General features: G+C 41.3%; 2 protein-coding genes and 1 non-coding gene across 4 annotated transcripts; 1 reads left to right on the top strand and 2 right to left on the bottom strand.

Moving 5' to 3' along the window:
* Window positions 1-7,082: 7,082 nt before the first annotated feature.
* On the bottom strand, window positions 7,083-33,393 carry MYNN (myoneurin). Of its 2 annotated transcripts, XM_027876165.1 has the most exons (8): window positions 33,341-33,393; window positions 32,017-32,317; window positions 25,578-26,377; window positions 24,804-24,963; window positions 23,165-23,343; window positions 22,360-22,443; window positions 21,612-21,698; window positions 7,083-7,490 (listed from the first exon to the last, which is right to left on the bottom strand). In XM_027876165.1, the coding sequence occupies exons 2-8, from the start codon at window positions 32,280-32,282 to the stop codon at window positions 7,228-7,230; spliced, it is 1,839 nt and encodes a 612-aa protein (XP_027731966.1). In that variant the 5' UTR covers window positions 32,283-32,317; window positions 33,341-33,393; the 3' UTR covers window positions 7,083-7,227. The 2 variants fall into 2 exon arrangements, with proteins under 2 accessions (XP_027731966.1, XP_027731967.1); XM_027876166.1 differs by lacking the exon at window positions 22,360-22,443.
* Window positions 33,394-38,184: 4,791 nt separating this feature from the next.
* On the bottom strand, window positions 38,185-38,257 carry TRNAV-AAC. The gene has a single exon. It is a non-coding gene; the product is annotated as a tRNA-Val (tRNA).
* A 7,110-nt stretch (window positions 38,258-45,367) lies between these two features.
* On the top strand, window positions 45,368-51,163 carry ACTRT3 (actin related protein T3). Its single transcript, XM_027875753.1, has 2 exons — window positions 45,368-45,570; window positions 50,245-51,163. Exons 1-2 carry the CDS (start codon window positions 45,368-45,370, stop codon window positions 51,161-51,163), a joined length of 1,122 nt encoding a protein of 373 aa, XP_027731554.1.
* Window positions 51,164-64,382: the final 13,219 nt, after the last annotated feature.

Below are 64,382 nucleotides of genomic sequence, written 5' to 3' on the forward strand. Positions count from 1 at the left end.
CCCAGGAACTAAGTTTTATACTTTTAAGAACTGTTGCTAATTAAAATTGTGCTTAATTCACCTAAAGTTTGGCTGTTAATGATTTTTGGTTGTATTTGCTGATGGACCATCCCTCCCTAGCATTTTACAGGGGCTGGTCAGCAAGCTTGGACTTCCCTTCCCCTACTGGCAGAACCTTAATAGAAGTGTTCCTCATGTTTAGGTCTTCCAGGAAGAAGTCTCAATGTGATGAAAAGAAATGAATCCCAAATATCCGTTACATCCCATCATTTTGTAGGCTTTTGGAACCTCTGAATGATTTTTTTTCTTTTTTGTTAGGAAATGGGGTTAAGGGGCAGCTAGGTGGCACAGTGGATAGAGCACCCCATGGCCTCGCAAAAAAAAAAAAAAAAATGGGATTAAGTGACTTGCCCAGGGTCACACAGCTAATGTCAGGTGTCTGAGGCTGAATTTGAACTCAGGTCCTCCTGATTCCAGGGCGGGTGCTCTACCCACTGTGCCACTTAGCTGCCATCCTCTAACAATTTCTTGGTAATTTCCTGCCCTGCACTTTTCCAGCCTCTGTACCATTTCAATCCACTGTCTGACAAAATTTTTTCATTGAGCCAAATTTAATGTTCTTTGATGGTAAGAAAGCTTTTTCAGGCCTAATCAGTGGTTGGTTTATCCCATTTTTCTTTCTATAATCCTTTTTTTCAAGGCCAGCATGGTGATTTTTAATGGTTTTTTTTTCCTGTCTCTTATCTGAGTCAGAAATAAAGTAGCAATATACCAGTTTCAACTCTTAAGAAACAGAAATCATTTCCAATTTCACAGCTATGCCATGGCAACTTTTTATCTTTAATGCTTCTCAAGAGAAAATTTATGTTTTCAACATATTCTGGTGCTCTCTTGCAGATTTCATCCTTAGTCTAGAAGCTAAAAGTTCAGTTTGACTGTTGGATTATAGACAATGTCATTTTGATCTGCTTGAGTTTTTAAAGGAGGATAGAAAATTATTTTACATGGAGTAACCACCCCAACCTTGCTGGTTTCCCACTTTGAAACTTCAAGATTATAATCAATAATTTATTGTCTGCATCCAAACTCTGAGTATCTGGTGAGTCCATACAGGTAGTTCTTCACTGTATAAAAGGGGTCTTAAAACGAGTAGATTTGGATAACGTACAGTGTATTTTCACATGGGAGAAAATCCTTGATATATTTGTTAAGCAAAAACTGCAACGGGTTGAATAGTATTTTTGTTGTCTTCAAATTATAGGACTTGTGAGTAAGACAAAAACGAGATCCAGGCATCAAGCCCCATTACTAACCTAATATTAGTGATATAACATAAGTGAAAGGCCCAAGACTTACCCTTATCCTGAGCACTTATTTTATAATTAAGATCAAGTTCCTGTGCTTTCTTAATTAGACGAGCATGGTTTCATCTCTGGACTTACAACTTAGCCCAACACATAAATAAGAAAAACCATTCAGAAGATCGAAACACTAACGAAAGCTATTCAGATGATTAATAACACATGAGAATGCACAAACACCTGAGAAAAAAAAACTAAAAATACTATTTTCCAAATGACACCTGGCACACCACTGACTAAACAGTTTGCTAAATATTGAGGTTCACTGTATTACTGACAATGTACAAGTGAGTAAAAACTCATTGGGTAATTAAGCACTTAACATGTGCCAGGCACCATGCTAACTGTTGAGGATATAGCTGCTGCCCTCAAAGAGCTTACATTCTAATAGGGAAAGGCAGCACAAGAGAGCCTGCCTTGCCACACAGCACAGAGAATGGGACTTCAAAGAGCATGTTCTAAGAACAAGTCAAATGCTGACTTCTCACAATTGCCTCCCCATCTCTCCTCCTCAACCAAACCATTTTATCACCACCTCATATTCCATAACTTATGTAAAAAAAAAATCGCATCATGTAATAATAGTGGATGGTAAGAAATTCATTTGCATTACTTAATTCAACATACAAAAAATACAAATAAAACAACAAGAAATTTTCATGTGCCAAAATGTGTCAACACTAAAATGAATTTTAGTATGAAGTTAAACAATACATAGGTAGCTTACCAATAAGAATTAAACAATCAATAAACATTAGTAACATAAACTGTATTATTCCTTTGCAGAAAAAGTCAGCTATCATTTTTCACAAATGTTATTTGCCTATTTATGGCTTGGTACATAGAACTGAACTTAAAGAGTTCAATCCCTCCTTTAACACTTACTAACGATGGGGAAATCACTTAACTCCTTAGCCTCAGTTTCCTCATATGCAAAAAATAGGGATAATATCTGCAGTACCAATTTCAAGGATTATTGTGATCCAAACAATATATACAAATTGCTTTATAAACTTTAAAGTTTGATATAAATATCAATTATATATAATACATGCAAATATCTGCATTACTATGTACTAATCATAACGAGAATTCATATTATCATAAAGCATAAGGTTTAAGGTTTGCCAAGTACCTTGACACACAAAAGATCATAGATTTTGTGCCAGAAGGGAACTAATAGGTCATCTAGTCCAACCCCTTGATTTACAGACAAGGAAACTGAGGTCTAGAGCAGTTAAGTGAATTTTCCAAGACCACCCAGATCTTAAGTGGCTCTCAACCCAAAATTCTTTCCATTACACTGTATGGACTTCTAGATTTTCCTCATAACAGCCCTTGCAATGTATCTAGTACCCTCGCCACCCACAGATGAGGAAACTGAACTCAGAGACTCTAATTCGGTGATTTGTTCTTAGTACCAAAGCTATTAAGTGATTGAGGTGGGATCCACAGTTTATATAAAGTGGGTAATATTTCGTTTGTGTTTTTGAAATAAAGTATTTATGATCTCCATCAATCCCCTGACTTATTTCTTATTACTCTAATTCTACAACAGGTTTTCCCTCCTTCGTTTTAGATCAACGGGGACTGAACTACATAATTTCCATTAATTTATACAACAAAATATAGTTATAGCAAAGAATTAGACAATGGATTGTGTCTACACAACATTTTCCACGCTGAATTTTGTTTCTAAATAACACTTAGAAAGGAGACTGATTATGGCTTTAGTTTCAACTTTTCAATCTTAAGAAGCTGTTTTGTTTTAGCACAAGAAGTCACAGCCTCTATATGGGAGGTAAGGAAGGAAGTAGACTCAGTTCCCCACAGGATGGATTAACTTAACCAAATCAATCATCTCGGCCTCTCATCTGTCTGGGGTCGCTCTTCCCCCCATTCTTTCCACGTACTCACTGCTCTTAAGACAAGGTTGATTTGGCCAGTTTGGTCTTTTCTCAAAGCCCTGCATGTGCACTGCTCACTGGCCCAGCCCAATCGCAGGGACTTTTCCCTTGAAACTCAGTGAATATTCATCTTTCAGGTTTTATTTATTTTTAAAGCAATCTGTATTTGAAGTTCTAAAGAGAGGTGGGATTACTTACTCCCTCAGTGATCTGATTGGTTCAGGGATTAGAGAGAGTCACCCATCTGTCCACTTCTTTCCTTAAGCTGATCACTTCATTTTAAGCTGTGTGGATAAATAAAAAACTGCTATGTGGCAGTATGGAAGACCATGTGAAAGTCACTCTTATGACTTTCTTACGTTCCAACTCCGACAATCCATTGGAAACCAAATGTTGCACCCTACATTGAGTTCAAGGCTGTTAGGTAGGAATTAACAAATACATCATTCCAGAAGCTCAGCGAGTATTATATTCAAATGAATGACTATAGGCAATGCTATATGAATTCTACATTTATCATATTCAAAAGCAGATAATTATTAGAAAAACTGGTGACATGGTGTCCATTTTAGCAAATTTGTTTTTTAAATTAACAAAAATTTTCACTATTGCCCTGTTTTTAGAAGAGTAGTTTGTCCATACCATAATTTTTCTGGTATGTTCTAAACTCTTTCAATTAACAACTCTCCAAAATAAAAAAAGGAGGTATGAAGAATTACTCAAGCAGGAAAAAGAACCTCTTACACTGACTAAACTTCAGTAATATTTGAAAATTATTTTTAAAAGGCTTTAACTTAAATCATGTAAAAATAGTGTTTTTCTGCTACAAGGTATTTCCAGCCAGTATCCAGACACTTATAAAAAATCTCATAGAAGTAGGTGGAAAGTTTACATGAAAACATCTCTTACTGCTTAAAAGCCAAGAAATGTGTAGAACAATGATTAAAAAGTTAGTACACATGACATTAATTTAGTGTAATACAGTTAAAATATATCAAGTGTAGTCATTTCCATGAATTCTGTAAACAGAGTATAGAGAAAGAAATTTGTAGGTTACACTATTTAATTATTGCTGCAATAGAACTATATCAGACTCTGGAAAGGTTAAAATAATTTTCTAAAATCAGTATTAAAAATAATCTGTAAATAAAGAACATAAAACAAATGCTATTTACAAACATCTAAAATGACATATATAAATCTAAGCTTTTTTAGTTGGAAATCTAAGAATACAGTAGAAATAATCTAATATTACGAGTACAAAACAAATTCACATAGAAAGTACATTCCACCTCTCCGTGTGCTCTTCAGAATTAACTTGCTCAATAATTCAATGTAAATAATGAATTCATTTAAAAAGAACAAGTAATCTCTTCCCACAATAGCACATCATAGATGTATTTAGTTTAACAAAGATGAACTTATCATAACCTTTAATTATATGATCTGACACATAGGTTAAAATGTTGTTTTCTTTTTAGATAGGCAAGGTCTACCATGAAACGGCATACTAGATTAGTACACAGACTGAAAACAATGATGTAGATTTGGTTAGAAAAAAATAATAAATGACCTAAGTAGGTCAACAAGCTATAAAAAGTGGGCCATATGTCACAAATTCAGAGCTACATCTTTTACAATGGATTTTCCAATTGCTAGTTGCCAAAAGAAACCATAAAACGATATAAAAGAGGAAATTTAAAATCATCTCAATGTGGGTGCCACCCAGAGTTTCTTTTTAAGGCTGGTGTCTTACATGAGCACTAAACAACATCAGCTACAAGAAAAACATATGCGTATCATAAAAGAATCCAGCTATTGAAAAAACATTCCCAGGAAGATGCAGGATTTTATAAAATTCTCTTTATATTGCTGTATTGGAAAAGCAGGTAAGAACGGGCTCAGGCAGTAATTTTAAAATTCAGAATGACTAATAAAAATAAAATATTAAACGATGAAGCAAATGACGTGATCACAAACATAACTGAACTGAAAAAATGATCAGCGATCAGGGGTTGGGGGGAAGAGCACAGAACAAAACTATCTACCACCTTACGCCATGACCCTCAACGAGGGATGATTATTACTCTAAGAAGCCAGCCTAGAATGTGATGCTTGATTTAATGATGATCCACTAGAAATCTCAGGCTGTCTTTGGTGTTATTTTACAAGAACGGGATCTGATTGTTATATTTTCTTTATATTCCATTGAAATCCTGATGAGATTAAATCTGAATGGGCGAGTCACCTGACATTTTGTTCAGAAATATACTGATGAAATGTAGAGCAATCGATACATCTGATCAACAAAAATGTATGTTTCAGGTTTGCTAATTAATTTCTTTTGTACTCAAATGTTGCCTTTGTGTTCCATAAGGATACTTGTGCCAAAAAAAAAAAAAAATTAGCAAGGTAATATTTTGACCTCAATACTCAGTCCACCAGGTCACTGAACTGAAGAATATGGCGAGGTCAGTGATGATGTTCGTGCATCAGTTGCCAAGATTTACTCTATTCTACTCCACTATACTATATAGTAAATACAAGGCTTTACTGTGACCTGGGCACCAAGTAGGTAAGGATATAATTATAAACTCAAGATAAATAGAAAATGCATGAGAGTTATTATAGAAGCATATAAGGAAAGACTGTGACTTACTTAGAGAAATGAGGAGTCAAAGTGTATTTAATCAACAAATCCTGTTAACCATATGGTACCAGAGAGTAGTTTAAAAAAACAAGAAATCACAAAAAGCCATTTTGATGACAGAGAATCAGGATAAGAACGATTTAGTGGAAAATATGAAAATAATCTGCTTTTGCCTATCCAGGCTGATGAGGACTTTGAAAAAGCTACCAAAGCAACCTATTGCCATGGTTTAGAGGAGTAAGAAATAATTCTGAAAAGGAAAAGCTGCTTTATTGGTGAAGATTTACATTCATTTGTAGTTCTAAAAAACTGGGCTTTTAAAGTCTATTTTTCGTCCGAATACTGAAATCTGACATCTTACTATTACAGATGTAATCTCTGATACCAGATTTCAGCAGTTATTTGTAGTCTGCTTTAAACTTGTAATTTTGGGTTTTGATTTTTTTTTCACTTTTTTCACTCATAAGATTTAATTTTAATTTTTAAAGGTGTGCATATTAATAGTGTATAAAATAGACAAAATTAAGCTTTCTTTCACCCCGCATATTTTCTTGCTAAAAATGCATTTGATAATTTTTCCTTAGCTTATTATGTCAAAGCGGGTCAAATTGTGAAACTGCTTTTTGATATAATAAAGGTATTAAATATCTATTGATAGGTTACTTTCAAATGGAATACTGAAAAAGAAGTGTTCTGGTGGACGGGGAAAAAAAAAACCTAAGAGTTTTATAGCACCTGATAGATTTTTTTTCCTTCTGTTTTTTTATTAAAGGGCTGCTTGTCCCAAACTAGCACGAATATCAGTAGAGAAGAAAAATAAATTATAATTTGGTTTCTAGATTTTTCTGACCAGAAATATGAACTCTTAATTCTAGATGAAATCTAGAGCTGATCATTTTATTTTTTTAAATAATAGAAAAAAAACAAAAACCTGGAGGGTATTGTTTTATTTCATGAAGTGATAAATTCTATCAGAATAATTAAGGGGTATTTCTAAAAAACAAAAATGTAGTCTTCAAGACTACTAATGAAAATGGTTTTTTTTTTTCCTTTTTTTTTTTTTTTTGCTATGTAACTCATTCTCCAAAAATGGTGTGCATATACTTCTGACTTTTCAAGCAAAACAAAAACAGAAACAAAAAAACAAGCATGGCACAGTGAAGATGCAGGATCAGTTGCTTTTACTTAGCTGAATGAAAAATAATGATTACAACCCAAATGACAGTGAATGAGAATGTTCACCTTGCCAATGAGGTCTATGTTCACTACCAGAGCTATTTATTTAGTAAATTCCATATTGCTCATAAAGTCAATATAATTGCTGCAGAAAAATAAATTGTGGTTCTGAATACCCATTTACAGTTGATCTCAACAATGTGTCCGATGATGGAGACTGATTATCCGTTACAGGTAACAGCATCTGATGGTCCTCAGTTCCAAGGGGAAGAGTCAATGGCAAAGTCATATCAGAAGGTTTCACATCTACAGGTTCTGACAAAGGACTCCTCTGCATGGGATCTTGTTCATTAAAAGTGTTACCCCCCGTGGTGGAATCTAGAGCCTTCTCAGATCCTGAAAGGAAAAAACAAAATACACCTTAACTTCTCAAAGACCCCAAACTGTTCTGCTCACTGCTCCCAGAAGCTAACATACCTCTTCTCTTGTGCGCTTCTGCTTGGGCTCCTCCCTTCTCATCTAAATGCTCCCCATTCCTGGAGTCAGCAAGAGCTTAATTCAAATCCAGCCCTGCACACTTATTATCCTCAGTTTCCTTATCCGTAAAATGGGGATAATCATAGCACCTATGCCCCATAAGATGAGTTAACGTGTAAAGCACTGAACAAAACTTAAAGCCATCTAGGAATGTTAGCTTATTATCAGTGTTGTTATTATACCCTAACCCTGTGGCATCCCTTTTAGTAAGACCAAGCATGTGTACTCAGTATTTCTTTAGCACTTTGCCATGTTGGGCAGGGACGGTTCCCTTTCTTTCGTGGCACAGCGCAACACCTCTACAATAACCTGCAAGCTGAAGGCCTAAGGAGCCAAACTCCCCAGGTTAACAAAGGCTCTAAGCAGCCGGGCCGGAGCCAGGAAGACTCGTCTCCCTGAGTTCAAATCCTGCCTCAGATACTTTCTAGCGGTGGGATCCTGGGCAAGTCGCTTAACCCTGTTTGCCTCAGTTTCCTCACCTGCAAAATGAGTGGGAGAAGGAAATGGCAAACCACTCCAGTATCTCTGCCAAGAAAGCTCAAACAGGGTCACAAAAAGTCAGACATGACTGAAAAGAACCGAACAAAGCACTTTCCAAGTTACCCTTTTCTTCTTGGTGATTCAGTGGTTGCTGCTAACTTCATGGTACTTGGTAACTAACCAAACTTAGGCTCACTGAGAGCAGAGACTGCCTTATTTATTTTCACTTCCCCAGGCAGTGTGGTACAGCAAATAAAGCACTGGTCTTGGGAAGACTTGAGTTCAAATCCTCACCCTGTGCGACCACGAGGACCAATCACAATCTCCTTGGGCCTTTGTTTCCAAATCTGTATAAGGGGGACAATAACAGCCTTGACCTCACAGGGTTGTTGTAAGAGTCAAATGAGATACTACATGCAAAGCACTCTGCCATAAAGAAATGAATAATAATCACGGTTTATTATCTTTGTTATTATTATTAGTTTCTTTATGAGACTCTTACTTGTCTACATAGGAATTTTTATGTCCAAGCTCATTTGTTTCCAGTCCTTGGCTGGTGGATAGAAAGTATGTTCTAATACCCTCCCCTCTAAACAAGTTAATGAATACATGAAATCCTGACTACCTTTTCTCTGAATCCCAATCACTAACACTCTGGGGTTCCTCTACTCGCCTAGCCATCATACTTTATGCAAATGCCTCACGTGCTAATCTCTCAGTCAAGCTTTGCCTTGGTATTTTTAATACCTGACAGTTATTTCCAGTTGGCTGCCCTGACAGCAAGACAAACTCAACCAGTCTAAAACCCACTGAAGCATCTCTCTCTCTCTCCAACCAAGTTCCCTACTGCTCTTTCCATTTACTGCTATGTGGTCACAGACAAGTGATTTCTCTGAGTCTCCGTTTTCCTATCTAAACCCAGTATTCCAGATTATTGTTAGGAAAGTATCTTATAAACTTATATACGTGTGTGTATGTGAATAGTTATTAACATTTTCCCAGATGCTTTCAAATCATTATAGACTTAGATCTCTTCTCCATGCTCAGCCCTATCACCTAGTCTTCAAAGAGTTGAAAAGAATTATCAGAGGCCTGCATATTAAATGTTATACCATAAAAAAATTAGAAAACAATCAGATAAGGTGCCTTCACAGCTCTGAATTCTTTTTTTTTTTTTAGTTGGAATAATTATAACATTGTGGCTTGTCTATCAACTTCCTATTAACCATTTCTGGTCCATCCTTTCTGGTCCAAAGACTATTCTCTTTGGAAGGGAAAACAGAAACAAAATGCAAATTGTGAAGTTCTGGCTTGTCCCAGTCATCTCTCATCATCCTGTTCGCTCCCAAGCAATGGTCCAACTCCATCTTTACTCCCTCCTTTTCCCCTAACACAGTTATTTTTACTGCCCTTAATTTTCTTTTGCCAAGCTTGGCTCCCTCTGAGTTTTAGGATTCCCAACACGATTCTTACAAAACCACCTGCCTAGGGGGCGAATTCTTAACCAAAGGATACAGGCAATTATGGAATTTCAGTTATAGGAAACTGAAAAGTTTTTGCATCAGCAAAATGCAACGAGGACAACAAAGGATGCAGATGACGGAAGGATGTTTGTGTCAAGTCTCTCTGATAGTTGTCTATACAGAGATAAAAGGACCAAAAGCCATTTCAACAGCTCATATCAAAGGGTATGTATAAACACTTCTGAAAATAAGTGCACCCTATTAGCAGCCGTGTGAAAGATACAAGTCATTAATAATGAGAGATACGCAAATTAAAATAACTCTAGAGTTTTACACTACACTAAGCAAACTGGCAAAGAGAACAAACTATGAGAATAGTCAATGCTGGGGGTGTTGTGAACAAGCAGCCCACTGATGTATTGTTGGTGTTCCTGAGAGTTGCTCTAACAATTCAGAATTATGCAAAAAAATTGATTCAGCTGTCCATACCCTCTGACCCAGAGATTCCACTGAGAAGCACACGGCCCAAAAAAAGTCAATGACAAAAAAGAAAGACCTGTTATACCCCAAAATATTTTTTAACAGCACTCTGTAGTAGCAAGACCTGGAAACAAATCACTGATTGGGGAATAGCTAAACAAGTAATAGTAAAATCAATGTAATGGAATATTACAGTTGTATAAGAAGTTATGACTATGACAAGAAGAATGTAAAAGACCTATATGAACTCTCACAGAGTGAAGCCGAACAAGGAAAACTTCAGAATGACCATAGTATAAAATGGAAAGAATGACAAAAATGAAGTAACTCAAACAGAACACTATGAAATTATAATGCCCACCCTTGGTCCCAAAGAACACAGATGCAAAGGCACCGTCTTTCACTTCTTTGTAGAGCTGGATGGAGGGGGAAGAAAGTTATAGAACAATGCATGACTGGGCAGATGGAGGCGTGGTTATTTGTGCCAAAGGTCGCAGCATCCAAATTAATGAGATCACACAAATCCATTTGAAAAGAAAAATATTTGACTCATCAACCACATTTGCCAACAGGTGATAAATTTTTTAGGAACAACACATGAAGACCAACTTCCTGTAGTCATGAGCATGTCCAGTCTAATCTGCCTCACTCAAACTTCTACTCATCATCCTCTGGTCAAGAAGAGCAGGTCTGATGCCTCCTTCCGATGCAATTCCTTCAGATGCCTGAAGAGAATCATCAGGACTTAGGCTAAACATTCCCAGTTGCTTCATCTAATTCTCATATGGTATAATCTCTCCATGTCCTTCCACATCCTGGCAACACTTATCAGTGCTCAAATCAATAGGAGTAATCCTCCAGTAACACAGATCACACCATGTCTATGCCTAACAATTCTCCGCAACCTTTATCAATGTCTTCAAAAAAGGGCACAACAAGGAAGTCTTTGACACGGACATCCTGAGGATACCACTGGAGAATGAGAAGGCAAGATTAATTAGTCCTTGCTTTTACCACATGACTAGGCTTTTTTCCTTTGGGGGGGGGAGCCCCAGGCAATCAGGGTTAAGTGACTTGACTAGAGTCACACAACTAGTAAGTTTCAAGTGTCTGAGGCCACATTTTAACTCAGGTCCTCCTGACTCCATCCACTGTGCCATCTAGCTGCCTTTTTGGGGGGTGGGGGAGTAGAGGGGGAAGGTGGTGGCGAAGCAATTGGGGTCAAGTGATTTGCCCAGGGTCACACAGCTCAGGTCTTTATTTTTCAATCACATATTTCTTTGATGGCATCCTTCATTCAGCTTCTACCATCACTCCTTGATTACAATATTGTAAGAATCCCTGCAGATTTTTTCCATCTTTTATCTCTTTGTTGTCCTATTTCATCCTCAAATGTCCTTAGGATGCCTTTTATTAATTGGGCTCTCATCTAGTTTTCCTTAAAATAGTTTTTCCTTCAACCTCTCACTGTTTTATGAGACACTGATAACATAATCTTCCACTTTTTTTTTTTTTTAAAGATTTTACAAACAAGCTGACCAACTAAATTGGTGGTGTCCTTGGAGGTCATCTCTTTTTCCATCTGGCAAATAAGACAACTTTTTGCTGAGGTGTTTTAGGTTCTTTTGGTCTCTTTTTTACAACAACTGTTTTATATCACTTAACTTTCTATAAGAAATTGTGTTCAGGGGCAGCTAGATGGCACAGTAGATAGAGCACTGGCCCTGACGTCGGGAGGACCCAAGTTCAAATCTGGCCTCAGACTAAACACTTGACAGTTACTAGCTGTGTGACCCTGGGCAAGTCACTTAATCCCAACTGCCAAAAAAAAAATTGTGCTTAGTATAGCCATTCTTTATATTTTCTTTGTCTTTAGCTTTGTATTTTTATCTTTGCTCTAAGTCAGTGGTCTGACTGAACAAAAAGATAAATCAGGAATGACTTCCACTTCAGTATCGTGACATTTCTTGTCAGTTAAAATATAATCAATTTCATTTTGGGGGGCTATTACTTGGTAATTACGGCCATCACTATCACTGTGCCAGATGGATGCTTTCTAACTTCTGTACTTGTCTGCAGATCTTTCTCCCAAACACAAGACACTACATAGTTTTAACTTTTCAACTCTGTTAACAAGCTGAGTTCTACATTCCAGGTCCCAAAAATAGATACTGAGATGAGTCAAGAAAAGTCTCCTACTTAATCTTTCTTCAAGAGGTCATTGCATCTGCACCCAAAACATAGCCCTCTCCTCATATTCTGGATCCATCTAGCCTAATCTAATGCAACCATTCATTTTCTTCACTAAAAGCACAGGTGGTAGCTTTTTCTATTCTTCCTTTCACATTCAACTTTCAGTAGCATAAGATAATATAAAGGAATGGTGGCCATTCAAGCTTTCTAAGACAGTCATCTGAGAAATGTTTATCAATAGTCTTTTCTATCCTCTAAGAAAATCACTAGAGAAAGAGGTCACTTTACTTGAAAGTCTCAGGTCACATGTCCTCAACAATTATGCAGAAAGGGATATTAAAAGATTTACCTGCATTACCCTTTTACAAATCAATAATTATGCCACCTGCATGTACAAATGTATGTGAGTGTGTGTTTATATACGTGTGTAATTTAACTTTGGTTCAGATGTATTTATTCTTTGCTCCACCTTTGCCGGTAAATGTAAGATCAAATCATGTCCCTTAGTAAAAGCTCTAAAAAATCCCTATGCTTGCACAGTTTGTTTTGCTAAAGAAATTTTCTTTTGTTTTCTGTTAAACTAGTCTAGATCCAAAATGTGAGGAAAAATAGAAATGATCTTTCTTCTTGCTCAGAAATAATTTTTACTGAGTAGCTCCTAAAAGAAGATAAATTCGGCAGAGTCAAGATGGCAGAGAGAAACCAGGAAGTTGCCTGAGCTCTCTCCAGTTCCCCTCGGAAACAATGTTAAATCAAGCCTGAAAACAGATTCTGGAGCGACAGCACTCACAAAAAGATGAGTGGATCAATTTTCCAGCTTAGGATAACTTAGAAAAGACTTCAGGAAAGATTTGTCTCACTTGAGCAAAAAGGGAGTGCAGCCCAGTGCAGATGGTGTATGGGCAAGCCAGCGGGAGGCTGTTAGCCACTATACAGATCAGCAACTGAGGCCCCGGAAGTCCTGGCTCAGCAGGCCAGCTGTGAGGCCTCCAGCCTCAGCACAAAAGGCAAACTGCAAGCCATGGAACCCAACACAACAGGTATGAATAGGCTGGGCCACCCCCAGCTGGACAAGCTGCAAGCACCTGACACCCTGGCGTGGAAAGCCAGTAACCAGGGCCCTGACCCCCAGCATAAGAAGTTCGGGATAGTGGCCCCCATGCCCCAGAAGCAGAGCTCAACTTTGAAAGTCATGAAATAAGCTGAAAAATGAGTCAGAAACAGAAGAGAACCCTGACCACAGAAAGCTAATATGATGACAGGGAAGATCAAAACACAAACTCAGAAGAGGACAGCAATGTCATACTCGTACATGTGAAGCCTCAAAGGGGAATATGAATTGGTCTCAAGTTGAAAAAGTCCTCTTAGAAGAGCTTAAAAAGGATCTTAAAAATCAAGTAACAAAGGTAGAAGAAAAATTGGGAAAAGAAATGAGAATTATGAACGAAAATTATGAAAAAAGATTTAACAGCTTGGAAAAGAAAGCACAAAAATTGACTGAAGAAAACAACTCCTTAAAAAATTGAATTGGTCAAATGGAAAAGGAGGTACGAAAGCTAACTGAAGAAAATAATTCCTTAAAAAAACTGGGCATGTGGAAGCTAATGACTCTATGAGACATCAAGAATCAGTAAAAATCAAAAGAATAAAAAAATAGAAAAGGTAAAATACCTCCTTAGAAAAACAACTGACCTGGAAAACAGATCAAGTAGAGATAATTAAGAATTACTGGACTACCTGAAAGCCATGATCAAAAAAAGAACCTGGGGAGCATCTTTCAAGAAATTATCAAGGAAAACTACCCTGATACTCTAGAACCAGAGGGTAAAATAAATCCACTGATCACCTACTGAAAGAGATCCCAAAATGAAAACTCCAAGGAATAGTGTAACCAAATTCCAGAATTATCTGGTCAAGGAGAAAATACTGCATTCAGCCAGAAAGAAACAATTCAAATATCAAGAAGCCACAATCAAGATTACACAGGATTTAGCAGCTTCTACATTAAACGATTGGAGAGCTTGGAATATGATGGCATAGGAAGCTTGGATTACAACCAAGAATCAACTATCCAGAAAAATTGGGCATAATCTTTCAGGGAAAAAGATGGACATTCAACGAAATAGGAGACTTTCAAATTTTCTTGATGAAAAGACCGGAGATGAAAAGAAAATTCAATCTTCATTTACAAGTCTCAAGAGAAGCATAAAAAGGTAAAAAGGAAAGCAAAAAAAATGTTCGTCAATAAGATATAAACTGTTTTCCCTACACAGGAAGATGATACTTGTAGCTCTTGAGAACTGTATCTCTATTAAGGCAGTTAAAAGAAGAATATACATAGACAGAGGGTATGGGTATAAGTTGACTTTGATGTGATCATATAAAAAAAAATTAAGGGGTAGAAAAAAAAAGGATTGTACTAGGAGAAGAAGAAACGGAGAAGCAGAATAGGTAAATTACATCATAGGAAGAGGTGCAAAAGACCTATTACAGTAGAGGAAAAGAAGGGAAGGGGTAAGTATTCTTTGAATCTTACTGTCATCGGATTTGGCCCAGAAGGAAAACACACTCAGTTGAGTACAGAAATTTATCTTACCCTATAGGGAAGTAGGAGGGGAAAAGGAAAAAGGGGGCTGACAGAAGGGAGGGCAGATTGAGAGAAGTGGTGGTCAGAAGCAAAACTCTGGCGAGGAGGGACAGGGTGAAAGAAGAAAAGTATAAAACGGCAAAAACAGGATAGAGAGAAATCATAACTGTGACTGTGAATGAAATGAACTTTCCCATGAGACAGAAGCAGATAGCACAGTGAATTAAAAACCAGAATCCTACAATATGTTGTTTACAAGAAACACATGTGAAGCACACACACACACAAGAAAGGTAAAAGGCTGGAGCAGAATATATTATGCTTCTGCTGAAGTTAAATAAAAAAAAAAAAACAGGTAGCCATCCTGATCTCAGACAAAGCAAAAACAAAAATCGACCTAATTAAAAGAGATAAGGAAAGAAACTACATCTTGCTAAAAAGTAGCATAGACAATGAAGTAATATCAATACTAAACATACATGCACCAAGTGGTATAGCATCCACATTCTGAAAAGAGAAGTTAAGTGAGTTACAGGAAGAAATAGACAGAAAAACTATACTAGTGGGGAACCTCACCCTCCAATTCTCAGAACTAGATAAATCTAACCACAAAATAAACAAGAAAGAAGATATGGAGGTGAATAGAGTCTTTGAAAAGTTAGATATGATAGACCTATGGAGAAAAGTGAATGGGGATAGAAAGGAATATACCTTTTTCTCAATGGTACATGGCATCTACACAAAAACTAAGCATGTATTAGGGTATAAAAACCCTCACAATCAAAGGCAGAAAGGCAGAAATATTAAATGCACCCTTTTCAGATCATGATGAAATAAAAATTATGTGTAACAAAAGGGCCAAGGAAAGCCTGAGTGGCTCAAACAACAAATCACAGAAAGAATAATTTCATCAAAGAGAATGATAATAATGAGACAATATATCAAAATTTATGGGATGTAGCCAAAACAGTTGTTAGGGGAAATTTTATATCTCTAAATGCTTATAAAACAGAGAAAGAGATCAATGAATTGAGCGTGCAACTAAAAAAGCTAGAAAAAGAACAAATTAAAAATCCCAAATTAGACATTCTGAAAATCACAGGAGAGATTAATAAAATTGAAAGTAAGAAAACCATTGAACTAATAAATAAAATTAAGAGCTGGTTTTATGGGGAAAAAAAACGACAACCAATAAAATTGATAAACCTCTGGTTAATTTGATTAAAAGAAAGAAAACCAAATTACCAGTATCAAAAATGAAAAGGATAAATTCACCACCAATAAAGAGAAAAATAAAGCAATACTTAGAAGCTATTTTACCCAACTGTCTGCCAATAAATCTGACAATCTAAGTGAAATGTATGAATATTTACAAAAATATAAATTGCCCAGATTAATGGAAAAGGAAATAAAATACTTAAATAATCCCATTTTAGAAAAAGAAATTGAACAAGTCATCAATGAACTCCCTAAGAAAAAATCTCCAGGGTCAGACAGATTTACAAGTGAACTCTACGAAACATTTAAAGAACAATTAATTCCAATACTATATAAATTATTTGGAAAAACAGATGAAGGAGTCCTACCAAATTCCTCTTATGACACAAATATGGTGCTGAAACCATAAAGAGCCAAAACAGAGCAAGAAAATTACAGACCAATTTCCCTCATGAATATTCATGCAAAAATTTTATATAAAATATTATCAAACAGATTACAACAATTTATCACCAGGATAATACACTATGACCAGGTGGGATTTATACCAGGAACGCAGGGCTGGTTCAGTATTAGGAAAACTATCAGCGTAATTGACCTTATCAATAACAAACTAACAGAAATCATATGATTATCTCAATAGATGCAGAAAAAGTTTTAGAGAAAATACAGCACCCATTCCTATTAAAAAAAAAAAAAAAAACACTGAGAACATAGGAATAAATGGAGTTTTCCTTAAAATGATAAGCAGTATCTATCTAAAACCATCAGCAAGCATTATATGTAATGGGGATAAGCTAGAAGCATTCCCAATAAGATCAGGGGTGAAACAAGGATGCCCATTATCACTATTATTCAATACTGTACTAGAAATGTTAGATACAACAATAAGAGAAAAAAAAGGAATTGAAGGAATTAGAAAAGGCAACGAGGAAACAAAACTATCAAAAACTATCATTCTTTGCAGATGACATAATGGTATATTTAGAGAATCCTAGAAAATCAATGAAAAAACTATTTGAAACAATTAACAACTTTAGCAAAGTTGCAGGATATAAAATAAACCCACATAAATCATCAGCATTTCTGTATATTATACTACCAACAAAGCGCAGCAGCAGCAAGAAATAGAGAAATTCCATTTAAAATAACTGTAGACAATATAAAATATTGGGAAGTCTACCTGCCAAGACAAATCCAGGAACTATATGAACACAATTACAAAACACTTTTCACACAAATAAAGTCAGCTCTAAACAACTGGAAAAATATCAGTTGCTCATAGGTAGGCTGAGCTAACATGATAAAAATGATAATTCTACCTAAATTAATTTGCTTATTCAGTGGCATATTAATAAAACTACCAAAAAATTATTTTATAGAGATAAAAAAAATAAAATTCATCTGGAAGAACAAAAAGGTTGACCAATGTGGAAATATGTTTAATATCATTGTATATGTATAGATTATATCAGACTACATGCCATCTTAGGGAGGAGGAAGGGAGGGAGGGGGGAAATTTAGAACTCAATATCTTATAAAAATGAATGTTGAAAACTAAAAATTAATTTAAAAAAAGGTCAAGAACATCAAGGGAATTAGTGAAAAGAAATGCTAGAGAAGGTGGCTTAGCCATACCAGATCTTAAATTGTATTATAAAGCAGCAATCATCAAAACTACTTGGTACTGGCTAAGAAATAGAGTGGTGAATCAGTGGAATAGGTTAGGTACACAAGACACAGTAGTCAATGACTATAGTAATCTACTGTTTATTAAACCCAAAGACTCCAGCTTCCTGGATAAGATCTCACAATTTGACAAAAACTGCTGGTAAAACTGGAAAATAGTATGGCAGAAACTAGGCATAGACCAACACCTCACACCCTATACCAAGCTAAGGTCAAAATGGGTATATAATTTAGACAAAAGGGATGATACCACAAGCAAATTAGGAGGGCAAGGAATAGTTTACCTGTCAGATCTACGTAGAACAGAAGAATTTATAACCAAACAAGAGATAGAAAACATAATGAAATGCAACATGGATAATTTTGATTACGTGAAATTAAAAAGATTTTGCACAAAAAAACCCAATGCAACCAAGATTAGAAAGAAAGCAGAAAGTTGGGAAACAATTTTTACAGCCAGTGTTTCTGATAAAGACCTAATTTCTAAAATATATAGAGAACTGAGTCAAGTTTATAAGAATACAAGTCATTCCCTAATTGATAAATGGTGAAAAGATATAAACAGTTTTCAGAGGAAGAAATCAATGCTATCTATAATCATATGGAAAAAATGCTCTAAATCATCACTGATTAAAGAAATACAAATTAAAACAACTCTGAGGCTCCACCTCATACCTATCAGATTAGCTAACATGACAAAAAAGGAAAATGATAAATGTTGGAGAAGATGTGAGAAAATTGTTGTTGGTGGAGTTGTCAATTGATCCAAGCACAGGCAATCCAAGAGAATCCTGCTTGGATCTGGGTTGCAGTTCTGGTAGGCGGTCCTGGGGCAAAGAGGAGCGTTGGTGTGGTAGAGCTTGTGGTGACAGTGGAGAGGGAATCCCCTTCACAGTTCCAAGGCAGAAAAGAGTCCTTGTGGCCAATCATAGACCAGAACCGAGGTCAGGAAAGGGGTAAACACCTTGCCCTTGATTGTACCACCTTGGAAGAACTGAAAACGTACAAGTCCCTAGAAGTATCTCTGAAAACAGCTGCACAAAACCCCCGAAGCTTGGGACAGTACATTCTCCATACTAGAAGCAGACCCCTACCTTAACAAAGAGTTTAAAAGTCAAATAATTGGCTGGGATCATGAGCAAACATTGCAAAAAAAAGTCAGACCACAGAATCTTTCTTTGGTGACAAGAAGATGAAAACATACAACCAGAAGAAGACAACAAAGGGCAACCAAACTGTGCATACCTTTTGACCCAGCAAAACCACTACAAGGTCATCAGAGATCATGAAAAAGGGAAAAGGACCTACATGTACAAAAACATTTATAGCAGCTTTTCTTGGGGTAGCAAAGAATTGCTAATTGAGAGAACGCCCATCAATTGGAGAATGGATGAACAAGTTGTGGTATATGTAATGGAACACTACTGTCCCATAAGAAATGATGAGCAGGTGGACTTCAGAAAAACCTGGAAAGACTTACATGAACTGATGCTGAGTGAAGCAAGCAGAACCAGGAGAACAGTGTACGCAGCAACAGCCACACTATGCAATGACCAACTCTGACACACTTGGCTCTTCTCAGCAAGGCAAGGGTCTAAGACAACTCCAAAAGTCTCGTGGTGGAAAATGATATCCGCATTCAGAGAAAGAATTATGGAGTCTGAATGCAGATGGAAGCAAACAATTTGCTGTCTTTTTTTTTTGTTGTTTGTTCTTTCTCATGGATCCTCCCATTGGTTCTAATTCTTCTTTACAATGTGACTAATGTGAAAATATGTTTAATGTGAATGTGTATGTAGAGCCTGTATCAGATTGCATGCCATCTTGGAGAGAGGGGGAAAATTTAAAACTCATAATCTTATAGAAGTGACTGCTGAAAACTAAAAACAAATAAAGTAAAAAAATTTTTTTAAAAATAAAATAAAAAAAAGGAAAAGCAAAAAAAAAAGCCTTAAATTTTGCAAGGAAAAAAAATTTATCTTTACATGTAATTGAAAAAAATACTAAAAGAGTGAAAAAAACCCTTAGCTTTATTAAATGGCACCTTCCACACGAGGCCCTTCCCAGCTCCCCTTAATGCTCGTGTCTTCCCCGAAGTTTGCTTCGCTCTTCCCCATTCACTGAGCAGCGACTCTGCTTCCTTCTAGTTCTTTGCTACCACAAAAGCACAACCATAAATGTTTTGGTCTATTAAGGATCTTCTTTTTACCTCCTTGAGGTTATACGCGACCACTTCAAGGGATTCACTGTTTGCACTAATCAGGACCTAGTTTTATGGCTAGCCAGTCAATCCGCAAGCATTTATGAAGCACTTACTCTATGCCAGACACCATAATAAACCATGGGGACACAAAGAAAGGCAAAAACACATTCTATAGGGGAAGTAAAATCCAAACAAAAGAAGACAGATTTCTCTCCTCTCTTTAGACACACATATACACATATGTATGTATATGTGTATACATACATACATGTATACACACATATCTTAACTAAAATGCCCATACTTTTGAACCACAGATTATTCCACAGTTGGGTACATTACTTCAAGGAGATCATTGGTAAAAAAGAAAGGTCCCTAATACACCAAAATATCTGTGGCAATATTTCTGTGGTAGCAAAGAACTAGAAACAGTAGTTGCGCATTGACTGGGGAGGAGCTAAACTGTGGTACACGAATGTAATGGCATTCTATCATACTATAAAAGATGATAAACGTAATGAATTCAGAGAAGCAGGAAGAGACTTCTATGAACTGAGGCAAAATAAAATAAATGAACAGAACCAAGAAAACAACACACAGAACTATAATGATGTCAATGGAAAGAACAATAAAACAATCTAAACGGAATGCTGTGAAATTTTAATGACCAAGCATGGCCCCAAAGAAGGCCTAGGAAGAGACACCTCTTCTTGCTTCTTTGCAGGGCTGGAGTTCCACAGGTATTCTAATACTACATGTAATACCAGAATTTTTTAAAATGTTCACTAGTTTTATAGGATTTTTTTTCTTCTTTAAAATTTTTTTTTTTTACCATAAAGGATGGCTCTTTAGGAGGGACTGAAGAGGGATACAGTGGAAAACTATAAGAGATATAAAAACAGGAGATAAAATTTTAATTTAAAAAATTAAGCAGGTCAGGTAGTGTTCCCTCAATTGGGTCCCATATCTTATATTTATTCTTTCTTCTAATTTAGCTTGACTTAAAAACTAAAAGCATTCAAGAATGAGACATACAGTTTTGGACATGGCCAATATGGGAATTTATTTTATTTTATTATGCATATTTGTTACAAGGGTATGGTAAAGAAGAAAAAAGATATTTGTTAATTGGAAAGAAAACTTTAAGCAATCAGAGACAACAGTGGAACAAGCTGTTGGGGGAAACAAGAAGTGTTTCTTCATCAGATGTCTCCAAGCTAATGCTGGTGAGCCCTTGTAGGTAGTTTCATTTAGGGACTAAGTGAGAGGTAGGAGTTGGACTCTTCAATTTCAACTCTGATATGTATAGCTGGTTGAAAAACTCTGTGATCCATTCTCTACCACTGCTACGCACGATCGCAGCAGCCTTAGGGTGGTACAGAGCCTGTGGCTGGCACCGGACCTGCAGCCTCTGCAGTCCAGGAAAATGTGGCCCAGCATGGGCACTGCTGGCTCAGCTTCACCCCACAAGGAGGAGCTGGAACATGGATGCCCTATCTGCCAACCTCCCAATTCCACACGAAGGTGCACTGACTTCTACATTAAATCCCAACTCCTTTGCTTATCGACTTCATAAATCTCAAGTCTTCAAAGTGGGAGCAAACCTAAAGAATAAGGCAATTATGTCCTTTAGATATAAACATGTCAATATGGCATTCAGCACTTACCAGAATGGACTTTTGTTTTGTGCTTCTTTAAATTTTTTATATCAGTATAGGAATTTCCACATAATTCACAGATAAATGGTCTTTCTCCTGGGGTGGAAAAAAAAGTTTAGTTTAAAAATCTCAACATTTATATAGGTTGGTAGCTGAAGCAAAAATATATGTATCAACATGTATATGAACCTAAAATGGTTAATATTATATTGTTCTTAAATATAATTATAAATTTTTATGTCCAATTCTAAAACAACAAAAAAGTTCCATAAAGTAGGATTTTTAAACATATAGGAACTCCTTTTTCTAAAAGGAAAATGACTCAATTCATCTTTTCAAGTACCACGACATTTCTCCTTGTTTTCCTCCCATAAATTTTGATTCAATAAAGTAATGGTGCTACATGGTGATAATTTTTCACTAGTTAGAAATTTTCCTTACTTGGCAATATTGTACATAAGTTCTATTTAAATCAAGGAAGGGTGTTGGGAGTGGACTTAGTACTAAGGAAGGAGCCACTCTAAGGGGACAAAAAACAGCAACCATCAATGTTGTTTTCCTTGGTTTACTGTTTTCACCCTTTACATCCGTAAACATTTTCTTCATTTTAATTTGCTTTTAACTGCTTATGATAAGAGTATGTCTGTTTAAAATCTATTTTTACAATTCTTTGTACCAAAAGTTGGGTTAAGGCTTACACGAAAAGAAATTATAGAAAGAGAGAACAAAGAATAATACATTCTCCCTAAACACAGACCTGTATGGGATCGAAAGTGTTTGTTGAGCTCTCCTGAGGAAATAAAACTTTTCCCACAAATACCACATATGTATGGTTTTTCACCTAGATGAAAAATAAAAGATAGCGAGGTGGTGTACTATACCAGCAAAATATTTTATCAATTACAGATTACCTCAAATAAACTATTCTAAAATAACATTTCAATTAAAACCTCTAATCTCATAAAAGATGTTAGAGGTATGCTAGTACTTATTTTTAGTGATCCAACTTCATGAATGTTAGTAACCAGTATTTTGTACTTTTCATATAATTAGATTATTTTCATATAAGGTCTCATTTCTATAACTCTCTTTGGTAGAAACAAATTTTTCCTAAGTTTCATTTTTTTATGTAATCTTAAAAGTTCATTTACATTTATCAACCAATAAAAGCAGTAGCCCTGAAAATAAGTAACTAGTTACAAACAGTCCTACAGAAAGCAAACCTGCAAAACATGTTTCAAATTAGACACTATGATTTTGAAGGACATTCTTTGTAAGATTTAAAATTCTGAGTAAAAAAATCAAGTCATCATTATTATAGTTTTTTTTTTCAGTTTATAGGTTGTACGACACGTACCTATTATTGAAATAATGGACCTAAAGAAGAATTTGGCTTTTATATTTAACGAATACACTTGGGGCATCTACACTCCACCCTCTTGTATGGGACCAGTCTCTGCCTCTGCCCATAGCCACTCCCTTGATCTCTCTTCTCCCATCCCCCTCCTTTGGTTCACGGCTCCCTCTCCTTCAAGCATCACCTTTTCATATCCAATTCTCACCTGTATGTTTTCGAGAGTGAGTTATGAGGGAACTAGACACCGCAAACGCTTTCCCACATGTATCACACACATAAGGCTTTTCTCCGGTGTGCCGACGAACGTGGTAAGTCAATGTGCTGGCCTGAGCAAATCTCTGTCCACACCTGTCACACACATATGGCTTTTCTCCACTATGCTTCCTGGCAACAGAGAAGTGCACGGTTAGAGACCAGCACAGGGTCTGGGCCCACCCTTGGACACTGGTCATATAGACTGGTAAAGCTTTCATAGCAGCTTCAAAGGTCAAGAGCGGGTTTCCGAAATTGGCCTCCATTTGACTGGTAAGCATTTCTAAACAGAAGCCAATGTTCCAGTAGTCTCAGTATTAGTTGGGAGAAGAGATTAAAAACTCTGCCCAAAGTTTTCATGGCAGCTGAAATTAAAAGTTCTCTTACCAGAAACTCACACCCCTCAAGCATCCTTAACGTAAAGGTCCAAAAACCCATGTACGAAGTTAAGCTAGCAGAGCTCTTCCTCAGGTGCTTTGTTTGTGTAGGCTGTATACTTGATTTAAAAAAAAAACCAAAACCTACATTTTTCATTGCTTTCCATCTCTATGGATGTATATATGACATACCGGTATATGTGTGGGTGTGTAGGGAGGTCTGGACCATGGGTTCCATTATGATAGGGAACTCCTAGGTGAGGGAAATAACTATCAGTGAAGATTGGCACCTTCTCTGCAACGTGTACCAAAAGCAGCCTGTAACGCTGGGATGTGAAGTGATTTCCCAAGGTCACGGAGACAGAATGGTCAGAGGCAGGACTTGAGTCCTGGTTTTCCAACCTCCAAGGTTGGCTTTATCCACTACACTATGTGATGTCTCATGTGTGTGTAAATTAATTTTTAAAAATATACAAAACTTATGTCCCATCAACTAACAAACATTACAATGCCCCCTTCTCATTTAGCAATTAATTCTCGATATAATTTAGTCTTCAGAGCAATATTTCCAATTGTCTCACCCAACAGGACCTGGGAGTGCTGCCTGGTGACCAACTCAGGCATGAGGACAATTCAACTCATGTGCCACTTTACCCTTCAAGACCTACTAGCTGATTGAGAGTAAAAGCAGCAGAAAGTGGACACCATCCTCCTCCTTTCCCAAAAAACTCTACTTTGATGGAAGCCTCTCTATACAATGGCTAGGAAAAATTCATGCTATGTCCTCTTACTCAGAAGTCCTCCTATCACTGTCAGTCAAAAAACATTTATTAAGAACCTACTGTGTTCCAGGCACTGTGCTATGCACTGGAGTAGAGGAGGAAAGGAAAAACAGGATGAATAAAAGACTAAATGTGAATGGTCCATAAAAAATGTAATGTCTTGTCTCAAAGCACTATCCAAATCTCTCTAACAAGAGCACCCTGCATTTATCTGTTCTTAAAATATAATCTCAGGTGTCCTCACAATGCCCTAGTGAAGGAGAATCAGGCATTTGACCATTTGTACAGATGGAGACACTGCAGAAATCGTCATGAGGTCAAAGTCTACACTGGAATCCACACCTGAACTCAGAACTCCCTAATGTCCCCCCATACAGTACTATGTCCAATAACTGACTGTCACAGATAAACACCTTGTATCAATTTTTCTTACCTAGCATGAATCTTGAGATTGCTAGAAGTTGCAAATTGTAAATTGCATACATCACACTTATAGGGCTTCTCTTCACCATGATGCATGCGACTATGGAAAACTAGCTGGCACTTCTGAGCGAAACCTTTGTCACAGAGCTCACATCTATATGGCTTCTCCCCTAAAAAAATCCAAAGAAGCATTCAGATTTAAAAGGAATTTTGTATTGTACTTGTTTCATACAAAAAAGGTAAACAAGTTCTTCATCACCTTTCTAGTTATCAGTACAAAGGGCATGCCTAAAAAGCAACTAAAGCAGCCAGGAGACCTTTCTCCAGACTCGAATATTCATTAGAACAAATAACAGCAGGATAAAAGTACCTAAAGGAAGGGAAGGCAAGCATTGGTTACCCAATGAAAAAATTGATTTCTCAATGGCAAAGACCTAGAAGTTGAGAAGCTAAGGAGAGAAGTAGAGAGAGGAGCTCTGGCAAATAAAAAATGTCAGGGAGACTCATAGAAGGCCTTTAACAGCTTCAAAATCTGCTCTTCTTAATGACTAGCAAGCTAAGCACTACATTACACAAATTACTTTTAATTCTTAGAAATTACAGAATTAGTGCATTATGTGTGTCTTCTGGGCATCACTAATAAACCACGAACATCGTGAAATACACATTTAACAATATTTCAACAATTTTATACTTTTAATTTTTTTCTGTATATAACATGCAGATTTCAAGCAGCAAATAATCAGCACCCTATGAAAATGTTTCCTTAAAAAAATGCACTCACCTGTGTGAGTTCTGACATGCGTTTTCAGCTGGTTACACTGGGTGAATGCTTTCCCACACAGTTGGCAGACATAGGGCTTTACCCCCTTGTGTATTCTCATGTGTCGTCTTAAGCTGCTGGCTTCTGAAAACACTTTCCCACAAGTGTTACACATTGGCTTGGCCTTCGAGTAACTCTGATCTAGGTCTTCTCCAGAGGCTTCGAGCTGGTAAGTGTTCGGGACGCTGGCTATATTAGACATACAGTGCTCTTTCAAAGCACAGCTTGGCTGTGATTTTCCCCGTTTCTGTTTCACTGCGACTGTTTGCAAAATGCTATCTTGTGTTGTAAAACTATCATTTCCCACAACGGAAGTCAGCTGGAGTTCTGAGGTATCATTTCCTTGTGCAACTTGTTCTGTTACTGGTGAAGGCAATTTACTTATATCTAGGAACATGTCAACAGATGAATTCTCTAAAATGTCACTGGAATATTGCACTGGTTTATTCTGCACATTTTTCTGAGAATTGAAAGTCTTCTTCTTCTTTTTGGTTGGAGGAGACTTCTTTTCTAAAGTCACCTTCTTGGCATGTGCCTGAACCAAATCAATGGAAGTTTCTGATTTTTCCCGATTGTTAAAATCTCGAAGAGTAAGGAGGCAAGTCTGTTGGTTCAACTCAATGTTGCCAGTAATACTAGATATCTCTGTAGAAGAGGGATTAGCAATAAAAGCAAAATCTTCCATCTTTATTTTACATTTAGTGACCACCTCTTCCACTTTGAGATAGTCTGCAGCCTGATGAATTTCTTTAACATTCCAACTGCAAGGAAACAAGGCTAAATGACAATATTCTGGTCAAAGAATACAAAAGTACTTGAAATCACTACCTTCCTTGGCTTCCTCTAATTGACCCTCCTTTCCTTCAAGTCTCAGTAATCTAAATAAACTGTCATTAAATGTGTCCTTTTTTGTTTAATTATTGCTTTCTAAAATTTTTCATTATAAATATATTTCTACCCTAACACAGTTTGGTTAAACCTTGTATGAGCCTGGCTGAAAACTTTAATGCATCTTAACTTCCAAAGGAAGGGTGCTGGCATAGTCAAGGACAGGGACTCCTACCTGCCTCAGATACTGACTAGCTGCGGACCCTGGGGCAAGTCACTTCAGGCCTCTCTGCCTCATTTTCTCCATCTGTAAAATGAGGGCCAGGGCTGGGCTCAATGGTCTCTAAAATCACTGCAGCTCTAAAGCTAGGACGCCATAACATTCAAATATATTTTTGTTAAGTCAGGGATTCTCTGTGTAAGTAGAGAGACAGTGTAAATAACTCATTTCTCTTTTTGGACTGCGGTCAAGTCTCTGGAACTTAAAAATGAAAAATCATTGTATGAAAAGTTTAATTATAAACTTTAAAATGACATGGATGCCAAAGAAAATTTTCAAATTGTGTACTTTTAACAAAAAGTATCTTAACACTCATACTGACCTTTGTTAAGTAATACTTAAGATTCACAAAGAGCCATCATCACTTTCACGCTTAGCTATATTTCACCAACGAGAAAATAAAGGGTTCCTCTTGAGCAGCAGAGTAAGTTAGAGACAGGGCTGAACTGTAACATGACTTGTCCGATTTTCTAAGCCAAACAAAGTCTGACCTTAAAACCCCAAATTACAACTCTGCATATTCTCCAAAATGAATCACAGGATCCTAGCTAATTTGATCCAGTTGGCCTTGGTGATCGATGTGAAATGCCATCATCCCTTCAAGTTAAAAATGGAAACAGGAATCCAGGCAGCTTTAGCTATACTGAAATTCACCTCACTAAACTGCCATCTAAATTTTTTAACATTCAAAAATAAAAGCTCACATAATTCATTCATACCACCATTATGGATCCTTTACTTTTATAGGTATTAGTATAATTAACTTCTTTGCTGGACAATCTTGCTTCCATTTTGGGATGGTCACCCACACTGTCTAACTACACAGAAAGGACTGTTACGGTTTTTCCAAAAAAATCTTTTCTTACAGCTACTGCTGAACCAAAATAAACAACTTACTCTGTGATGCTGGAAAGGCACAAAATGCCATTAGAAGAAAGGATGTCTTTATTACTAAGCCTCGATGTTTTCATTTTTGAGGGCTGGCTTTTTTTGGTTGCTTGTTTGTTTGGAACAAACTACAAGCAGGTGGGTGACGGACAGCACAGCCTTCAATGCTCTTTGTTACTGAACAGTGTGGTCTAGTGAGAAAAGTAGAAGACTGAGGATCATGCCACAAAAGCCCTGGTTTGAGGCAGTACTTGAACCCAGATCTTCCTAACTCAGCGGCTAGTTGTCTATCCACTAGATTACACTGTCTTCTCTAATTAGAGGGAAGTTTCCTCAGTTATAAATACTTATACCACCACCCAGGGTTGTTGTGAGATTCAAATGAAATCCTATTTCATGTAAAGCAAGTTGTAAAACTACAAAGGTTAGCCAGGAATCTTTTTTTGAAGCTAATCAATTCCTATATCAGAGGCACTTTTAATATCAAAAATTCAAGATAAAATACTTTCTAAATCCACGTGTAAATTAGTTTGCATTTTCTATCATTTGGTTATTATCTTTGTCATCACTCCTATCTACAAATAGGATAAAACTTGTTTATAAGAATGAAGATTTACTTTGCAAAAGGTTTTCCTTTAAACATAGCTAATTCCTATAGTGATGAAATACCCAGAACAGCACAGATCTGCTTTTCACAAGAGACCAAGATATTTACTGTCCCTTTGATTCTTTCTCTACCCTAAGACTATATATGAGCATATAGATACAATTTTCCTTACAGGATTTAAGAAACGAGGGAATCAGTAGAGAAACCTTTTTAACATATTACTTTAACAAAACAAAACAAAAAAAACCTTTAGAAAACTTCCAAAGGTTTGTTTCAGGGACAGTAAAGAAGGGGGAAAAAAGCCCTGAAACTCTATTCTTTCCTTCAATAAACCCTGGAGAGAAACTCTTTCAGAACCAACAGGTGGCAACAGGAGAAAGGGATGGCTGCAGAAACCAAGAATTATTCTCCACATTCTAACAGTCGGTACAGCAGCAGAGACCACAAAGGGTATTAGCTTCTTTCAAACAGACTGAAGTTGTGCCTGCCCCCGCAGCCCTGGCTATCCAGCCCAGCACTGGCTGTACCTTCTTTCACACGTGACCTCCCCTACCCCCACAGGTCTTAGAGGGGGAGTCAGAATATTCCTCCATCTTTTGTCCCTTCCAGGTAGCCCCTCGGCCTCCTTCACTCAATAACCCCTCTTCTTTTGAAGTCTACTCATTCAAGACTATTTTTGGCTGCAGGATGATGACCTCCCTCCCTCCAGGACATTTTCCTCTTTTCTCAAGGAGCTCTACCCCTGCTTAACCACCTTCTCCTCTCCAACTCCTGCCCTTGTACTGGGGGCAAGTTCATGGACATTCTCCCTCCTTAACCCCCACCAGCCCCCCCCACCTCCCTCAAGCCCCATGTCCTCCCCCTCTCACCCAGTCCCACACTGTGCCCTACTATCACCACATCGCTAATTTTGATCCTAATCTCCTTTTCCTGTGCTTTCCCCTTCTCAAAGCTGCTGCTGGTCACCATTGACGTTCCCACACCTTTCACCCTCAGCGCTTCATTATCCCTGCTCCATCCTCAAACCGACAATTAGACAGCTCAACTCTGCACTGTCCTCAATCCCTGAGCCCCCAACAGTGCCCCCCCCAAGCAATACCCCACATTGGCCTCCTCTACTCCCTCTCCTCACGAGCAGCTACTGACAAAGCTGAAGGAGATCCCACAATCATGCTGTTTGGGCACATGATAAATTCAAATTATTCAACCCCACTTGGGGCCTCCCTGTAGCCAGGCAATCTTTATTCCTCCCAAATTTATTCCCAATCTCCCTCCCTACAGAAGCCACCCCAAACCTTTTCTTCTTCCCTAAAGCTCCCCACATGAGGATCTTGTCAATTCAGCACAAGCTTCCTCTCCTCTCCTTCTTTTCATCTCTATCACCTTCTGCTCGCCTCCTTTTCCCCCAGGCTCTGACAAAGATGGGACCCTTCTTGCCAAGACCACCCCTCTACCTGCAACTGGCTATCCCTCCCATCTTTTCCAGCAAAGTGTATCCTCTACCGTAACCTTCTCAGATCTCCAAGTTCTACCCAACTGGTTCCTTCTCTGATGCCGTCACATACATCCCAGTCTCCCCATCCTTTACATCTTTCACTGGACCTTCCCATCCCTTCAAGCTACACCCTTCCCTCCAGATCTTCCCCTCTTCTCAGCCAAACTCCTTGAAGAAGCTGTCAACACACTTAGCCTCTCCTCCCCCTGCTCCACAACCTCATCACTTGGTAAGGTTACCTACAACCTCTGAATTGCCAAATCTTCTTTGTCCTAATCCTCTGAGATCAGTCACTGATACTGGGCATGCTTCTCTCCTGGTTTGCCTTCTCCTACTTGGCTGACAGCTCCTCCTCAGTTTCCACAGAACATCCCCCACCTGTGGGTGCTCCCCTAGGTTCTGGCCTAGGCCCTCTTCTTTTCGACCCCCAGACTCTCTCTTGCTCATGTCATCAGTTCCCATGGGTTTGAAGTTCATTTCTATGCAGACTCCCAGGTCCGCACATCTAGCCCAGTCTCATATCAAACAAGACATCTTGGAGAGATCATAAACTCAACATGTCTAAAATCCAATGAGATGATATCTTTAAAGTGCCTAACACAGGGCCTGGCATGCAGGACACACTACAGAAATGCTTCTGAATTCTTTCCCCCTAAACCCTCCCCTCTAAGCTTCCCTATTCTATCAAAGGAACTCCCACCCTCCTAGTGCCTCAGGGCTGTAATCCTGCCATCATCCCCCACTCCCCACTCTCCCTCACCCACATATATCCAATTGGTGGCCAAATCTTGCCATTTCTACCTTCACAACACCTCTCTCATCTGACCCCTTTTCTCCACTCACCCAGGTGCCATATGGTTCAGGCCGTTACTGTGATACTCTTGCCAAGATCATCCCAACAGTCTCCTACAGGGTCTCCCTGCCTCCTGTCTGCCTCCTCTCCAGTCCAAAAGTACTACTGCCATAGTAACTTTCCTGAAACGCAGATCTGAGCCTGTGCAACCAACTCCAGGGGTTCCTTAGTGCCACAAGAACAAAATGCAGATCTGGCCATCGCCTGCCCTCCCGTCTCACCACCCCCCTTTCCACCTGCATTCGAGCCAAACTGGCTTCACCTCAGCTCCTCACAACACTCCCACTTCCCATCTCCCAGGCAGAAAGGCCAGGCCTCCTTAGCGACATCCCAAAGTCCCTCTCTTCCTCAGGGTCCATGTTCTGCTGGAAGCCCTTCCTAATCACAACTGTTGTTGCCCTAATTATCCCAAACTATTTCATATTTAACTGCAGTGCGTGCAAGCGTGCTGGCACCCGAGCTTGTTAACTTCATGTCCACGCGGCAGAGACTTTCATATGTCCTTGTCTCCCCCAATACGGTATCGTTAATTTTGGACAGGAGTTGTTTCATTCTTTGTCCTCGTTTCTGACTAGTAACATTTGTCAGTGGACACAAAGGTGGCAGAAGGGGCTGGCACTGAAGGCAACCCTGTGCCAACCTCCAGAACACCAAGTGCAGAAAGCACTTCCCTGCAGCACAGAGACAGGGAGCCTGGAAGAACACAAAACCATACAAAAGCACTAACCAATTCTGTCCCAATGGGAGGAAAGGAGGAGAGAAACCTGGTGCTCAGTTGCATTTTATCTCTGCTCTTCCATTATTCATATTAAAATTTACTTTAGTTCATTTTTGTTAAGAGAGCAGATGTTAAAAGTCAGAAACAAACTCTTAATTCGAGGGCTAAACATCTTTGCTTTTTGGACTTGGGAGATATGCTGTCTTTGTACTCCTTTGGACCAGCATACTGCTGAACTCCCTCTTTGCTCTGCCTTATGAGGGTCATGCTCATCAAATCTCCAGATGACAAGAATCTGGAAATACAAATTGGGATAAAAAAAGATTTCAAAAAGTTGGGAAAACAGGCCAAATTGAATATAAAGAAACTAATAGTGATAAACGTAGAGAGAGACCCCCTTCTGTGCACAAGTACTGGATGAGGAAATCCCTGCTGCACAGCAGTGCACAGGGCAGAGACCTGGGGACTTAATGGACTGTCCATGCTACATCAGCCCCAAAACCTGATGTAATTTTAGATGAGCACCCCACTTTACTCTTCCACCTTCCGTGATGGGGGGTAGGGGTGAAAGGCTGGGATGTTGAGCCTAAGGAAAGAAGGTCTTGTGAAGATGATCTGACCCCAAAGGGGAACCTCGGGGCAATGGGCATGAGCCTAAGCTACAGAGAGGCAGATTTCAGCCTCTCTGAAAGGGAAGGAGCTCGGCTCCCCCAGTGCCGGCCCGCCCCTACCTGTCCAGGTGCAACGTGCCGGTGTAGATGAACTCGAGCAGCTTCTGGAAGCCGTCAGCCTTCACCTGGCTCTGGTCCAGGAAGACGTCGCTGTGCGGGGAGTCCCGGTACACGGCGCCAAAGTACTCGCTGAAGGAGGCCAGCACGTTGCGGTGCGCTCGGAACTGCTGCTCGCCGATGACCACCGTGCAGTCGCACAGAAAGCCCGCCTCGCGCTGCGCGTTCAGCCGCTCCAGGAGGTGCCCGCAGTGGTGCGACGGCCGCATCCTGGGGCTGGGCGGGGGTCTGCGAGCCGGGCCGCCTGGGGGGGGGGGGGACACGGGGGTCAGACCCACCGGGCGGGCCGAGGGACCGGGGGGGGGGTCCTGACCCACTAGACGCGGCCAGACGGGCTCCGGGGGTTGATACAGTTGCAGGGGGCGGGGGTCTTCCAGCCGGGCCGCCTGGGGGTGGGGGGACGGGACACGGGGGTCAGACCCACAGTGGGACGCAGTCCGAGGGGCTTCGGGGGCGGGCACAGATGCAGGGGGGCCAGGGTGGGGGAAAGAGGGGTGCACGGAGATCAGACCCACCGGACGGGCCCGAGGGACTGAGGGGGGTCCTGACCCACTGCACGCAGCCCGAGGAGCTTCGGGGGCGGGCACAGGTGCAGGGAGGCCGGGGTGGGGGAAGCAGGGGTGCAGGGAGGTCAGACCCACAGTGGGACGCGGCTCGAGGGACTGGGGGGGTCCTGACCCACCAGACGGATCCCAAAGGGCTCCGAGGACTGGCATAGGGGCAGGAAGGCGGGAGTCTTCGAGTCGGGCCCACCAGAGAAGGAGGGAGACAACGTCAGACCCACTGGACGGGGGGGGGCTCTGGGGACAGGTGCAGGGGGGCCAGGATAGGGGAAGGTGGGGTGCATGGAGGTCAGAACCACTGGACAGAGCCCGGGGGACACCGGGGGGCTGGCACAGGTGCAGGGGGACCGGGAGAAGGACGGGTGCACGGAGATCAGACCCACTGGACGCGGCCCGAGGGGCTCCGGGGGGCAGGCGGGTCTGATTCCGCCCCCATCCCGGGCACCTAGGGGCCGCCGCGACCGCTACCCTCCTCAACTCACACCCCCACCCGCCCCGAGCTCTAGAGTAGAACACTCTGGGACCAGACAGGCCAAAGGACGCGTCTACACCCGCCAAGGAGGTGACTTTAAGCGGCCGGCCGCTGAGGGGCTCCAGCGGAGGGAGAAACTGAGGCCCGACCCGGTCCGCGGGCCCCGCCCCGTCCCTACCCAAGGGCAGGCCGGGCGCGGGGCGCGGGGCGGGTCGGACGGGCACTTGCTCACCTGGCGGCACCCACTCAGGAGGCACTTTCTTCACTCACTCGACGCCATGTCGGGGGGACGTCACCGCGCCCGCCGCGCTCCGGCGCCCGGCCCGGCTTCCGCGCCCGACTCGCTCACTTCCGGTCTGCGGGCGTTCCCTAGCAACGCCCGGGGCCCCCAGCGGTCCGGGCCCGGGCCGGGCCCAGGCCGCGGGGCCTTGGAGACGGCCGAGCCTGCCCGCCCGCCCGCGAGACTACGAATCCCAGCATGCCCCGCGCCCGGCGGCCTGTCACCCACCGTGGCCCTTCTGCCCTCTGGGAATTGTAGTCCGTCCGCAGCCTGTCCCAAGGCCTAGCTCGGCCGCTCCTGCTCCAGGGTACGCGGCTCCTTTCTGGGCCTGAAAGTCCCGGACGCAGGCCTGGCTCCCTCGACCGAAGCCGGGGGCTCGGTCCTGTGCGGGGGGCGGAAGGTCAGGATCCTCGCCTAGAGAGTGCATGCTGGGATTTGTAGTCCACACATTCTACCAGGGAGGCGACCGCTTGTACCTCTATGGATGCTCGAAGATACAAAGGGGTGCAAGGGGGAGGGATTCATGGCCCATGGCAGCAATTCATTTTCGGAAACAATAAAGAGGAAAAAAATCTCCTCAGATGCTACTGTGCTTTTCCGCAAAACTTACTTCATTTATAGAGGGTGTCCTGTATATAGATATGCATAAATGGATGGATAGATCAATGAAGCTTAGGATACCCTCTATTTTTTTATAACAATACTTACATACAATTACCTAATTTGAGCTTTGCAGCAAAAACCCTGGGAGGTAGTCATTATTATCTCTAATTCAGAAATTAAGAAACTAAGGCAAAGAGGTTAAATAACTTGCTTAAGGACACACAGCTAACAAGTATCTGGGGCTAGATTTGAACTCAGGTGTTCTTGAATCCAAATCTGGTGCTCTATCCCCCCAGCCACAACCTCAGCTGTGCCCTCCAAAACTTCTCATCCCTCCTCAAACTTTCCATGGCTCCCCTCCACCACCACCACCACCACTCAGCTGAGATTCTTGCCTCATGTTTTACAAAAAAAAAAAAGAAATGAGGTCGTTCACTATAACCCCCTCTTCCTCATCTCCTATCCCTCAGGTGTCTTATGCCGCTATCTCCTCCTTCACCCTTGTCTCACGCGACAATCAGCCTTACTCTTTACCAAGGCTAACCCCTCCACCTGCTTAAGCCTTCTCATCTCCAATAGATTGCTGCCTCTGTCATCCCCACTCTCACTTATCTTCAATCTCTCCCTGTCTACTAGTACCTTCCCTACTGCCTACAGTCATGCCCATGCCTCCCTCACTCTCAAAAAATTCTCACTTGATCCTTTCTGTTTCTCTTCTGCTTTTTGTGGCTGGACTCCCTGAAAAGGCCCATCTACAATAAGTGCCTCTACTTTCTGTTTCTTCACTCTTTTCTTAACCTCTAACAATCTGGCTTCCAAACTCATCATTTCAGTGAAAGTGCTCTCTCCAAAGTTACCACAGATCTAATATTCAAATCCAATGGATTTTGTTTTTCAATCCTCATTCTCCTCAATCTCTCTATCATCTTTGACCCTGTTGGTCACTCTCTCCTCCTTGATACTGTCTTCTTTCTAGGCTTTCTGGACATCACTTTCTCCTGATTCTCCTCCTATCTATCTGACAGCCCCTTTCTTCTTTGCTGGATCCTCTTCCACATCGTGCCTTTTAACTGTAGGTGTCCCTCAGAGTTCCATCCTGGGCTTTCTTCTCTTCTTCCCCTACACTCTTCAGCTCCCATGCATTAATAGCTATGTTGATGATTCTCGCATCCTCCCATCTGGTCCTAACCTCTCTGCTGACCTCCAGTCTCATACCTCCAACTGTCTTTCAGACATCTCTAACTCAACACGTCTCACTAATGCACTGTTGGTGAAGTTGTAAACTGATCCAACCACTCTGGAAAGCAATTTTGAACTGTCTTAAAGGTCAATCAAACTGCACGCACTCTCTGATCCAGCTACCACTTACTAGGTCTGTATCCCAAAGAGATCATAAAGAAAGGGGAAAGGACCTACATGTACAAAAAATTATAGCAGTACTTTTTGGGGTAGCAAAGAATTGGAAATTGAGGGGATGCACATCAATTGGGTAATGGGTAAACAAGTTATGTCATATAAAAGTAATGGAACACTATTGTGCTATAAGAAATGATGAGTAGGGGCAGCTAGGTGTCTAAGTGGATAGAGCACTGGGCCTAAATTCAGGAGGACCAGAGTTCAAATCCAGCCTCAGACACATAACACTTACTAGCTGTGTGACCCTGGGCAAGTCACTTAACCCTGTTGCCTAGACAAAAAAACAAAACAAAACAAAACAAAAAACAACGAAATGATGAGCAGGCGGATTTCAGAAAAACCTGGAAAGACTTACATGAACTGATGCAAAGTGAAGTGAACAGAACCAGCAGAACATTGTACACAGTAACTGAAACATTGTGCCATGATCAACTATGATTGACTTAGCTCATCTCAGCAATATGACAATCTGAGACAATTCCAAAAGACTCATGATGGAAAATGCTATCCACATCCAGAAAAAGAACTGATTGAGTGTGAATGCAGATCAAAGCATACCAACATTTCATCTTGTTCTGTTTCTTCTTTCACAACATGACTAATATGGAAATGTTTTACATGACTGTACATATATAACCTATATCAAATTGCTTACTGTCATAGGGAGGGGAGAGAGGAGGGAAGAAGGGAGAAAATTTGAAACTCAAAATTTTATAAAAAATGAATGTTAAAAATGTCTTTACATTAATTGGGGGAAATACTATTTAAAAAAAGAAATTAAAAAAATAAGGAAAAAACTCAACATGTCCCAAACTGAATTTACTATCTTTTCCCCTAACCCTCCCCCTCTCCTGCCTTCCCTTTGTAACATTTCTCAAATAATCCCCTTCCTCTCCTCTGACACCACCCCCAGCCTGGTCCAGACTCTCACCCCCTCACAGCTGGTAGGTCTGTCGGTCCCGTTTCTCCCCGCTCCAATCCATCCTCCATTCAGCCACCAAAGTGATTTTCCTAAAGCTCAGTTATGATCATGTCACACATACACCCCCTCACCCCACCCCACCCTAAACCCTGGAACTCAATAAACTCCAATGGCTCCCCAGTGCCTCCAGGAAGAAATACAAAATGTTTTGCTTGACTTTCAAAGCCAGTCATAATTTAGCCCCTTCCTACTTTCCAGTTTTCTTTCACCCTACTCCCTATTCTTTGATCCAGTGATACTGGCCTCCTGGCTTTTTCATTAACTATGTACTCCATCTCTTGGCTCCCGGTGTTTTCTCTATCTGTCCCCCGTTGCCTGAAACACTCGTTACCCCCTCGTTACTGCCTACTGCCTTCCTGGTTTCTTTTAAGTCCCAACTAAAATACCATCTACAGGAAACCTTTCCCAACCTCTTTGAATTCTAGTGCCTTCCCTCTGTTAATTGTTTTCTATTTATCTGGTATGTAGTATGCACATATTTGTTTGCTTACTTTCTCCCCCATTTGATTGTGAGCTCCTGGGGGCAGAGACTGTCTTTTGCTTCTTTTTGTATCCCCAGAACTTTGCATAATGCCTTGCTCTTAGTAGTTGTTTTAATCAACGCTTCTTGACTGACCACCCGACAATTATTTGTTCTGACAACTGTCACATCCAACATTTATATAACACTTTACGCTTTAAAAAGTATCTATGCCATTCGATCCTCACAAAAACCCTGGAAGGCAAGTGCAGTTACACCATTTTACAGATGAAGAAACTGAGACGGAGAGCGGTTAAATTTATTTCCCCAGTTGGCCCTCACCAGGGCACATCAATCAATTAATCAAAAAGTACGGTTCCAAGGAAAAAAAAATTTTGCTTTCCTGGGTCACTTCCCTCCCTTCCGTCTTTCCTTTCCCGGTCCCTGTTCAAAGTAATATTTGTGTGCTAAACAAAAAGGGTCTGTAGATTTCTTTTTTTTTCCCATTCTCCTGTAGGGGACACTAAAAAAAAACAACAAAAAAAAAAACCAACTTTTTAAAATTACCAAGCATTTATTTTCTCTTCCTCCCATACTTCCCCTCACCCATTGAAAACAATAACAACAAAACCCTTGTGCAAATATGCAGATACAAAACAAATTCCCACTTCGGCCTTGTCCAAACGTACGTATTTCTTTCTGCAACCGGAGTCGCTCACCTCCCTATCAGGCCGCGGGGTAGCATCCTTTTTCCTCAGTCCGGGGGCTGGTCACTGCATTTGTACGAGAGTTGAAGGCTCTCAAAGTAATTGACAATGTCAATGTCTACAATGTTGCAGTTGTGTATACTTTGTTTCCTGGTAGCGGAAGGCAGCTTTTTGAGGCTCCCCTTTGTCCTTTCTTCTGCCCTCTCCTGACTCCACTCTCACCTCCCTGGGCTGGTCCCCTGCCTCACCTTCCATCCTCAGCCCCACAGGTGAGCAAAGGAGGTACCAGAAACATCATCATCTAGAACATCAGTGTTCTAGAGCAGCATGGCTGGCATCAGAGCTATTGGGCTGGGGAGCACAAAGGCAATCAATACTACTCGACGGACTTTCTAAACCTACTGCGAACTTTTAAGAGTCAATTTTAAAAACTGCCTTTAGCATCTAGAGCCAAGAATCGCAACCCAAAGGCCAAAATACACTCACACTGGAAGAGATGGAAGATATTTTTCAAAAAGTTGTAAAATATGTGCATGCGTAAATGAACCTCTTCTGTAATGTAGGAAGAAATAGCGAAGTTTGAGGAAACATTGCAGAAGAAATTTAGTGAGAGAAAAAAAGAAAAACGTGTTTCCGCCCGGTTTCGAACCGGGGACCTTTCGCGTGTTAGGCGAACGTGATAACCACTACACTACGGAAACTTGCCTGCCGCGAGTCTCGGGAAAGGGCCTGATAATGATGTCGCGATGCTTCCCCCAGCGATGATCTCTCTTCACTTCTTGTTCAAGGAAGCCAATGGAAATGAAACTGATCTATCCTCCCCTGCTTCTCAGAGGTCGGGGAGAAAGCGAAAAGCCGGAACGGATTCTGGGGAGACGGGAAGGGGGCACGACTCTGTCAAAAGGATGCAGAATGAGACTCACATTTTTGGGCGTGGCCAAAGAGGGAATTTTTTTCTTTTAACTAAGCATGTTTGTTACAAGTGCTTTGCGTTTCTTCCTCGCTTTTTGGTTGGGGGGAGAGGCTGGAGGAGGGAGAGAAAATAAATGTTAATTTTTTAAAAATAATTTTTAAAATTAAAAGGCTAAATCTGAGTCCAGCTGATGCAAAAATAACGGAGCGGAGAAGACTTAGGAGGCTCATCCTTCTTTCCTGTTCCCCAATTCTCTTTCTTCTCCCCAGTCCTCTGCCCCTCCCCCACTTCCCCTACCCCTCTCCCCTCGTCCATCTCTTTCCCCTCTTTTCCTCCCCCCATTCCTCTTCCTCCTCCTCCATCTGGTCCCCTTTCTTCTCCATCCCCACTTTTCTCTCCCCTCCCCCAATTCAACGTGCAAAATGTCTACAGAAGGGGGATGGATTGTACTGTGATTTCTTTCCTTTGAAGGAACTTTCTGGATGAGGAAAGCAGCACTTTCAGGTCACTCTCAGGGGTGTCAAAGGTAAAATTTGAACTCCACTCTTTGTGGCTCCAACCCCCACCTCCCCCATCTAATAAGCTACACCTGCAACTAACATCACCGATGTGATAAGGGGAAATCCCTTCAATTTTAATTTATTTTTGCATTTCCCTTTCCTTTCCTACAACCAACAGGAATTTTAAAAGCCCCGACAGTTTCCCCATAAGCCCTTTTTCTTGATTGATTCCTGGGGGCACCTTTTTATGGGTTGGCACCTGTTTTTAGCTTTGCATCACAAAGTGCCTAACCGAGTGATGTGGGAACTGGACCTATGATTTCATTGAAATAGGGAACTCCCAGATGGAGAAAATCCCTCTATTAATGTAGTTGGGCACTGTACTGACTCACACTTGAATAGCACGTTGAAGGCCCAGAACTCAGCTGTTTGTAGCCTCAAAATCCAAAACTAGTCCCGAGGGGTTTCAGGATTGTTTGTCTAGTGCTATATATAGCTCACTCGCCCCCGCTGTTATACTGCTTCCTGCTATGATTGTAACTTTATTATCAATTAGTCAGGCAAGCTTAACTTTTAGAAAGGAATATTTACAACAGTTGCATTTTTGGTGCAAAACATCCCCCCACTCCATCTATGACATACTCTCCTATAAACATTTACAGAGTCCAGAAAAAGTGGGATTAAGCTTGGACAGCACATGTGGCAAGGGGATACCACAACCCTTGGTTACTGGCAGTCTTTTCTTGGTGAGATGCTGAAGAAATTCCCCTTTGACATAGTGTAATTCCTTTGCTGAGTTCTTTTGGGGCCTTTCAGTGTGGTATCCCCTTTATTCTTGGCTCTCACTGAAAACACTGCCAGCAACAGTTGATGATCTGGGGAATGATGGAAAGATGGAAATTCCAAAATCTTCCAGATTCTTTAAAGCTCAAAAAAGTATTCTTTAAGGCAAAGAGAGGAAGGAAGATGGAAAGGGTTCGAATAGAGCTGAGAACTTTCCTTCACCCCCAAAATAGTTTTGTTAGAATATTCTTTCCTGAAATGGGGGGGGGGTGATAGAGGGGAGGGAAGATTGGGGAATTTGGTAATCAGAAGCAAACACTTCTAAGCAGGGACAAGGTCAAAAGAGAGACTAGAATAAAGGGAGGCTGGGATAGGATGAAGGGAAATATAGATAGTCTTTCACAACATGACTATTATGAAAGTGTTTTGCATGACTACACATGTATAACCTATACTGAGTTGCTTGCCTTCTCAATGGGCATGGGTGGGGAGGGAGGAAGGAAGAAAATTTGGAACCCAAAGTTTTAAAAACTAATGTTAAAAATTATTTTCACATGCAACTGGGAAATAAAATATACAGGCAATGGGGTATAGAAATCTATCCTGCCCTACAAGAAAATAGAAGGGGAAGAGGATAAGAGAAGGGGGAGGGACAGAAGAGAGGGCAGATTAGGGGAAGGGGTATTCAGAATGCTCCCTGTCTTGAGGCGGGGGGAGGGAAGAGAGAGAAAATTTGGAACTCAAAATCTGGAAGTGGAAGTGAATGTGAAAAACTAAAAATAAATAAATTAACAAGTGACAATTAAAAAAAATATTCTTTCCTGTCCAGCTCACTCCAATTTCTTTGGCTAAACTGGCTTGATATTTTGTAGGCAACCACAAGTTTCTTCAGTCAATATGAAAAGGTTCTTGCACAACGTCATTTTCCAAACTTGGTCTAAAGTCCTTGATTTATTGATTGATTTAAACACATTCTCATCTCATTAACATATCAGTTAAATTAATTAGGGTGGAGTGATTTGATTGATTTACTCAATTGGGCCCTACCCTTACCAATAGTCTTAGAACATGGATTCTTAACCTAGGGTCCATGAATTTGGTTTTTAAAAACATCCTAATAAATATTCAAAATAGTTGACTGCCTATCTACCTCTATGTATTTTGTTTTATGTGTTTGATAACATTATTCTGAGAAGAGATCCAAAAGTTTCAACAAACTATAAAGTCAAGAACCCCCATCTTGGAGAAAATTACTAAATACCATTGGGATATCTTGCTAGACTTTCTTTAGAATGGTTTAGCCTTCCACCACTCTTGGTTTTATGGGTTGAAACTGCACATAATTATCTATCTGCTCACGTTCAAGGTCTTTGAATTTTCTTCTCCCAGAGATCTTTGGTGATTTCACTCTCCCACCCCCACCCTCCTGTCATCTTCCCCTACTCATTTTCTGACTCTGCGCCTCTGATGGTGGTTTCCTCGGGGGCTGGATCTCAAATCATCTCAGCCTCTTCTCTCACTGGGTAATTCATGGTTCAGCAGCCTAAATCTGTGCCCCCAGTGACTTTTGAGTGATCAGAACTGGCCCCAGCTAAATGCTGTGCCCTTTCCTTCGGGCTTAGTGTCATGGCACCAACCTCTGCACCCCCACCCCCAAAGGTGTGTTGACGTGGTATCCTGTCCCAGTCCCACTGTTATTCAGTTCTCTAGTTTGGCATCTCAGAGCTGTTTGCTGTTGCTGCTACAGGGTTGTGGCTCCCAGCCTGCTTTTCCTCCTGAAGGGCTGGCATCTGCCCAAACTCCACTGGGCCAGAAGGGGAGGGGGATGTATAGGAATGGATTGGGTTTTGTGACATGCCTGTGCGTCTGGTCCTTGGGTCTGCTCCTGCAGCCTTGATGCCCACAGCAGAGGAGGTGGGGAAGGAGTGCTCCGTGAGCTCAGGGTCAGTGAAAGTCAATTCCTAGGTTTTTGTTTCGGGGGTTTTGTTTTTTGTATTTTTTGTAACCTTTTGGATCTTGGGTATCCTAGATCATATTTTGGATCTTGGGTATCCTAGACCTTATTTTACTTAAGCTAGACAGATTAAGTAACATTATCTTTGGTGCATAATTTCCATTTTGGAAAGGTTTGAGAGTTCCTGGGTGTTTCACAGGTAAGCACACAGGTAACACCATTTGTTGGGCAGGAGAACACAGGAGGGTTCCTAACACTAACAGGTGTTCTAATACAGGTTCACTTTTGATCCAGTCAGACAGGAAGACAGCTTCAGAGGGGTTAAATAACTTTACTCTAGTCTTATTCTTCTCAAAAGGAGTTTGCTGATAATGGGAGCACCAACTCCTACAACATTCCCTAATCACCAGTGAAAATGGTAGGAGCTATGACTCCTAAGATCCTAAGGTCCTCTAAGCCTCAATGGGGGCCAGTTGAGGCAAACACAGATATCCTCCCATGCCTTGATGGGGGCCGATCAAGGCAGGTACATGCATTCCTCTATGCATTATTCAAATCCGCCCCCCAAAATCCGTCACTGACCAGTGTCCACTTGCTTTATAGAACAACAAAGAAGGCATCTTACCAACAATAGCCTCCCAGGTTAACTTTAGCAAGTTGTGACCTAACACAGCGCACACGTACACTATGTCACCCCTATATCTCTGCTGCAACTGTGCGGTAGAAGTTGTCAACCATAATTCATAGGAAATATTATCAAAGATCCTGAAACTATTATCTAAAAAGGAATAACAAAACCCTCCTAACACACACTAAAATTCACCTTACTTACACTTTTTTGTATTTTTTTAGATCTTCTTTTGGATATTAGGTATCCTAGACCATAGACACAGCTTCAGTAACTTTATCTTTGGTGCATAATTTCCATTTTGGAAAGGTTTGAGTTCCTGGGGATTAGAGAAAATGTCTAGTCCTCTATCTAGTTGCTTATGTGACCTGGAATCTCCTTATAATCATCTATCATCCTTTGAAATATTTTCAAACAGCTTACATTCTAACCTAGGATTGTCTTTGAATGCTATTGCTCCCATTTGACAATTAATTTATATGTTTGCTAATTAAAATCCTTTGGGGCTTTTTTTGGTCTTTTTGTTGTAGCAATTAATTTATTTGATTTCCCATCAAAATTATTATAGTCAGCACTGATCTTGTTTCTCTTACCATTTCCCACTTTTTGTTTTCAATAATTTACTCTAATGATTCAGGGTTAAATTCTTAATTTTATGCCGTTCTTTTTTTTCATTACTATTCTTGTTTATTATAAATTCTTAACTCTTACAAGTCAGGAGTCTGTGTGCCCATGGGGACTCAGGATAAATCCTATAGTCCTATCAAATCTTTGGCCATCTGTTAAAATGGACTCAATTTCATTCTTTGTGATGTCTGATATTTGCTACACCCAATATTTACCAATTTTGTTTTTTAAGAAAGAGTTCCAATAAGGATCAAGGGAGTATAATAGGAGTGGACGGAAGAATCCTTGAAATGTGCAGGTATCGCCTGCCTGGGTCCAGTCCCAAATGACCACACAGAAATGTTAGGGTAAGTCTATTTCTAGCCATGACGATTCATGGTCTGGTTGCTGAGCAGAACAGAGAGGATATATTAAAAGTCACCTCCATCCCCTGCAAGCTCCTTGCTCTCTTTCCTCCCGGTAACCAAAGAGGAAAGACTACTTTGAGCTGCCTGGGGGGGGAGGGGATGCTGACCAAATTCCTTCCCTGCAATCCTCCACAGGCTGTCAGTCATTTGCGAGGACGTGACACCTGTTGCTTATGTATCTGTTCTTTAATAATCTTAGACAAATAACTATCTGGAGATGAAATTACCTAAGAGGGAGCAGCTGAGGTAGTTACCCAAAGGGCAATGGCTAATAGTAATAGTAGAATCCGAAAGACAGTCATCCCAAGGAGGGCATCAGCTCTTTTTTTGTTGAAATTGTGAACTCAAATGTCAAATAAAATGGGCATTTATGCAACACAGTAGACCAGGAAAAGATTATACAGGAAACTATGAGTATCAATTATGTTCAGCTTGCTTTATTATTAAATATAAATATGTTTATAAATATTCATAGAATGTACAAAAATATGTGTTTTCTATAGATGTTAAACATTATGCATAATGTACAAATGTAATTATATATAATATAAAAATAGTGTTAAATACATATTAAATATATAAATGTTACATAAAAATGATAAATGTATGCTAAATTCAAAATGCAATTTTTAGAGCTGTCCTGAGTGCCTGTAATTTTTTCCTGACCTTCCTTCTATTCTTATCTATATATTTTCAAAAATAGTTTTATATCCAGTTGATAGTAATGCTCAAAGGATATGGACAAGCAGTTCTCAAGAGAAGAAATCCAAGCTATCTATAAGCATATTTGAAAATGCTCAGAGTCACTAATAATTAGAGAAATGCAAATTGGAACAACTCTGAAGTTTTACCTTACACCTGTCAGATTGACATAATTGAACCCCCAAATGACAAATGTTGGTGGGGCTATGGAATGTTAGGCACATGAATACGGTATTGATGGAGCTATGGATTAGGTCCGCCATTTTGGAAATTAATATTTGGAAAGTGATTGTTCATACTCTGACCTAGAAATACCATTATTAAGTCTATACCTAGTTGGGGGAGTGTCCCTGTAGGGGGCTTGACTCTGTATTCTCCAAAGTTTAAGTCAAGAAAACATTGATATTTTCCATTTGAAGGGACACTGCAACCCTTTCCTTTTGGCAGACTATAGTTGTGTTCAAATGACTTGAGCCAAGCAATAATTTTGATATATTTTCATTTTTATTACAGCAGTAATCATGAGTTTGTGCTTCTGTTGACATTAGGTTAACTCAAAATGTTTGACCTTTACTAGATGAAAGTGGACAGAGTTGGTTTCCCCACCTTTAGTTAGGTCTGTGTCAGTAGAGTGCTGGATTTCATTCAACGTACATATTTCATTGCTTCCTTTTGTTTGCTTGTTTTTTTATACTGTGACTTTTAATAATTAGATTATTCTAAGGAAACATGCAGAAGTTGTAGCTCTTAAAGATCACACTTCAATGACTATTAGAGATACTGTAGCAGCTATTAAAGTCAAGCATTTCAGGGATCTTTCATGCCCCAAACAAAATTAGATCAATTTCACTGAATCACAAAGGAAAGTTCGGGGTGGGGGAAGTGCCAGGAATTGACAAATCATTTTTTCAAAGCAGCCTAATTAATCCTTAGAAAACAAGCAGAGAACTTCAGAGGAACTGGTAGCTGGAAGGATTGTTATTGATTCTTCTATAATGTGTTTATAGGTTTCTTGAAATGGGAAAAAAAAACATTAAGAAAAATCACTTTTGGGGGAACTTTTTGTAGCAAGTTTATTTTGGATGCTAAGGCCACATCCACAGGAAGGGTGGAGGGGCCTTAGCCAGACACTTCAGGTGACTTCATAGTGCCTGCATTGTTACACATACCTTAGGAGGCCTTGGGGGACGGGGAAGTCAGGGGAGATTTGACTGGCACCAAAGAGAAGCTGGCGGGGATTAGGGAGCATGCTAGTGGCCCCACCATTGACAAGGAAGGAGGCGTGGATGCCGATAGGATGAATAGCTACTCCGCTGCTGTGGTGATAGACAATGGGTCTGAGGTGCTGAAGGCAGGCTTGGCCGGGAACAGGGAGCCCCAGTTCGTTTATGCCAACATAGCAGGCCGGGTGAAGGGCAAACTGGGGGGCTCTGAAAACTCACAGAGGGATCTGTTTGTGGGTGAGGAAGCCCAGGCCAGGAGAGGCTCTCTCTCTATCAGGTAAACTCCTTTTCCTGTTTCAGGTGGAGGGGCTCAGGGTGTAAAAAGAAGAGAAGGTGATTGGAGATAGAAGGGAAAGGATAAAGGGAGCTGAGGCTTAGCAAAATGTGGAAAGGACACTGGATTTCAAGTTTGTGCACTTAGGCCCAAATCTCAGCATGTGACCTGAGTTCAAATTCCAGCCTTGTTATTACTACCCAGCGTGACTTTGACCTGGCCAGCCTTTCTGGACTCTAGTCTACTTGGCCATAAAAGGAACAGTCCTTAACTTTTGGGGCTGTTCAGTCGTGTCTGACTCCTCCTGGCAAAGATACTGGACTGGTTTGCCATTTCCTTCTGCAGCTCATTTTATAGATGAGGAATTGAGGTTAAGTGGCTTGGCCAGAGTAACAGGGCAGATTTGAGCTCAGGAAGATGAGTCTTCCTGACTTCAGGCCCAACATTATCCGCTGCACCACCTAGCTGCCCTGTCTTAAACTACATCATCTCTAAGGTCTACCTCTAAATCCTGTAAGCCTATGAAATGACAAAAGGGACTTGGAATTAGAGAAAAAAAACAGTCAGGAGAAAAATCAGAAATGGTAGTAAAGTGACTGTTTCCTTGCTTTTTTTGGGGGGGGATAAAGGTAGTGGAATTAAGCAAAATAAAGGAGTAGGTAGGGAAACAAAAGACCATGACATTAATAGAACATTTACCTTTTATAAAGCATTTTCTTTTTACAATTAATTTTATTTTTTAATTAACAATTTTCTCTCCTTCCTATATCCTCTCCCCATTGAAAAGAAAAAAGAGGGGAAAAAAATAAAACCCTTGTAACAAATATGCATAGTTAAGTTAAAGAAATTCCTGCATTGGACTTGTCCAGAGATATATGTCTTATCCTATACCCTGAGTGCATCATGGTCTCTTTGGTGGGAGGTGGGTGGCATACTTCATCATCCAAAGGAGGGAGATTGGCCATTGTGTTGCTCAGAATTCTTACTTCTTTCAAAGTTGTTTGTTACTTAAAAAATGGTTCTTAAATGTCTGTTCACTTTAGCCTGCATCAGTTCATACAAGTCTTCCTAGGTTTCTCTGAATCTGTCCCTTTATTATGGCACAATATTATATCATAATTTGTTCAGCCATTCCACAATTGATGGGTATTCCTTAGTCACCAATTTTTTAATAACATAAAAATAGCTACACATATTTGTCCTTTCCCTTTTTCGTTGATCTCTTTTGGGTATAGGCCTAGTAGGGGTATTGCTGGATCAAAGAGTATGCATAGTTTTTTGTGCATAGTTCCAAATTGCTTTCTAGAATAGCTAGATCAATGCCACCAACATGGCATTAGTATGGCTTTCTCCTCCATTATCTTCTTCAATAATCTGACAGATGTGAAATTTTTATTGTTCAGTTGTGTCCAACTCTTTGTGACCCCATTTGTGGTTTTCTTGGCAAAGATACTGGAATGGTTTGCCATTTCTTTCTCTAGTTCATTTTACAGATGATAAAACTGAGGCAACAAGGTTAAGTGACTTGCCCAAGGTCACACAGCTAGTAAGTCTCTGAGGCCAGATTTAAACTCAGGTCTTCCTGATACTCTACCCACTGCATTCTGGGCCCAGTTTTCCTGATCTATATCTGACCACTGGATCCAGATGGCTCTGGAGAAGAAAGTGAGGCTGGTGACTTTGCACAGCCCTCCCTCACTTAAATCCAGTTCACTTGCTTGTCATGGCATTACCTCCCTGATGTCATGGTCCTCTTCAAGAACAAAGCACAAACAGCAGAAGCCACTGTACTACTTAGTTGCCTTCTGACTGGGTATGAAATAGAATCTCATATAAAATACTTTAATACATCTCATTTATTGATGAGAGTAGGCACCAAAGATTAGACAGCTTAGTGGGGCAGCGACTAAAGCACTGTAATTAGAATCAGAAAGACCTGAGTTCAAATTGTGCCTCAGATATTTAATATCTATGTGACCCTGGGCAAATTATCTCACTTCTCCCAGCCTCAGTTTCCTTATCAGTGAAATAGCGGCATTAGGCTCAGCAGCCTCCAAGTTCCCTCCTAGCTCCTAATCCATGATTTACTTTGCAGATGATGAAGCCATATGCAGTGCTTGTTGGACCTGGAATCAGGAAATCTGGGTCCAAGTCCCATTCTTTATATGCCTTCAGTCTTTTACTGCCCACTTCCTAACATCAGTTAGACTGTCTATTGACCTGTCCCTCCTCAGCACATTGTAGCCTGCCTTCAGACCTCAGCACCACACAGAAAGTGCTCTCTCAAAGCTCACCAGGTTGATTTCACATGTATAATTGACGCCATATTTACTTGCTTTCTCAGTGGATAGGGGATGGGGTGGGATGGACAGAGAGAATTTGGAACTCAAAATTTAAAAAGAAAAACATGTTTAAAAAATAAATTAATTTTTCAAAAAAAGCCCCTCACCAGGGATGTTTTCATCACTAAATACTATGGTGTTACCTTAGTCTTCATCCTACTTGATGCACATTCCTTAATTCTTCATCACAAAACCACACTTAGTATGTTGTGGATGAAGCATACCTTTGTTGAAGTCTATTTTTCTATTTCTAGCCTTGATTCTAGCCTATAGGGTTGAATGAGGTTTAAATCTCTGACACTTTAGACTCAAATGACTGACCCTTCACGTTCTGGTCACTTTTCCTTCCTTTGGTGTCCATGACTCCTGGTTCTCCTCTTAAGTATTTAACTAATTCTTCTTCAGTCTCCTTTGCTCCATCATCATCCATCTACTGCCCCTTCACTATAGGTATTCCCCAATGTTCTTTTCTGGTCCCTTCTTGCTCTATACTTTTTCCCCTGGGCATCTCATCGGCTTCCCTGGTTTCAAATATCATTTCTACCACGTGGATGTTTCTCAAAGTTTTATATTCAGCCCTCCCACGACCTCCAGGTCCACCTCACCAACTACCTGCTGGAGAACTCCTCCCAGACTCTCCCATAAGCATCTCATATTCAACATGTCATCCAGATTTATTACCTCCTGGAGTCTTTCTGGGGTCTTCCCTGTCCCAATAATATTGCATACCAAGGGTGTGGATTGTGCCTTGATAATATCACTAGTATCTTGGTTGTTATTGGGTTGTTTCAGTCGTGTCTGACCCTTCTTTCTTGGCAAAGATATTGGAGTGGTTTGCCATTTCTTTCTTCAGCTTATTTTACAGGTGAGGAAACAGAGGCAAAGTTAAATGACTTGCCCAGGGTCACACAGCTAGTAAGAGTCTGAGGTCGGATTTGAACTCAGGCTTTCCTGACTCCAGGCCCAGTGCTCTTAGCCACCTAGCTGCCCTTTATCACTACCTTCTATAGCCTCTCAAATCACAAGGCTATCTCTCTTATTACAGACGCCTCACCTATTCTATGGTAATAGCCTTCTAATTGATCCTTCTTCAATCCACACTCCCCACAGCTGCCAAAGCAAAGATTTTCCTTCATTTTGCATCACCCCTCCATATGCATTTCATCTTCCAGTCATGCTGGAAGGACTACCAGTTGGTCCCAGAGCTTGGCATTATACCTGGCATCTCTTTGCATTTGTACAAGCTGACCTCGGGCCCTGGGATGCATGTGAACTTCCACCTAACTCTGAAGGTTCTGTTTTTAACTCTCCTCCTCTGCCAAGCTTCGTGTATCCCCTTCATTTTTCTCCTTCTATTCCTCAAGATCTGATATTGAATCTTGGATATAATAGCACTTACTTGGTTGAATGGCACTGAATTGATTCCCAGTCCTGTGGTTTGCTGTCTAGATGACTTTAGGCAAGCATGAGCATTATTACTAAGTGCTTACTCCATGTCAGGCATTGGGCTAAAGACTGGAAATACAAAAACAAAAAACAAACAAACAAAAAAAACCAGTCCCTGCCCTACAGGGATCTTCCTGCTCTATGTCTAGTGCAGCTGTGGTCAGTGGCATTTGGGAGGCGGGAAGTGTTTTACAGATCTTTGGGGGCAGCAAGGTGGTGAAGTGGGTGGAGTGAAAGACCTGGAGTCAGTTAGACCTGAGTTCAAATCCAGCCTCAGATACTGTGTGACCCCGGACAAGTCACTTACGCTCTGTTTGCCTCAGTTTTCTCATCTGTAAATGGGGATATTAATAGCACCTACCACCTAGGGTTGTTGTGAGAACCAAATATTTGTAAAGCGCTTATAGTACTATTTAAGTTCTAGCTACTATTAGTACTACTACAAATGTTTTAACAAATGAGATAGTAATTGTAAAAGACTTAGCACACAGACTTAGCCTGGCACACAGTAGGTACTATATCAGTGTTAGCTATTATTATTATAAATGATTCCTTCTTCTTGCCTAAGGTCACACAAATGATAGTAAGTGGTAGACTTATATCCAGACATTCTTTCTACCTCATCACTATCCCTCTCAAGGGAAGGGAGGAAAATCCAGAAGCAGGGAAAAAATAAGGAGGAAGATGGGAAGGGCCAAAGAAGGAGAAGAGACATCAGGGGCATTAACAGAGGTCCTCCGTGAGACATGGCAGTCCCTACATGGGAACCTAGTGCCTTCAAGTTGGGTTTGTGTTCCTGGGGAAAGTGAAATCTTCAGGGTGGGGGGAAGGGGAAGGAAAGGAAATGAAAACCCAAGGGCTACTCTTTATTCTATTGTACTCTCTATAGCTATCCGGTGGAACGGGGCGTTGTCACCTCCTGGGCAGACATGGAAGCCATGTGGAGGAATGTTTATGAACATAACTTGAAAATGAAGGCCTATGAGAGTCCCGTGATGCTCACAGAGCCAGCACTCAACCCCCTGACTAACAGGCAAAGGATGACCGAGTTATTCTTTGAGAGTTTTGAGGTGCCAGCTCTTTTTGTCTCTATCCAGTCTGTCCTGGCCCTCTTTGCCTCGGGCTATACAACAGGGTTTGTGCTGGATTCAGGTGCTGGTATATCCCAGTGTGTGCCCGTCTTTGAAGGTTACTGCCTACCTCATGGTGTCCTTCGGCTGGACCTGGCTGGACGAGATCTCACCGAGTACCTTATTAAACTCCTCCAGGATCACAATATCTTGCTGCTTAGCCCATCGGACAAAAAGATTGTCAATCACATCAAAGAGAACCACTGTTATGTAGCTGCCAACTTTGAAGAGGAACTGACCAAGAATCCTGCCATGTTGGAGAAAACTTACAAATTGCCTGATGGAAAGACCATCAAACTCCATGATGAGATGTTCAGATGCCCGGAGAGCCTTTTTCTTCCAGGGCACCTGAATTTGGAGGCTCCTGGCATTGACAAGCTCTGTTTCAATAGTATAATGAAATGTGACACAGATTTAAGGAATGCCTTCTTCTCCAATATTGTCCTTGCTGGGGGATCGACCTGCTTCCCCGGTTTAGATAAGAGGCTAGTAAAAGAGCTGGCCCTCATGGTGCCTGCCAACACTCCTGTGAGGGTTTCTGCCCCACCAGACAGGAAAATATCTGTGTGGATGGGAGGTTCCATCCTTGCCTCCCTTTCTGCCTTTCAGGATATGTGGATCACTGCTACAGAATTTAAAGAGGTCGGACCCAACATAGTACATCAGCGATGCTTCTGAAAATTCATAACTGATGAGATGCTAAAGGGAAAAAATGTGTGTGTGCACGAAAGAAAGAATATGTGCAAAAGAAAGAAAGATAGAAGGAGAGAGAAAAAGAGAGAGAGAGAGAGGATTTAAAAAGATTTTACCTAATTTTTTTCTGGGAGAGCAGAAAACATTTTAGCTATGCCTTTGCTCCAATTCCATAATAAAACACTGAAAGGAAAAAATAATGATGATTTATTGAATAATTAATCAGCAAATAGTTATTGGGTATGTACTCTGCGAATATGAGTTGAACATGTAATTGACAGCCCTGTTCTCCAAGCTCTGGGTTCACATGGATGTATAGTTTCAAACTCGGGGAACAACCCCTAAGTTACTTTTTTTTAGCCAAGAAACTCTTTTATCCAAATTATAACAAAACAAAAATCAGAGAAAGCGTACATGGGAAAACATATACCATAAAATACAGAATGAAAGAGCTCTCCCACTAGGAACAATTCAGCTTAACCCAAAGAGTGTTAGATCTCACTCATGCAGGAATTCATAGAGCTTAGTATAGTAAGCTGGGGAGATGGACATGAGGGAGATTACAGGCACCTTTTTGTATTGACTTCTCCCCAGAGTCTTTTTCTTCAGCAAACTGAAGTGGGGTTGGCATCATCCACCTTCTCTCTTGAAGCTGAACGTCAGCAGTGCCTGAAGCCTGAAGAATCCTAAAAAGACTTTTGACCTCGAAGAGAGTGAGCCTCTCCTCTTTCCCAGTCTAGACAACTGGGGCTCACACTGGTGCAGGGCATTGATCTCCACCAGGGAGGAGAGAAAACTATACCATAGGGCTTTGGGACTCCCCAAGTTATTGTTTGGTTCATTTTCTTCTATCCCAGGTTTCCCTGAGAACCTGAGTTTAGCTTAAATCTAGATCTTCCCAGCGGCCACTAAAAGTGCCCTCAGCTGATATGCATGTACCCAAATCACGGTGTATTTGGGATAGAAAACAGCCTTGATTTTAGCTCAGAGACTATTATATATAAAGGGCTCACAGTAACCTTTTAACAACTAACAAAGAAAACAATTCTCATTTCCCCTTCTGTGAGTCTCTCCTCCCTAAAGACAAATACAATTTAGACTCATAGTCCTACCCCTAGAGCTGAGAGTTCTTTGGAAGTCATTTACACAGCCTGAAAAAAAAAAAAAAGAAAAAGAAAAAGCAAAGAAAATCTCAGTCCTTAAAGATCTGGTCTGAGTTCAGCTCACTTTGGATCTCTCCGTGAATTTCTGGTAGATCTGTGTGCCTCCTTCCCCAACATTCTTGTAAACCCACTTACACGCAGCTAGTGATTGTCCGGGACCAGACTGCTTTGAACCTCAGTCTCCTACACCATGGGCAAGGTTTCAGCTTTCCCTCCTCCCTGTTTTGCTGGCTGGCTTTCAGAGGAGCTTCAGAAGCAAGCAAAAAACATTGCCTTGGCCAGGTGGCCCTACTTGTGGCCTGAACCCCGGGGGAGACCTTCCTAGATCTTGACCTCAATGCCAGTTTAGGGCCACCCCCTAGCTTCACCTCAGTGTGAAGGTTCCATAGTATCTGGGTAAGAGCAGAGGATTTGGAGAAGTTCATTGTTGACCTATGGAATGACCCAGAGGTCACCTAAGTCAACACCTACCTGGCTGAACATCCCTTTTTACATTTTTTTTAATTTAGTATTTTATTTTCCCCTAGTTACATGTAAAAACAATTTTTAACATTTGTTTTTTAAAACTTTGAGCTCGAAATTCTTTCCCTTCTCTATCCTGCCCCCATTGAGAAGGCAAGCAATTCGATTTAGGTTATACATGCGTAATCATGAACATCCCTTTTTAAATGTCCCCTGACAAAGTGGTCTGCTAGCCTTTGCTTCAATACCCCCAAATGAAGGAGGAAAACCTTGCTGCCTCCGGAGACAACCTATCCAAACTTCTGAGTAATACTCATTAAAAAAACAATTATTGCTCCCTTTTGTTCTGATGTCCCTTTCATTTGCCAATAGATCCCTCCTCCCTCCATCACCATCATTCATAAAAACAAAAGTAAAAGGAAGAAAACAATGACAGTTAAATAAAATTAAAATCAATAAAGTAACAATATAGTCTGTGTTCCATGTCCTTAGGTAGCTAGGTGGTGGAGTGGATAGAGCCCTGGATTTCAAGTCCAGAAAATCTGTGTTCAGATCCTACCTTACCCACTTAATTAGCTAAGTGATCCTGGGTAGGGCTAGACATTTTGTCTGGAAAAATGGGAATAGGTCCTACCTCAGGAGGTTGTTACCAAGATCTAATGAGGTACCAAGCAAGCACTTGGCAAACCTTAATGAATTATGGAATTGCTATTATTTTAATTACAGCATTAATTTCCCATTGCAATTTTTTTTGCATTTACATTGGAGTCATTGGGTATATAATTTCCACCGCTGGTTTAGCCTATTGTACTTTGCATCAATTCACATAAATTTTCCCTGTTTCCCTGAAACTGTTCTTGAGTTAAAAATCAGAAACTTCACCTTTGCTTGTTTTGACAATGTACATGATTAAAATTTTTTTAATTATAATTTTTATTTTCAGTTCTGAATTCTCTCTCTCTCCTGTTCCTCCCCCACCCATGGAGAGGGCAAGAAATACTAGACAAATGGCTGAATTATGTGCCCATTTGTAGAAAAATTAAAGTGAAAACCCTGAATTTTCATTGACTTAGCAACCTGTTATTTGATTGTTACATTGTGCAACTTTGAATAAAACTCACCTTAAAAAAATAGGCCAGGCTAAGTACATTGATTATATTTAATGAATTAATAATGAACTATTACTTACAAATTTTCCCTATTACTTAGGACTTCCACGAGGAATTTTTTAAAAAGCACATTCAGTTACATTGCTCTCACTCAGAGTTATTAAAATACTGCTAGACCAAAAAAGGTTTTTTGGTCATCATCTACAAATAAAATTTTTAAATAATTTCATCCCTATTTCACTGTTTGAGATGTGTTTTATAATGCACATTATGAGTATAATTGTATTTGTATGTAATTCATAAATATATGGGTACATTAATGGGCACCAGTGCCAAGAACTAATTGATCAAAGAGTTTGGAGACCACTGCATTATGCCAAGCTAACCCCGAGGTTCTTATAGACAAGTTATAAAAGTAATAGTAATTTATAATGACTTGGAGCTTTGTAAAGTGCTTGTGTAAAAAACTTGACATAAATTATTTCATTTCTAAAGTGAAAAATATGACTGCCAACTTAAATTGAGATCAGATTGAGAAGAGTCTCCATTTCAGGCGAAAACATTTAGATCTCAATTGCAAGCACCTGAGAGCCATTTAAAGTTCTTGAGCTGGAGCGGTATCTGAAGAAAACGCTGTTTAAGGAAGGTCAGCCAGTTGGTTACCAGCAAACTGGTAAGTGATGGTACCACTTCCAGTACCATCTGGAACTGGTAGATGGTAAGTGATGCAAATGCATGAGTTCAGGATTCCACGATCAAAGACTTGTTGTAGGAAGGGACCTCTCGGAGAGATGGGTTTTGGCCTTCACTTCCGTTATTTTTTGTAATTTGCATTCCACTCTTGGATGAGAAGCCCCGACCCCTTGAGCTTGGTTAAATGTATCACAGAACGCACGATATAGGGCTGGAAGGAACTTGAGAGGTCTTCTAGTCCAACCTGTCATTTTACAATTAAGTAAACTGAGGTGGAGGGCTTTGAGCCTTTCATCATTTTATTCTTTGTGCGTATCAGAGGGCTCCATGTAACACTCCTGGACCTTCCTAATGAATGGGGCGCTCCGCAGACACTCTCCCAATCTCCCTCAATTTGCACGCTTTGCAACAAGGCGCGTCCCGGCGATAACTTGGGGTGGGCGAGGAGGAACTCGGAGCATCCTTCCTGTGGAGCTTGTGTTGGGGGTTAAAGGTGAGTATCTTTGCCCCACGTGTGACGCCCCCCTTGCCTTCCCCCCACCCCAAAAGGCTCAGCTGCTGGGCGAGCTGACAGCCAATAGGCCGTGCGAGCGGCCAAGATAAAAGGTGGGAGGGTGGCAGAGCTCGAGTGGACGGGCAGGCGAGCGGGGTCTGTCTCTTTGAGAGTTGTCTCTACCGAGTGAATGTCGCTGCCTCCCCGTTCCCTGTTTTTGTGGCTGACTTTCAGCGGGCGGGAGGAGGCAAGGGGCCGAGCCCTAGCAGTGCGCAAAAAAACGTCAGCCACGGCAGAAACTCCAGCTCGTGGCCCGTCTGCCCCGTCCGAGCCCAGCCCCGGCCCGAACGCCCTGGGGGCGCCCCCCGAGGATCCTGCGCTCACCCGCGGAGCCCCGGCTGCCCACGAGCAGAGGCGGCGGCCGTCTCGGGGCCCTTACGTGCGTGGGCGCCCACTGCGGCCGCCAAGAGCTCGGCTCTGTCAGCCTCGGGATGCGCGGGGGACCGTGGGTGAGCCCCAAGGCTTGGCGGGGGGCGGGGGCACAGGGAGAGTAACCGTGAGGTGCGCTCAGACGGCTGGGCCCTCCCTCGAGCTGTGGGAGCCGCCCCCAGCGCGCCCCTCGCACACCAGGCAGAGGCGGACAGATGCTCAGAGACGGGAGATGGAACCTCCCGTCTCTTTGGGTGGCGAGGTCAGGAAGGGAGCGTGACTGTCCACAGGTCCTCGTGGGGTCACTTTCCCAAAGTTGAAGAGCTAGGAAATCGCCTCCGCCCAGGTTTATGTGGGATGGTTGGGTCAGCTGGCTTTGGGATCGTTTGACAGCTGGAAAACCTTAAGGGGTTTAGGGCTGGGGCCTTGGGCCGAGTTCTGGAGAACCAAGAAAGCCCAGGGAGGGTGTGTCGAGTGTGGAGAGGAGATGGAGGGCACCAGAGTGTTTGCCGAGAGGGATAAGTGGCCACGAGAACCCCCATTTTGTGTGGGAGGCATCACTATTAAGTGCCCACTACCGGGTGGGTTCTGGGATACCAGACTACTAGGGGAAATGCCTCTGCCCTCTAGGAACTTACGTTCTATGGGGTAGAAGACATCTTAGCAGATACAGCAACACAGGGTAATTATTTGGGGAGAGGAGGGAAGGAGGCACTTGCTGCTGTGGGGATTAAAAGGGAGTTTGGAGTTGAGCTTTGTAAACAACAACAACAAAAAAAAAAACCCCAAAACACTAGAGCTTCGAGGAGTATGCAGTGAATAGGAAAGTATTTTAAAGATGGGGGGAGGGAAGGGGAGAGAGAGAAATATCCCGAAAGCTAGTTTGACACAAGTAGTCAGCCTGGAAAGTAAGTTGAAGCCACTTTGTCAAGGCATCAGGAGCCAAACAGAAGTCTGTCCTTGTCCAGGCTTGGAAATCTGAGAACCTGATTGAGATCCCTCTTCCAAAGCTCGTTCCTAGGCTGGCCTCACCCACCACGAATCTGAAAGGCTAAGAGTGGGCAGTAGAATGGGGGACATTTATTAGCACCCTAAGGAAAATTGCTTGGGCTGATGGGTTCATGTTCTTGGGGTATAAATAGCTTTTTAAGATCTTTGAAGATTACATAGCCAGTCATTGGCCTAGGACCTGGCTAATGGTCAGCTTTTTTTTCTGTGGAAAAATGCCCTCCAATGATAACTTTTATCAGAATATTCAGTTTTGGTAATAAATCTCTAAGATGGTGGAGACCTCTTTCAAGATAGAATGCTCATGGGGCATCTAGGCCCTGGAGTCAGGAGAACCTGAGTTCAAATATGGACTCAAATTCTAGCTATGTGACTCTGGACAAGTCACTTAACTGTGATTGCCCCCCCCCCCCCCAAAAGACAATGGTCAGGTTCATCCTCATGTTACCAATAAGGAGAATCTCTATTTATACAACCCCATAGTTCTGTCTCTTTGATTTTCTTTTCTGTTTGTTTCTCTAGAGAAGGGGAGAAAATGCTTTCCCCCAAACTCGAAGTACTCGTATAGTATCCTATGTCTTCTTGGAAAAAAACGAGCTGGCTAGGTGGTACCCTAGAATAGCACACTGGGCCTGGAGTCTGGAAGGCTAGAATTTGAATTTGACCTTGGGCACTTACTAGTTGTATGACCCTGGACAAGTCACTTTAACCTTTGTCTGCTTCAGTTTTCTCCACTGCAAAATGAGGGTAACAGCACCTACCTCCCAGAGTTGGTAACTGATGGATACGTTGTGTGCAGGGGTCACGGGGAAGGTCTGTAGAGCTGGATTGCAAGGGAGAGGGAGAATTTGTGAGTTGGGGGTAGGGGAAAACAGACTTGCACTTCCAAAATTGGTTCCAGGTGTAGGGGCACAGCTGGAGATTCAAGTAGGGTCATTCAAGGGCTTGAAGGTTAGGAAATCCCTCAGAGGCTCTTTGTGTGAGAGCTGAAGGGCGTTTTGTGAACTGGCAATCATCCCAAAGTGGGTGTATGTGTGTGGGGAGGGAAACGTGGAGATCAGGGTGTAATTGTATTCAGTAGGGAGTGAGCCTGGGGACAGGGCTGCAGATGGATGTGGAGAGGGTAAAGAGGAAAAAGGCAACTCTGATAAAGCTAACAGAAAAGAGTAGAATGTCTGGAAACTCCCTTAATGAGCCCTTGCAAGCCCTGAGCTTCAACCTTATTCTGCTGGTCTCGGTGTCCTCTGAAGGCCCAGGCATCTTTGGACTTCTGGCTCCTGTTGGCAGACTGCTTTGACAACTGTACTCCAATGATATCATCCTCAAGAACTACTGGGACTTGGGTGTCCCCCGTCTATCTCTGGTTAAATATGTGGCTCCTAACTAAGTAATTCTTTTTGCCAGTTGACAGAGAATAGGTCTGTGAGTGGCCCCTGACACCCACCCCCACCCCCCCCCAGAAAAGAAAAAAAATCTGAGTCAAGGAAGACAGCATTTCTTTCCTTCCTGGCTGCATTAGAGACATGGGGATGAGGAAAGGTTTTGAGTTCTCCAGACCAGGAGGCAACACATGGACAGACATCTGTCTGGCTTTTTATTTGTTCATTCCTGCATTTAGGGGAAATGGTACAGGAGACAGTTGCTACTTTGTCAGCTGTGGTAGGAGTGGTTGTCTTAATTATTTTATCCATACCATTTAGGAGTTTTTCCTTAAGAGGTGATACAACATTCTTCAAGTCTTAGTGGGATCCTGGGGCAAAAGGCTCTGATTGCGGACATCCCTTCCTCTTAGAGGGAAGTAGCAATGGGACTTGGGGGGAGGAGGTACAGAGGTTTGGTTGGGGGAACAAAAGGGAAGCAGGCTAGGCTTAGCTCAGCCGATCAATGTGGGCTGTCCTCATTGGCTATTCCAGCTGGATGTTTTCCCGCGGTGGCCAAGTAATCCTTTTGTTAACTGGTAGACTGACTGGCCTTTCTCCTTTTGTTCCCACATCAAACTTAAGCTTCTCAAGGCCTGGACTGTCGGACCCAGCTCATGAAGTCCAGTTTGGAATGGAGGGAACAATGAGCTTCCACAAACTTCTAGTAACCTTGGTGGGGAGATTGCTTTAAGCTATCCTCAGAGAGATTGCAGGTTTAAAAGGAAAAAAAATGCTTTAAATTTGCATCTACCCTTCCCAAGGATGGAAGCAGTCTAGGGAAGAGTGTGCATTCTCCCCACCAAGGTTACTTCTCAATATGGCAGAAGGGTTCTTGCCCCTAGAGACTGCCGGGGGTCCTGGCCTAGTAGCAAACCCAAGCCAGAATCTCACTGCTGTAATTATGGAAGCTTACTGTTGCCTCTTTTCCAAAGCTGACTTTAGGAGCTGGTTCTGACAGTTGGGGAAATATATGTACTTCTTATTTATGTCTTCTTAGTAAATATTCTTTTGTTTTTTAAAAAAAAAAAAGCTAAATGATATTGAAATGCTAATCACTGACACCAGAGAATGAGGAAACCACTCTGGAATGGGGTCTATAGCCTACAGCATTAGAGATACCCCAGAACCTTTCTTCTGACTTGATTGGTCAGTGGAAGTTCTGATAAGGCTCCTCAGCGCTTATAGTTACAATTCTATGTTCAATTATTGGATAACTGCCTGTATTATTTTGTTTTTATTAGAAGGTTTTGTTCCAGCAGCCCCACATCACTCAGATCTGATATATCTTTGCATCTTAGTCATGGGGGAATACATTTTGACTCCCCCAAGAAACTATGAACTCCAGCAGGGGCCATTTTTTTTTGTCCTCTGTATCTAGTACTTAATGCCTGGCAAAAAGTAGGTGCTTAATGCTACCTGGCTGAGGTTAAAAGAACAGGTCTTTGCTTGGAACTTTTATTACCTCTGCCTACGAATGGTTGATTGAGTCACTCTTTCCCAGGAAATAGATCTTAGGATCATAGATCCAGGGGTATAAGGGTCTTCAGTGCAGGTCGTCTTAAACTTTTTCCTCTCTTGGTCACTTATCGTGGCTTCTTAAACTGTGGGTCGAGACCCCCTAGTAGACACCGAGTTCAACCCTGTCTTCTTCTAAATAAGAAACAAAGGTAATTCCGGCCAATTACTTTTCCTTGAGAAAGCCCTTGGCCATAGTACTCATGATTCATTCAAGATGAATGATGAAGTTTTGCCATTGGGGACTTGGGGCAGCTCATCATAGGACTGAGCTTTATGGAGGTTTGGAGGTGAGCTGATTTCAGACAGATCCACCATCTTCATAGAAAAAGGGGAACTTGATGCAGAGTAGACACCCATTAGGAAACATGCTACCCGCTTCCAGACAGAGAGAGTGATAGAAGCAAGTCGCTTGACCTCTCGGGCTATTTCTTTGTAAGATTTCGGGGCTGGACTGGTCATCTCATGGTCCAGCTCAGGGATGGGGAACCTGCAACCTCGAGGACACTTGTGGCCCTCTAGGTCCTCAAGTGTGGCCCTTTGACTGATTACCTAAAAATTGCTCAATCAGTTTATCTATTAGGTACGTGTCCCTCTACGACTTGACTTCATTCTACTGGCACTCCCACTGATATAATAATAGCTAATATTTGTATAGCACTATATGCCTGCATTTTACAATGATCTCATTTGATGCTCACAACAGCCCTGGAGGTAGGTGTTACTGTCCCCATTTTACAGATGAGGAAACTGAGGCAGAGGTTAAGTGACTTGCCCAGCTAATGTGTCTGAGGCCCAATTTGAGCTAGGCTCTTCAGACTCCAGGCACAGCACTCTGTCCACTGCCTCCTGGCTGCAACCCCCTTAACTAGTCACCCAGTCTCCTTTATAGAGACCTGCTGGCAGGTAAAAATCCATTCCACTTTGTGAAAGTTTCTTCCCAGGATGCTATTTCAAGAAAACCTCACTTTTATTGCTTGTACAATCCATGGAAGTCAACATAAACTGTAATCATTACAATTCAGCCACAAATAAAGGGAACGGACACTGACCGTCAAAAAAAGAAAAGAAAGAAAACCTCAACCATCTTTCACTTCACTCTCTTCTGGCCACCCACAGGACAAAATAATAGCTACATCCAGTATTTATTCTACCTGTAGCTTTTTTTTTTTTTTTTTTTTTGGTGAGGCCATTGGGGTTAGGTGGCTTGCCCAAGGTCACACAGTCAAGTGTCTGAGGCTGAATTTGAACTTGGGTCCTCCTGACTCCAAGACCTGAGTTTTATATGCTGTGCCATCTAGCCGCCCCCCAACCTGTAGCTTTCAAAGATCTCCATTCCTGTAACTTGCCAGGTTAGTACCCCTCCCTAACCTCTTCAGTCCGTTGTCTGTGCCTTCTCCCATTATCAGCTCCTGGGGAGCAAGAACTATGTCTTGTTTTGTATTTTTTAGGCAATTGGGGTTAAATGACTTGCCCAGGATCACACAGCTAGTAAGTGTCAAGTGTTTGCTCTGAAGCCGCATTTGAACTCAGGTCCTCTTGACTTCAGGGCTGGTGCTCTATCCACTGCACCACCTAGCTGCCCCTATCTCTTATTTTGTAGCCGGAGTTCTTAGCATTAAAACAAGCATTTAATACTTAATGGTTTTTCATCCATTCACAACTGTCTTTGCTTTATAATTTATATCGACATTCTACCCATCACTCCTATTCACAGAATTTTTAGAAAGGGAAAGGTCCATCTACTCTACCCCATACCAAAAATTAATTTTACAGTAAGTGGCCCAGTACAAATTTGGGAGTCAGGAAGACCGGAGTTCAAATCTAGCTTCAGATACTTTGTGTCTGTGACCCCAGGCAAGTCACTAAATGAATCTGCCTCAGTTTCCTCATGTATAAAATGGGAATAGCACCTACCAAATGCAGTACTTGTGAAGACCACATGAGACATTTGCAAAGTGCTTGGTACATATGCACTATATAAATGCCAGATGACAAGTGGTCACTCCAATGCCCTTTGGAGGCTTTTAAATGGAGGGAACTTACAAGTCCATCCCAAATTGGGACAGCTCCAATAATTGGTTTTTCTTGTTCTGAAGCCTATCAGCTCTTTGCAACTTCTTCCACTCTATGTGCTGCCCTTTTAGAGCCAAATGGAACAGGCCTGATCCTTCTTTCCTTCACATGAGGGCCCTGCTAAGACTTAAACACAACTATCATTTCCCCCTTGTTTTTCAGTCATGTCCATATCTTTGTGGCACCATTTTAGGGTTTTCATGGCAGAGATACTGGAATGGTTTGCCATTTCCTTCTCCAGCTCATTTTACAGATGAGGAAACTGAGGCAAACAAGGTTAAGTGACTTAGTCTCACAGCAAGTGTCTGAGGCTGGATTTGAACTTGAGTCTTCTTGACTCGGTTCATGGCACTCTATCCACTGTGCCACAGTAACTTCCTCTATTCCTGCCTTTAAAAAAAAAGTATTTCGTCTCAACACATCATGTAATGCCCTCATACTCCCATGTGTAGTAGCATTAACTCCAAAAAGACTTAAGATTTACACACGGAACCTCATACTTTAGCTTTCCATTCCATAGAAAAGGCAGAGTCATGTTTCCTAACTAAGACAATGATGTCCATGTGAATCTTCACTTGGGTATCATTTAAGTAGTTGTAGGGCTACATCCCAAGGCTCTGTCTGGGACACATTTTCTCTCTACAATATCCACAGGCAACCTAATTGGTCACAAGGCTTTAATTACCACCTCCACAATAGCAAAGAAGTTCATGAATGTGGTTGATCCTCACTTCCCAAGCGGGAAATGATAGTTGTGTTTAAGTCTTAGCAGGGCCCTCATGTGAAGGAAAGAAGGATTAGGCCTGTTCCATTTGGCTCTAAAAGGGCAGCACATAGAGTGTACCTATGCGGTACCTGCGGTCCCATGCCCTTCTTCCCCATCTAGACCTTTATCTTGGGGTCCTTCAAGGCTCTACTCAACATGGGACTAAAGTCCCTTCCCCATTACCTTATACATAAAACTACAGAATATATGTATAGTTAAATATTTATGTTGCTTATAGTGCAGTGAGTACCATACTGGTCCTGGAGTTAGAATGATGAGTTCAAATCTAGTGTCTAACATTTATTAGCTGTACGACCCTATTCAAGTCACAATCTATGCCTCAGTCTCCTTCTCTTAGCGTTTAGCTCTCAAGGTTGTTGTGAGGATAAAATATTTTTAAAGCACTCTGCAAATCTCAAAGCATTTTACAAATGCTGGCTGTGATCATGTATACATGTGATAATATATGTATAGGTGTAATAATACACAAATATTACACATCCATGTATATACAAATTATCTATCTTAGTGAAAAAGCAGTTCTTTGAGGAAAGGGGCTGTTTTACTTTTGTTTTGCCCAGAAACTAGCACAGGGCCTGGGACCCGACCCATAATAAATGCTGATTAACTGATTTTTTTTTTTTTGTTTAGTGTTGTTAATTTCATAGAGCTTGCATCCTTCCCTCCTCCCTGCCTGTTTCTTCTGCTGCCCTGTCTCATCCAGGATAAAGATCTCATTGAACAAAAGATACACTATAAAAGAAAACACAATAAAACATTTGGGGAGAAGTCAAGCCTCCTCTTTACCCTTTATCCATTTCAGAAAGTTTTACTGATATATAAAACCCATGCCCCATTGAAACAACAGGGAGATGGGATTCCCATCAGTTCTAGGACCTCTGTCCTCATAAAGCAGTTAAAATGACATCAGGCATAGAGGTATTTTTGATTGAGGGAAGTAAAATATAGGCCGAGGAAACCTGGGCTTATATTAAGGGCCTCTGATAACCAACCAGGTGAGCAGAAGAGAAGCTGGAACAGTAGGGCCTACAAGGCACATGTCACCCAGATTTCTAAGAACTCTTTTCCACCCACCTGGCTTTTGGGGAAACTGTCCTTTTCCCCCACCCCCTGACCCTCACCTCAAACCCTCCAGCCCCAGATGCAGACCAGGACCTCCCAGTATCAACATTCCACAATCCAGGGCCTCTCCATCCTCTGGCCACCCCCATACCTACCACCCTAGGATTATTTCCTAACCTTCCAGATCAAGAAGCACTATTCCCTGTCCCCATCCCCACATACAAACTAGAGTGAGTTCCTAACCCTCCAACACTAGAAAAGCCTTTGGTCTCCCATGCCCCACTAACCCACCTCTCTCTTCAAACCCCTTTTAATTCTAGGGAGGGTACAACCATGCTTCAAGGCACCCAGCCAGGCTCCCAAAATCAGACCCCTCCTTCATTCCTCAACTTTCCCAATCCAACAGAACCAAGGACTTGCAAATACTTGGGGAGGCAAAACAGCCAGTCCCCTTTCCATCAGTCCCCTCTTTTCTGTTCATAAATGGTAACTGTATTCAATGTCCTAATTCAAGGCCTGCTTACATCCACGTCATTCACTGGTAGCCCCGCCCCCCCAAAAAAACCCCATACATAAAAAGGCATCCTCCTAGAACATAAGTCTAAGTCTTTCTGATCCAAGTATCTCTAGGTCTTAGCAGTGGCTGGCACACAGTCGGCTCAAAATAAATTGGGTTTGGTAACAGGATACCTCCCAACTGAAAATGTGTCAACCTCCCAACGGCCTAGGCCCCTCCAACTCTCCACTGCGATTTGTAGACACACAAAGATATTCTCATCCCAACAGGTCTAGGGGTGATCCTCACTTCCCAAACACTTTTTAATTCTCCAAGTTTCCCCATCCCTAGCCTAGTGTGACTTTCTGACACCCCTACCCCCCACACACCTTAGGACCATCCATATCTCAAGGTGCCCCTGCCGCAAGAAGACAAAAACAAAGTGTGTGCATCCTGCACGGGACGGTTTCCACACCTCTAGAGCTGCAAC

This window comes from Vombatus ursinus, unplaced genomic scaffold, assembly GCF_900497805.2.
Source record: "Vombatus ursinus unplaced genomic scaffold, bare-nosed wombat genome assembly UNPS02014810.1, whole genome shotgun sequence".
NCBI lineage: Eukaryota > Metazoa > Chordata > Mammalia > Diprotodontia > Vombatidae > Vombatus > Vombatus ursinus.

Excerpts from the sequence above, each read along its gene's own strand:
- ACTRT3 (XM_027875753.1), top strand. The coding sequence starts at position 45,368 with ATGAATAGCTACTCCGCTGCTGTGGTGATAGACAATGGGTCTGAGGTG. Across the intron at positions 45,571-50,244 it reads AGAGGCTCTCTCTCTATCAG|CTATCCGGTGGAACGGGGCG; the intron begins GTAAACTCCTTT and ends TACTCTCTATAG.
- MYNN (XM_027876165.1), bottom strand. The coding sequence starts at position 32,282 with ATGCGGCCGTCGCACCACTGCGGGCACCTCCTGGAGCGGCTGAACGCG. Across the intron at positions 24,964-25,577 it reads GCATGTCAGAACTCACACAG|GGGAGAAGCCATATAGATGT; the intron begins GTGAGTGCATTT and ends GGATTTTTTTAG. Across the intron at positions 23,344-24,803 it reads AATCTCAAGATTCATGCTAG|GAAGCATAGTGGAGAAAAGC; the intron begins GTAAGAAAAATT and ends CTCTGTTGCCAG.